Below are 72,089 nucleotides of genomic sequence, written 5' to 3' on the forward strand. Positions count from 1 at the left end.
GCAGAGCTCACAGTTACTAATTAAGAGGATGAAGGAAGGCAGAGGGGCTGCTGACAGGAGGTGACAGGTTTGTTGAAAAGGAGAAGCTACATCCTGAGAAGGGAGAGATATCCTAGACAATTCTTTCAGGCTTGCTGAACTGCAAAACTAATCCAGGAGTATCTTGTGAACTCTTTTTGTTAAAAACTGCTTTGTCCTTAACTATTTACTTAATACTGCACAAAAGCAGCTTATGATTTCACATCTGAAATAATGCCAAGTGCAAATTGTTTCTCTTTGCCAAAGGACTTTGGTAGGACGTTGTAGTCCCTCAATTGTCAGATGCTTCACAAGAAGCAGTCAAAGGAGATGGGCTAGGAAACAGGATTCCCTGGTCCCTTGAGGATGTTGTCTGAGTTGGCATATCATAGGATTGTTTTGGTTTGGAAAGACTTTTAAAATGGGGTCCAATTGTCAAACTAACACCACTGTGACTATTAAGCCATGTCCCAAATTGCTACTTTTATTTCCTATTTTTTTTAATGTCTTCAGAGATGGTGAATCTACCACCTCCCTGGACAGCCTGTTCTAATGCCTGGCCACTCTTTCAGGAAAGAAACTTTTCTTAATATCCAATCTGAACCTGCCCTGGAGCAGCTTGAGGCCCTCTCCTCTCGTCCTATCACTTGCTTCTAGGGAAAGGAGACCACCACCCACCTCACTTCAACCTCCCTTCAGGGAGTTGTAGAGAGCTAGAAAATCTCCCCTCAGCTTCCTCTTCCCCAGACTAAACAACTCCAGTTCACTCAGCTGCTCCTCACCAGCCCTGTTCTCCAGACCCTTCACCAGCTTTGTGATTCTTCTCTGATTCCATTTCAAAATCTCAGTCTCTTTCTTGGAGTGAAGAGCCCAGCTGAAACCAGTACTCAAGCTGTGGCCTCACCAGTGCTGAAGGTGTTTTATAAGAGGAGGAGATGTGGTGGTGAGGGCCATGGTGTAGCACCAGACCTGGGAGAGTTAGAGAATGATTGGATCAGAGGTTCGATCAACCAGAAGGAATCTATCATTCATATGTATATATCATGCATCAAGAACAGTGTGGCCAGCAGGAGCAGGGAGGTCATTCTGCCCCTGTACACTGCACTGGTTAGGCCACACCTCGAGTACTGTGTCCAGTTCTGGGCCCCTCAGTTTCGGAAGGACGTTGACTTGCTGGAATGAGTCCAGAGAAGGGCAACGAAGTTGGTGAGGGGTTTGGAGCACAAGCCCTATGAGGAAAGACTGAGGGAGCTGGGGTTGCTTAGCCTGGAGAAGAGGAGACTCAGGGGCAACCTTATCACTCTCTACAACTCCCTGAAGGGAGGTTGTAGACAGGCAGATGTTGGTCTCTTCTCCCAGGCAGCCAGTACCAGAACAAGAGGACACAGTCTCAGGCTGCACCAGGGTCAGGTTGTACAGGACTTTGAGCTGTGTGGTCTGGTGGAAGGTGTCCCTGCCTATGGTGGGAGGGTTGGAAGTAGATGTTCTTCAAGGTCCCTTTCAAACCAAAGCACTCTCTGATTGTAAATATGCCCATATTTCAAAGCAAAGCGATCAGTGTACTCGCAGTGCTGTTATGTTTTAGTTACAAGATAACCACCTAATTATACTTTTTCATAGTTATAATTTACAGTTAATAGCATAGACCAAACATTTCCCCCCATGATTTATAATAATTGTGGAGTAAATACACCTGGATCTTAGCAGTAGATCTCTTAGTTTATTGTTATTACTTGCAGCTTCCTGTTTGTCACTTTTAATTACACAATGGAAAGTAAAACTTTACAAGAGAAGAAGCCTGCATTTATGTAAACCTTGCTGAGAAATATCATCCTGTATCTTTTCACATCCAGAACCAATCTTTTACTTCAAGCTGATCTCACCTCTGGTGTATCTCTAGTGACTACTCTGGAGGGTAGGTGTAAGGTAATAAGCTCCTTTACACTAAGTGATAATCACTATGAGGTCCTGCCCTAAATTGCCTCTCAGCACTGGCAGATTATGAAACATTAAATAAATGCATATAATGGGAGGAGAAGGAGACCCCAGGGTTTAAATGAGACACACTTAGAGCAAATGAATAGTTCTGTTGTATTTCAAGCAGATTAAAATACAGCTTAATGGCTTTCATTCTTCTCATAGCTTTCTCTGCCTAAAGTATGTATGTAGTTTTAAGTAGGGTATGTGCTGGGAGCCTCTGGGCATAAAGAAGTAAACTTCTCTTAATGCTGTGTTGTCTTCTCTGCTATAGACTCTCCATTTTTCCTTTTGTACAGTCATAAAATGGTTTGGGTTAGAAGAAACTTTTAAAATCATCTAGTTTCAACCCACTGCATGGGCACAGACATCTTCCACTAGACCAGATCATTCAAGGCCTTGTACAACCTGGCCTTGAATGCCTCCATGCAGGGGACAAGTCTTCTGATTTTCCACCCTCTTCCATTTTTGTAGGCAAAGAAAGAGGTGAGGATCTGCTCTGGCTTTTTGCATCTCTGTTCTCTTCCCCTAAAGAGGGAACAGTGACCTCATGCCAATATTTGTGTGTGTGTGTGTAAATACAATCTTGTGGCTGTTCTGAGGGTCTTGTCTCTTATGATAAGAGGGATCACTTATTATGACTGTCAAGGGAGGTTCTCTTTCCCCTCTGTTCTGATTTGGTGAAGCTGCACTTGGAGTATTGTGGCCAGTTCTGGACTCCTCAGTTGAAGAGAAACAGGGAACTACTGCAGAGAGTACAATGAAGGGTCACAAAGATGCTAAGGAGAATGGAGCATATGTCTTACAAGGAGAGGCTTGGAGACCGGGGGCTCTTTAGCCTGGAGAAGAGCAGCCTGAGATGGGATCTGTTCAATGCTAATCAATATATAAAGGGTGGAGGTCATGAAAATGGAGCCAGACTCTTTTCAGTAGTGCCCAGTGATAGGTCAAGGGGCAAAGAGTGCAAACTAAAACACAGGAGGTTTCACTTAAATGTGAGGGAAAACATTTTTACTGTGAGGATGCTGAAGCTGTGGACCAGGATGCCCAGAGAGATTGTGGAGTCTCCTGCTCTGGAGACTTTCAAGATGATGCTGGATGTGTTCCTGTGCAACCTGATCTAGGTGACCCTGCTTTTGCAGGGGGGTTGGCCTCTATCTCCAGAATTCCCTTCCAACTCTTACCATTCTCTTATTCTAATCTATGGTAGTGGAAGACTAGAGAACACAACTGTAAGGAGGTGTCTTGCATCACATGGGAGCTCTGATCAGAAGTTTTGGATGGCGTCAGTTGATGATAAACTCAACATGTGCCAGCAAGAGTGGTTTGCAGCCCAGAAGGCAACCATGTGCTAGGCTGCCACAAAAGCAGTGAAAGCAAAAAGATGAGGGAGTGGATTCTGCCCCTCTGCACTGCTGAGACCCCAGCTGGGGCACTGCACTGAGTTCTGGTGCCCCCAGCCTAAGAGGGACATGGAGCTGCTGTAGTGGAAGAGTCCAGAGGAGGCCATGAAGATGATCAAAGCACTAGAGCATCTTCCCTATGGGCACAGGCTGTTCAATCTGGAGAGAGAAGTCTCTGGAGAGACCTTATTATGGCCTTGCAATACCTGAAGGAGGCCTACAAGAAAGCTGGGAAGGGACTTTTTACAAGGGCTTGTGGTGACAGGAGGAGGGGGAATGGATTGTAGCTTGAGGATGGGAGATTTAGACTGGAGATTAGGAAGAAATTCTTTCCAATGAAGGGTGGTGAGACTGGGAAACAGTTGCCCAGGGAGGTCACAGATGTCACCTGGAAACATTCAAGGCCAGGTTGGATGAGGCCTTGAGTAAGCTGGTCTAGTGGACGGTGTCCCTGTCCATGGTGACGGGGATGGAACTAGGTGGTCTTCAAGGTTCCTTCCATCCACTACCACTCCATGAATTCATGATGGAATGCATTTTAGCATAATGTTGTTCTAACCCTGCTGATGTTACTGATGGATGCTATTTAACACCCCTAGAGAAGCTAATTGCAAACAATTAAAGCTTGTGGACTTCTAATGTCAAGATCCTTTCTATCAAAGGGTGAATTTAACTGAGAAGTCATTGCTGTTCAGTGCTCTTAGAAATGAAAGAGATTTGTGGTGCTATAAAACTTGCATGTCTTGGGGTTTCCCTAAACTCAGTAGAAGAGAAAGAACTGAATCAGATTATCAGATTTGGATGAAACTACATGCTAAGAAAAACTGTAATATAAAATCCAGCATCTTTGTGTAGACCTTTTTGTTAGTGCTGCCTTAGCTGGTCACAGTCCTGTTGTGAAAATGACTTGTGCAAGCTCAGATAATCTACTTTCTTGTGGTTCAGTAACACAATGGGTGAACTGAGCTTTTCTTGATTGATTTCTTGAATAGTTTTGTTCACACTAAATTCATTAAGTCAGTGACTAAAGAGCCTGAGCGAACTTTAGGGGTCTCTTCTTTTGTGCTTGAAGGTCTAAGGTCCTTATACCACTCCTTTCTGAAGTCTAAGGGACACATCAGCAATACCCTGCATGGATTTCCCCCAGGCTCAATTTCCCTTGCACTGAAGTTCTGCTAGCTCTTTTTCTGGCTCATCTTCATCTAGTTGACAGCCTTATTGCAGTGACAAGCTCCTTGCCTGCTTTTCCATTTGTGCTGTGTACTTCCAGCCCTGGGGGCGACATCAAAAGCAGTGTGGGCAGCAGGTCAAAGGAGAGGATTCTGCCCCTCTTCTCTGCTGAGACCCCATCTGTGGTGCTGTGTCCAACTCTGGAGTCCAGAACACAAGAAATACATGAAAGGGTTAGAGCTGGTACAGAAGATGGACAGTGGGCTGGAGCACCTCCCCAATGGAGACAGGCTGAAAGATCTGGGTTACTTTGGCCTGGAGAAGGATAGGCTCCAGGGGGATCTTAGAGCAATCTTCCAGTATTTGAAGTGGACTAGAGGAGAGCTGGAGAGGTCCTTTTAATGAAGTTATGAAGTGACAGGATGAGAGGTGATGGCTTTAAACTGGAAGAAGATTGATTTAAGATGGGCTTTAGAAGGAAATTCTTCCCCATGAGGATGGTGAAGCAATGGAGGATGTTGCTCAGAGATGTTGTGGAGGCTTCAAGCATGGAAGTGTTGAAAACCAGGTTAAATGGGGCCTTGAGCAAGCTGGTTTAGTAGGAGCTGTCCCTGCCCATGGCAGGGGTGGAATTAGGTGGTCATAAAGACCTCTTCCAACCCAACCTACTCTGTGATTAATATGTACATCACACATGAATTCCAGCACTTCACTAGAGTCTGACTTTGTTGGGAAATCAGGATGTCTGTGTGAGTTTGTGCATGGGCATGGGAAAGTGTGTTTCCCATGAGTGTGTAAGAGATGGGTAAAGAACAGCAGCTCATTAATGAAGTGATTTTTCAAGTGTTTTCAAGTGATTTTTTTTCAACCATTTTATTTTATTTATTTTTAGTCCAGATTTTCAAATGTCTGCAAGGTTTCAGGTGGGTGAATTTGAGGGCTCTAGTTTAGTCTACTTTGACATCCAACTCCTTCACTGTAGATCTGTCTGAAGAGCAGAAATCAGAAGTTGTTGCTGAACTGCCAGTCTGTCTATAAGGGTGAATTTTCTCAATGACATCTTATGCTGTTTGGAGAGGCAGGATGCTCTTGGTTCTCATGAAAATATCAGTGCCTAACTTTTGTTTGCCTGGGAATAATTATTTCAGCTTTGGATGTTATGTTTTCACACCTCCCTTTGCAGTGCTTGATGCTTGTCAGATGCTGGTACCTCTCAGTAAGCAGCTTCTTTTTGAAAACCACCCAGTTAATTTCCAAAGAGCTCTTTCACTGACATGGCATAAATATGATTAAATATACTAGAGTTAAGTTACAGAATCCCTGAGCTTTTAATCTCAGTCAACCTGAAAAGTTAAACACCTCATATTGCTTTCAGAGCTTTATTCCATCCAGAAGAAACCATCTGCTTCCCACCATAAAAAAAATAAAAATAAATCACTCTGTTTCCTTGATCTCTTCAAATTAATCCTACTGTGATTAACTTCAATCCAATTAAAAAGAACATGGAGGCAGCTGCACAGGTCTGATTACATATGGACATGATAGTGGGGCTCCTCTTAGGGGAACCAGATTAAGGGCCAGTGTGTTAGGCTTGAGGAGGCTGGAAGCAATACTTCAAACTCTGGTATGTTGGCATGATGTGCAGTATATAATAGCACTGCACTTGCTAGCTATAAAGCTCCTTGCAGTCCAGGAGCTCAGAGGCTTTCACGTGTCTATCTATCATTACACATCCCTCTAAAGATGCCACAAGACTGAGCATGGATGTCTACCAGCAAGGTCTTGAAATACGGTGTTATTTAGTGCGGAGGGCTGAAGCACACCACAGGGGACAGGCGTTCCCTTGCTGCGGCTCCACAAGCTTGTGGAAAATTGCATCTTCCTTGTTTATTCTCAGTGAAATTGCCAAAACCAGAGGCATTTGGGAGAGTAAGGGTTGCTGGTGCCTTTTAAATTTTCATACGAAGGCAGCAGAGAGTGCAGATTCCCATCCTGTTGGATATCACACATCAGAATTGCAAGGACACAGTCTTTCTTGCTTCCTGTTCTACTTCTGCAGGAGCTGGATGGCTGCAGATTTAATTGATAAACTTCAATCTCCTTGCCCCACTCTGCATTCAGTGTGTCAACATTGTGAGGACACATCACTTGCTTGAAGTCTTGATTCCTGCTCTAGATACTCTGTGTGGACAGCAGAAGTTTTGTTTTTCTTGCTGAAGAATATTTTTTAAAGACAACGACTAGAGGAGTGACAATTATTTCTAAGCAGATATCTCAGTCTGACAAGGAACATTTCTTTATTTTCCTCTGTTTAAAAAACTCCTTGCAAAAAGGTGACATCTCTTGTGCTTCCGAAAACCTGCTACAAGCTGGGGTCAGAATGGCTGGAGAGAGGCCAGGCAGAGAGGGACCTGGGGGCACCGGTCGATGGTAGGCTGAACATGAGCCTGCAGTGTACCGAGGTGGCCAAGAGGGCCAATGGCATCCTGGCCTGCATCAGGAACAGTGTGGCCAGCAGGAGCAGGGAGGTCATTCTGCCCCTGTACTCAGCACTGGTTAGGCCACACCTCGAGTACTGTGTCCAGTTCTGGGCCCCTCAGTTTAGGAAGGAGGTTGACTTGCTGGAACGAGTCCAGAGAAGGGCAAGAAAGTTGGTGAGGGGTTTGGAACACAAGCCCTATGAGGAGAGGCTGAGGGAGCTGGGGCTGCTTAGCCTGGAGAAGAGAAGGTTCAGGGGAGACCTTAATCACTCTCTACAACTACCTGAAGGGAGGTTGTAGACAGGTGGGGGCTGGTCTCTTCTCCCAGGCAACCAGCACCAGAACAAGAGGACACAGTCTCAAGCTGTGCCAGGGGAGGTTTAGGCTGGAGGTTAGGAGGAAGTTCGACACAGAGAGAGTGATTGCCCATTGGAATGTGCTGCCCAGGGAGGTGGTAGAGTCAGCATCATTGGAGGTGTTCAGGAGGAGACTTGATAGGGTGCTTGGTTTCATGGTTTATTTGATTGGGTGGTGTTGGATGATAGGTTGGACGTGATCATCTTGAAGGTCTCTTCCAACCTCGTCTCGTCTCGTCTCGTCTCTTCTCCTCTCCTCTCCTCTCCGAACCTCTCCTCTCCGAACCTCTCCTCTCCGAACCTCTCCTCTCCTCTCCTCTCCGAACCTCTCCTCTCCGAACCTCTCCTCTCCTCTCCTCTCCTCTCCTCTCCTCTCCTCTCCTCTCCTCTCCTCTCCTCTCCTCTCCTCTCCTCTCCTCTCCTCTCCTCTCCTCTCCTCTCCTCTCCTCTCCTCTCCTCTCCTCTCCTCTCCTCTCCTCTCCTCTCCTCTCCTCTCCTCTCCTCTCCTCTCCTCTCCTCTCCTCTCCTCTCCTCTCCTCTCCTCTCCTCTCCTCTCCTCTCCTCTCCTCTCCTCTCCTCTCCTCTCCTCTCCTCTCCTCTCCAAACCTCTCCGAACCTCTCCGAACCTCTCCTCTCCGAACCTCTCCGAACCTCTCCTCTCCGAACCTCTCCTCTCCGAACCTCTCCTCTCCGAACCTCTCCAAACCTTACCTCTCCTCTCCTCTCCTCTCCTCTCCTCTCCTCTCCTCTCCTCTCCTCTCCTCTCCTCTCCTCTCCTCTCCTCTCCTCTCCTCTCCTCTCCTCTCCTCTCCTCTCCTCTCCTCTCCTCTCCGAACCTCTCCTCTCCTCTCCGAACCTCTCCTCTCCTCTCCGAACCTCTCCTCTCCTCTCCGAACCTCTCCTCTCCGAACCTCTCCTCTCCGAACCTCTCCTCTCCGAACCTCTCCTCTCCGAACCTCTCCTCTCCGAACCTCTCCTCTCCGAACCTCTCCTCTCCTCTCCGAACCTCTCCTCTCCTCTCCTCTCCGAACCTCTCCTCTCCTCTCCTCTCCGAACCTCTCCTCTCCTCTCCTCTCCTCTCCTCTCCTCTCCTCTCCTCTCCTCTCCTCTCCTCTCCTCTCCTCTCCTCTCCTCTCCTCTCCTCTCCTCTCCTCTCCTCTCCTCTCCTCTCCTCTCCTCTCCTCTCCTCTCCTCTCCTCTCCTCTCCTCTCCTCTCCTCTCCTCTCCTCTCCTCTCCTCTCCTCTCCTCTCCTCTCCTCTCCTCTCCGAACCTCTCCTCTCCGAACCTCTCCTCTCCGAACCTCTCCTCTCCGAACCTCTCCTCTCCTCTCCGAACCTCTCCTCTCCGAACCTCTCCTCTCCTCTCCGAACCTCTCCTCTCCGAACCTCTCCTCTCCGAACCTCTCCTCTCCTCTCCTCTCCGAACCTCTCCTCTCCGAACCTCTCCTCTCCGAACCTCTCCTCTCCGAACCTCTCCTCTCCTCTCCGAACCTCTCCTCTCCTCTCCTCTCCGAACCTCTCCTCTCCTCTCCGAACCTCTCCTCTCCGAACCTCTCCTCTCCTCTCTGAACCTCTCCTCTCCTCTCCGAACCTCTCCTCTGCGAACCTCTCCTCTCCTCTCTGAACCTCTCCTCTCCTCTCTGAACCTCTCCTCTCCTCTCCGAACCTCTCCTCTCCGAACCTCTCCTCTCCGAACCTCTCCTCTCCGAACCTCTCCTCTCCTCTCCGAACCTCTCCTCTCCTCTCCGAACCTCTCCTCTCCGAACCTCTCCTCTCCTCTCCTCTCCGAACCTCTCCTCTCCGAACCTCTCCTCTCCGAACCTCTCCTCTCCTCTCCGAACCTCTCCTCTCCGAACCTCTCCTCTCCTCTCCTCTCCTCTCCGAACCTCTCCTCTCCTCTCCGAACCTCTCCGAACCTCTCCGAACCTCTCCTCTCCGAACCTCTCCGAACCTCTCCTCTCCTCTCCTCTCCGAACCTCTCCGAACCTCTCCTCTCCTCTCCGAACCTCTCCTCTCCGAACCTCTCCTCTCCGAACCTCTCCTCTCCTCTCCGAACCTCTCCTCTCCTCTCCTCTCCTCTCCTCTCCTCTCCGAACCTCTCCTCTCCTCTCCGAACCTCTCCTCTCCTCTCCGAACCTCTCCTCTCCTCTCCGAACCTCTCCTCTCCTCTCCGAACCTCTCCTCTCCTCTCCGAACCTCTCCTCTCCTCTTCTCTCCGAACCTCTCCTCTCCTCTCCTCTCCGAACCTCTCCTCTCCGAACCTCTCCTCTCCTCTCCGAACCTCTCCTCTCCTCTCCGAACCTCTCCTCTCCTCTCCGAACCTCTCCTCTCCTCTCCGAACCTCTCCTCTCCTCTCCGAACCTCTCCTCTCCTCTCCTCTCCGAACCTCTCCTCTCCGAACCTCTCCTCTCCGAACCTCTCCTCTCCGAACCTCTCCTCTCCTCTCCGAACCTCTCCTCTCCTCTCCTCTCCGAACCTCTCCTCTCCTCTCCGAACCTCTCCTCTCCTCTCCGAACCTCTCCTCTCCTCTCCGAACCTCTCCTCTCCTCTCCGAACCTCTCCTCTCCTCTCCGAACCTCTCCTCTCCGAACCTCTCCTCTCCGAACCTCTCCTCTCCGAACCTCTCCTCTCCTCTCCGAACCTCTCCTCTCCTCTCCGAACCTCTCCTCTCCGAACCTCTCCTCTCCTCTCCGAACCTCTCCTCTCCTCTCCTCTCCTCTGTCAAGGTTGGATAAGGCCTTGAGCAACTTGGTCTAGTGGAAAGTGTCCTTGCACTTGAGGGGGGGCAGGTGGGGGGGTGGAACTAGATGATCTTCAAGGTCCCTTTCAAACCAAACTATGCTATGAAATGTTGAGGCCATAGGTTTATTACAGCTAACATCCAACTCAAAGAATTTATTCAACATTTCAGGGAAAAAACCTGGCAAAAAACTTTGCTTGACCAAAATCCTTGACCAATTCAGTGCTTTTGGGAGTTAGGACATGATAGTTTGTCTAAATGAGTTAAGCACATGATCAGTCAAATTGCATCCCTCAGGATCCCCATACTTGATATTTTCTGTGGACTGACTGGAGATCTTCATATTCTTTGATGATAGAACATGTGGACATAGGGATTTGGGTGGAATTTGAACTGTTTGTGCCTAAATTTTAGTATCATATGAACTAAGTCACCTGTTCTTCACATTGATTCTGGTAGTAACTGTGCTGGTTCTGGTAGTCACTGTGTACAAGCACCACTGCTGCTGGGACATAATCCCTTGCTGCATCTCCACAAGCCTGTGGCAAACTACATTTTAGAATCATAAAATGCACTGGTTGTAAGGGACTTCCAAAGGTCATCTAGTCCAACCCCCTTACAGTAAGCAGGGACATCCCCAGATAGATCAGGTTGCTCAGATGCCCATCAAGCCATCTTACACAAACACAAAATGGTTTGGGTGAGAAGGCACTTTAAAGATCATCTAGTTCCAACCCCCCCACCATGGGCAGGGACACCTCCCATTAGACCAGCTTGCTCAAGGACTTATCCAGCGTGGTCTTGAATGACTCCAGGGAGGAGGCATCCACAATCTCTCTGGCATCCTGTTCCAGTGTCTCACCACCTTCACTGTGAAGAATTTCTTCCTAATCTCCATTCTAAATCTGCCCTTCTTAAGCTTCAATCCATTTCCCCTCATCTTATTACTACAAGCCCCTGTAAAAAGTCTCTCCACATCTGTCTTGTAGCCCCCTTCAGGTACTGTTAGGCTGCACTAAGGTCTCCCCAGAGCCTTCTTTTCTCCAGACTGAACAGTCCCAACTCTCCCAGTCCCTCCTGCACAACTACTCTACTTGATGCTGCAATGGACATGTGAATCGAGCAGCTATCTTCTCAAAGTCCCTTCCACCTCTGTTTCCTAAGATCGTCTAAAGTCCTTTCTCAGTGTAACAGCACTTGTAATCACAGAGAAAACAGATTTAGTGGTCAGTTATTTCTGTGAAGCCACACCTGGAGTATTGTGTCCAATTTTGGGCTTCCCAGTTCAGGGAATTACTGGAGGGAGTCCAACAGATGACTGCAGGAATGATGGGAGACTGGAAAATATCTCTGATGATGAGAAGCTGAGAGATTTGCGGCTGTTTAGCCTGGAAAAGAGCAGACTGAGAGGGGATCTTCTCAGTGCATATAAATACCTAAAGGGTGGAGGCTGGGCTTGTTTCAGTGATGCTCAATGACAGGAAAAGGGGCAGCAAGTACAAACTAGAACTCAGGAGGTTTCATTTGAACTGAAAGAAAAGCCTTTTTGCTACGAGGGTGCTGGAGCCCTGGACCAGGCCACCCAGAGATGTTGTGGAGTCTTCTCTGAAGACTTTTAAACTCTTTGATGTGTTTCTGCTTTAGCAGGGGGATTGGACTTGATGATCTCCAGAGGTCCTTTCCAACCCCTACCATTCTGTGATTGTGTGTAGCAAGACTTGTAATGTGAAAATGCACAGCGTGGTCTGACTCTCTTTTTCCACATGGTAGTAAAGCAATGCAAATGTCACAGATGGCTGGAAAGATACAGTGACTTAAAACTGGTATTGAAAACCATGTCTGTGTGGATCAGCAGTTTCCTTGTACAGCCAAGAAAGCAAACGAGGATCATTAACCTTGTGCAGGGTCTTTTCCAACTAGGTTGAAGAGATGCTTTGGTGTCTTTGGGAGGTGCAGAAGGGTCTTTTACAAGTATCACATATGAAGCTGCTCCTGCAACTGTCTGCCAGAACTGGGGTGGTAGTTGACATCCATCTGAACATAAACCAGAAGTGTGCTCAGGTGGCCAAGAAGGTCTAGTCTGGATTGGGAATGGTGTGGCCAGCAGGAGTAGGGAAGTGATGGTGTCTCTGTACTTGTCACGGATGAGGCAACACCAGGAATACTGCATTCGCTTTTGGGCCCTTCACTCTAAGAAAGACATTGAGGGTTTGGGGCATTTTGAGAGAAGGGCAACAAAGCTGGTGAAGGGTCTGGAGAGCAGGTCTGGTGAGGAGCAGATGAGGGAACTGGGGCTGTTTAGTCTAGAGAAAAGCAGGCTGAGGGGAAAGCTAATTCCTCTCAACTCCCTGAAAGGAGGTTGGAGACAGGAGGGTTGGTCTCTTTTCCCTAGTATAGAGTGATAGAATGAGAGAAAATGGCCTCAAATTTTTCTAGGAGAGGTTTAGATTGGATAGTGGGAAAAAATTCTTTCCTGCAAGAGTGGTTAGACATAAGAACAGGATGTCCAGGGAGTCATTATCTCAGGATGTGTTAAAAAAATGTGTAGATAAGGCACTCTGGGACATGGTTTAATGCTGGTATTAGGTGAAAGGTTGGACTCAATGATCTTAGAGGTCTTTTCCATCTGAAACAATTCTATAATTCTATAAGAAGGTCAGTGCCAGTGGTGTTTATTTTCAGGGGCTGAATGATGCAAAACAAGGGCAGATAAAATGAAGCCAAAGTGAGTGTTTGTCAGCTGAGGAAAGCATTCTTTTCTGATGCTGTCAATCCATGTGCACAGAAAGATTCAATCACAGTGAAGGCATTGGACATTCAGCTCAGCTTGGTTTTTCAATTTTATAAACAGTAGGAGGCTGAGGAAGAAACAATGAAGAAAAACAGAGCCATAGAATCAGCAAATAGGGTAAACTTTTGATTCCTGCACCATTTAAATCCAAATTATGATCATTTACTCAGTCCAGAGAGCCTGAATTTTCACTGCTTTCCAATTTAGGCAGCCGCAACAGCAAGCTTCATGAACAAGTCCTGCTTAAAATTTAATTGGTAAACTCCCACCTCCTTTCTTCACTCCCCCCTCTGCCTCATTCTGCTACAACAAAGGTGATCCCGTGTAGTTATTTGTGTTAGGAACAGTACAGACCTTTGTAGTTAGTAGGATAAAGGACATGTCATTAGTAAATTCATGGCCCCAGTCCTACTGGACCTCACAGAAAAACATTGTAGGGACATGGCCTTTTGGTTTTGGTTCCTGTCCTTCTCATGCAGTAGTTAGCTGGATGGACAGCTGAGGTTTTGTCTTCTTTGCTGAAGATTTTTTTTTCAAGACAATGACAGTGGCAATTATTTCTAATGGAGAATTTTAGTCTGAAAATGAATGCTTCTGTATACCCAGGACCTCGAGGGGGGTGGGGGAACTACTTACAGGGGCTTTTAGTGATAGAACAAGGGGGAATGGCTTTCAGATGGAAGAGGAGAGATTTAAAATGGACATTAGGAAGAAATTAGTTACAGAGAGGATGATAAGACGCTGGAACAGGTTGCCCAGGGAGGTTGTGGATGCCTCCTCCCTGGAGGTGTTCAAGACCAGGCTGGACAATACTTTGAGCAACCTGGTTTAGTGGAAGGTGTCACTGACTATGCCAGAGGGGATTGGAACTGGATGATCGTTAAGATCTCTTCCAAGCCAAACCATTCCATGATTCTATGATTTTGCCTCCTTTTCAAAACCTCCTTGAAAAAAGGCAACATTTACTCTACCTTATTTATCAAAGGTTGAGGCCTGAAGATTTATTCCAGTTAACATCTAGCTACAACAATTTATCCAAAACTGAGGAAGCTGGAGGGGAGGGGGGGTGGTGTCAGAAGGCAATAAAAAGTTTTGCCTGATCAAAATCCTTAAGCAGTTCACTATCTTTGCAAGATTTTTTTGTATTGCTTCAGTTCAACAGAAACATACTGAGTTCTAGTTTGTGCCCCTTGTGCTGTCAGTGGACACCACTGAAAAGAGCCCAGCTCTATCCTCTGACCCTCAGCCTTCAGGTATATATAGCACTGGGAAGATCCCTTCCCAGTCTGCTCTTTTCCTGGCCAAACAGCCCCAGCTCTCTGAGCATCTCCTCATCAGAGAGATGCTCTAGTCCCTCATCATTTCTGTGGCCCTTTTTTTGGACACTCTCCAGTAGTTCCCTGTCCTTCTTGAACTGGGGAGTCCAGAACTGGACACAATATTCCAGGTGGGGCCACACCAGAACAAAATAGAGGGGCAGGAGAAACTCCCTCAACTTGCTGGGCACAATCCTCTTAATTCATCCCTCAGCCTTCTTGGTCATGAGGGCACATCACTGGCTCATGGTGGCCTATTTGTCCACCCGCACTCCCAGATCCTGCTTTCCAGTGGGTCAACCCCTCACCTATACTGGCTCAGGGGTTTATTCCTTCCCCATGTGAAGGACTCTACACTTGCCCTGGTTGAACTTCATGAGGTTCACCTCTGCCTGTCTCTCCAGCCTGTCCAGGTCTTAGTGAAGGGCAGTGCAGCCTGATGGGGTGTCAGCCACTCCTCCAGTTTGGTATCATGAGCAAACTTGCTGAGAGGACACTCTGTCACTGATGAAGATGTTGAACAAGGCTGGACCCAGTCCTGACCCCTGGGGACCACCACTACCTACAGGCCTCCAACTAGACCCAACTGTTGATCACAACCCTGAGCTCTGTCATTCAGCCAGTTTTGATCCCTCAAGATCCCCATGCTTGGTACTTTCTGTAGACTGACTGGAGACTTTCATACGTCTTGGACACAGAGCTTGGGTGGAATTTGAGCTGTTTCTGCCTAAAGCCTGGCAGGCATACTCCAGGAATTTAAAATCTTATCCTGTGGACTTCCCTCTGTTTTAAAGGACTAGATTAAAATTCCTTTGGATGACATTAAAAAGTCCTCTGTTCTTCACATTGGTCCTGGCAGTTTCATGGAAGTGACTGTGTGCAAGCATTGCTGTTGTTGGGGCAGAAGCAGGATACAGGACCTATTCCAGTTATTGTTGAGCACCCCCTTCTGGCCTTCTGCTAGTTGCAGAGAAGTCATCTCATGAATTGAGTGCTCTGAGATAAACTGCAATGCCCAGTGGAGTTTAGGAGGACACCTTTTAAGCTTAGCTGGTCTACAGCCAAGAAAATCCTTCTAGTGGCAAAATTCATTGGTAAGGACTTTTTTTTTTCCTCTTTCCTCTAATGCTGCTTCTAATTGATCCAAGAAAAATGCTTGGAGACCAGAGAAGCACAATGCAGCAGGCGTAATCTGATAAGGGGATTATGCCCAGTTGGTAAAAGGTTGTTTATTGGGTGACTGAGCCTCTATTCACATCTCTCCATGGATCTTATCTTCTGTTAGTACCTCAGGAGGCTGAGTCTAGGGATGAATTGGTGCCTCATAAAGCAAGTTTATTTGCAGGGCTTAGTGCAATAAGCAGCAGCTACAAGGGAAAGGGGAAGTGAAGCTGGGGGATTACCACTCAGTGCAGAGTTACAATCTGAGCAAAAGGTATCTTAGTTTTGAATCTCATAGTAAATAGAGTTGGGGAACATGAAAGTTTTCTTGCCCTACATGATTGTCTGCTTGCCATGACTGCTCTCCTCTTATTTCAGTGGATCCATCCAGTAGCTTCAGGTAGCTAATGAAGGCACCTACATTAGGTGTTTACCACCATGATCTTTGCAATTATAGGAGTTAGGCATCCCTAGAGGGCCAGGTTCATGCCTTGGAGAGATCAACTTCTGCTGAGTATAGTGTGAGCCCAGGAGATGTTTTTCATGTTGTTCTCTCATGGAGGACTTTGCTGTTCTTATAAGCCTGTGTCCCTGGTATCTTCAGAGAGTGCTCTTAGTACACACTGTACCTTGAGGCAATCACCACTGCACAGCATACAGAATACAGGAACCAGGCTCTTCCTGAAGGTGCTAATGAGCTTCAAAAGAGCATCATAGCTAGTTCTCCAAGTGCTGACAGTTTGAAACATGCAATTTGAGTGCTTCTAGGCTGTCTTAAAATCATAACATCATTCAGTCTCTGAGATATTTGTTCTAATTATCATCTTACATAAAACATTGATTTAGCAAGGAGTTTCTAATATAAGGCCCTCTAATCTTATTCTCAGGCACTGTTCTTGCTCAGCTTGAGGCATTTTCAGAAGAAAAGGACCTATCTGAGCACTGGGAACACTGTCACAGAGCACACACCAAGTCGTAGGAAGCTACCTTGCTTGATGGTGTTGAATGGAGCTAAGACTGGCTGGCTCCCCCGCACTAGTAGTGTCCCTGAGGGTTTAGTGCTGGGGCCTGTCCTCTTTAATATCATTCTTAATGATCTGGATGAGAGAATTGAGTGCACCCTCAGTCAGTTTGCAGATGACACCAAGCTGAGTGGCTGTGTTGATCTGCTAAAGGGTAGGGAAGCATTACAGCAGGATCTGGACAGGTTAGACTCATGGGCTAAGGCTAATTGTATGAAGTTCAACAAGGGCAAGTGCCAGGTCCTGCACTTGGGTCACAATAACCCCATAGTAAGCTACAGACCTGAGGATGTGTGTTTGGAAAACTGCAACTTAGAGATGGACCTGGAAGTATTGGGTGACTGTCACATGACACTTGACCTGGCCCAGGTGGCCAAGAAAGCCAATGGCATCCTGGCTTGTATTAGAAACATGGTGGCCAGCAGGAACAGGGAGGTGATTGTCCACCTGTACACAGCACTGGTGAGGCCACACCTCAAGTATTGTGTTCAATTCTGTTCCACTCACTACAGGAAGGACATTGAGGTACTAGAGTGTGTCCAGAGAAGGGCCTGGAACACATGGCCTATGAGGAGGGTCTGAGGGAGCTGGGGTTGTCCAGTCTGGAGAAGACGAGGCTGAAGGGAAACCTCATTGCTCTCTACAACTACTTAAAGGAATGGTCTGCCCAGGCAGTGGTGGAATCACTGTCTCTGGAGGTGCATAAGCAGCATGTAGACCTGGTGCTTAAAAACATGGTTTGGTGTTGACCCTTCAGTGCTGGGTTGGGGGTCGAATTGGATGATCTTTGAGATCTCTTCCAACCAGATGGATTCTGTGACTGTGTGATCTGAGGATTACAGTACAGCATCCTGCTATTGTGTTGTGCTCTGTGGTTTTCTGTTCCTATACAGTGAGTATGACCCTGGCCTTTATGGAGGAAGGTCATTACCCTCTCCTAGACTGGTGGGACTGGTTGGTGTAAGTAAAGGCATCCTATTCAGCTCTTTGATTTCAGCCTTCTAGTCAGCATTTGGATTGGATTTGCCTCAATTAGAAGGTACTTGGAATCCTTTCTGCTGTCTAATTGGAGAATGGGAATAAAGAAGCAGCTAGAGACAAAGAGAATGAAGAACTATTTTTCAGGTCGTTGCTAAATCAGAGCAGCAGTGTCACTGAATTTGAGTGGATGTGAGCTGAGGCTGTTTCAATTTGTGTGTGACTTTGATACCAGCAGAGACCAAAGTCTTACAGTTTTTAAGTCAAGAGGCTCAAAGAATAAATTGACTGCAGCTGAGATCTGAAGCAAAATACTTTATTTCCTTTGTATTCATGAGAGGGCACCTTTTAAACCGACAGAGAAACTCCCTAATTTGCAGTAATGAGAGTAACTGCTGAGAGAAAGAACAGCACAAGAAGAGACATAGTGTCACTAAGTATTCATATTTATTTATTCCATGCTGAAAAAAATCTCATCCCACCTTTCTTTTATCTGATTCCTAAATCATCAAGCCAGAGTGCCATCAGAAGTAAATCAAAGAGTCATAGAATGGTTTGGGTTGGAAGGAACCTTAAAGATCATCCAGTTCCAGTCCCTGCCATTGGAAGGGACATCTTCCACTAGACTATGTTGTTCAAGGCCCAGTCCAACCTGACCTCAAATACCTCTGGGAAAGGGACATCCACAACCTCCCTGAGCAGCCTGTTCCAGTGTTTCACCAACCTCACTGGAAAAATTTTCTTCATAATCTCCAGTCTAAATCTTCCTTCCCTCTTCCAGCTCAAAGCCCTTGTCTCTCATCCTGTCACTACAGGTCCTTGTAAAAAGTCCCTTCTCAGTTTTCTTACAGGCCCCCTTAAGGTAATAGTTGGAGGGTTAAAAGTGAGAAACATGAATGTATGTGGACACTTCAAATTCCACCATTGCTTTCTTCATGCTCTCTCATCAAAGATCATCTTAATAAAGTCTTGGATAGGCTTAGCAAATTTTGATTTTGTCCTGACACCTACTGTTAGTTTCCCAACAGATTCTTCATCCTGTCCATCATCTGTTTGCAAGTAGTTCACCAAATTACCCCTTGCTTGAGTAAGTAAAGAATCCATAGTCTGGGGGCTTGCTGTTGGTGTGGCTTTGCTGGACATTGCTTATTGCTGTGGTCAAGTAATAGAAGCAAACAGGTGTGAAGCAAAGATAGCTTGGTGGGAAGCTTTGGGGTAAAGGTTGGTATTGGAGCAGATTGTTTGCCTGGCTGCAGGAATAGTGTTGATGACACTGCAGTGTATTTACTTTTTCTATCTGGGTTGCAGCATTCCTGCCCAAGGCTCCTTCCATACTCCTTCCATCTTACTGCTTTCTACAGCTACCTGAAGAGAGATTGGATTGAGGAGGAGGAGCCCTCATCTTCTTGCTGTCAAGAGACAGGATCAGAGGAAGTGGCTTCAAGCTGTGCCTGGAGAGGTTTAGACTGGATATCAGGAAATATTTCTTCACTGAAAGGGTTCCCAAATATTGGAATGGTCTGCCTAGGGCAGCATTGGAGTCACCATCCTTGGAGGTGTTCAAGCAAAGTGTCAACCTGGCACTTAGGGACATGGTTTAGTGTTGACTGGGTGATCTTTGAGGTCTCTTCCAACCAAATATATTGTGTGATTCTGTGGCATCTATCACAAGTAACACAGTGTCTGCTGCTGTCAGACCTGGCCAGGTGATGAGGCAGGTGTTTCACCTACACTAGCCTTTCAAACCTACTCTCCTATGTCTTTGTCATCCCATTATCTGCCAGATTCCTACTAATGAATAGGCTCTCATGGGATGGAGTTCTATCTTGTGGCTTTCTGTAGACCTAATGGACTGCATCAGTTGTTGGGGAGGCACCCTCAAAACAGACATCAACAGCTACCCAAAAATGTGGATTTATTGCAACCAAACCCACTCAGCACTCCTTCTGACACAATTAAACCACAAGCTAAGCTGTTGATCTAGGGCACACTGATACACAACCAATAAAGCTGTAACCTTCAGCTTTAAGGAGTGTTGTTTAAGGAGTGTTGGTTCTAGAAAGATGAACCAGAATGTGTGCTCACTCATAAAGGGGAAACCTCCCACTCAAGGGTGCTCAAACTTTACACTCACTAGAGAGGGGGTGAAGACTCACTCAGTCTGCAGAAGTATACTTAGATGGTGTCCCATTCACAGAATGTTAGGGGTTGGATAGGACCTCGAAAGATCATCTGGTCCAATTCCCTTGCCAGAGCAGGATCACCTAGAGCAGGTCACACAGGAACACATCCAGGTGGGTTTTGAAGGTCTCCAGACAAGGAGTGTCTACAACCTCTCTGGGTAGCCTGCTCCAGTGTTTTGTCATCCACTCAGTGAAAAGTTTTTCCTTATGTTCCTGTGGAACCTCCTCTGCTCCAGCTTGCACCCACTGCCCCTTGTCCTATCATTGGACATCACTGAGCAGAGCCTGGCTCCCTCACCCCAACACTGCCCTTCACATCTTTGTAAACATGAATAAGGTCACCCCTCAGGCTCCTCTCCTCCAAGCTGTAGAGATCCAGCTCCCTCAGCCTTTCCTCAGCAGGGAGATGTTCTACTCCCTTAATTAGCTTTGTTGCTCCTTCACTGGACTTTTTCAAGCAGTTCTCTGGGCTCCTTCTTGAAATGAGGGGCCCAGAACTGGCCACAATATTCCAGATGTGGCCTCACCAGTGCAGAATAGGAGGGGATGAAAACCTCTCTCACCCTAAGCGCTACTTGCTTTGAGGAGACCAACTAAAACTGCCTCTGTAGTGGGACTCCACTTACACCCTACTTGAGGGTGCACTGTGATCAGTTCTAATAAGTTGGAAGGCCAAGCCCACACAAAAGCACGGTAAAGGCCTGGACATGAAGTGGTTGTTAACAGCTGGGAGGTGCCAAGCTGACCCATATGAGGCTTTAGCAAGCCTTGGCCCCTTGTCAAGTGTCTGTCAGGCTTTTGTGCTTGTCAGGGTGGCTGCACCTGCCTCCACCAGTATCTCCCATAGGCAGAGAGCAGTTGCAGAGTGACAAAGAGTTTCTGATACACCTGTAATCATTTGCACGTGACCAGTGTCCAAGGTCAGGCTTGATGGGGTTCTGAGCAACTTGATCTAGTTAAAGATGTCAGTGTCACTGCAGGGGGTTTGGACTAGATGGCCTTTAAAGGTCTCTGACAACCCAAGGCATTCTATGATTTTACTCTGTGTGGAGCAAGGTTTTTTCAGCTTCTTTAACATCCAGAAGTCAGAGCCTTGTCTGGAGTAAGTTGGCAGTACTCCAGAGAGTCAATGAAGCACAGCCAAACTGCAGCAGCCCAGAGCTGGGCCCTGCATCTTGAGGTAAGTGAATTTGCTCAGCTAATTGCACGCAAGTGCTCCCTGCGAGCACCTGTAAATTGGTGAGTTTAATAGGGTGGCAGCTGCTGCCTGGCTTCTTGCTGTCTTGGAAGTAGTTGGGAGATGAGAGCAGCAACTTACAGCGTGATTATCTTTTTCTCCCTTTCCCCTCAATTTCATTGTCATCTTCTTCTCTCTTAAGAGTGCTTAAAAGCATTTGTTGCTCTTATAACACCCGCAGGAGCTGTTATGAAGTGCACTTTTTGTGCTTAAGGTTTCAAAGCCTAAAATCTTTGACTTAAAGAGGTTTGGAGAGAGTGGTTTAGTTTGAAGTCTGCTGCTGTAGAGACAAGACACCTGCAAAACATTGGGCTTAAAGTGGCACAGATGGTGGAAGGGGTGGCTCAAAATGATGAGTGGTTACGTGGCTGTGTTTTAGTGTGCTCCTCCTTCTGCAGGAGTCAGGGTTTGGCGCTGACTGAGAGGGAAGAAGGTGCCTGAACATTTGAATGTATCTGGGCTTTGGATTTAGAATAGAATAGAATAGAATAGAATAGAATAGAATAGAATAGAATAGAATAGACCAGACCAGGTTGGAAGAGACCTTCAAGATCACTGTGTCCAACTCATCAACCAATCCAACCCACCTAAACAAATAAACTATGGCACCAAGCACCCCATCAAGTCTCCTCCTGAACACCTCTAATGATGGTGACTCCACCCCCCACCCCCCCCAGAGGTGAGAGCTTGATGGCCATAGTGGGGCACTCACCTTTGCAGACTCTAGTAGAAGAGATGTAGAGATGCTAGCAATGAGAGAGATTCTTTTAGTTGTGCAAGATGGGGCAAAATCAGAGCTTTCTGTGTGAATTGCTGTAAATAACCTGCCTGTGCAGTGCAAGGAATTTGGCCCATCTGGCTGTGGGATTTACCTGACTGAAGTAACCCTCAGTCTGCAGATGGCAGAGGGAGCTGAAGCTCTTAGTGCAGGTACCTCCACCAATACTTGAAGTGTGAGGCAAATCTTTCTTGTGATGCACTGCAGACAATGGATGACGAGGTTGAGGGCAGCCCTGCAGGGAAGGATTTGTGGGTGCTGGTTGATGAGAAGCTGGATATGAGCCAACAATGAGGGCCTGCGTCCCAGAAAGCAAATAGTATCCTGGGCTACATCTAAAGCAGCATGGGCAGCGGGTCAAGAGAGGGGATCTGGTCCCAGTACTCTGCTCTGGTGAGACCTCATCTGGAGTACTCACAGCAAAAAAAGTTCTTCCTTAAGATTAAGTGAAAATTACCTATGGGGAACATTCATTTATAGGTGTCCCCAGGAAAGGAGAGTTTTCCAAATCACAGAAAGGGCAAGAAGGGACAGTTTACCTTTTTCCTTTGGACCATCTGAACCCTACTTGGTTATTTACGTGAATCTGAATGGCCCAAATTAGGATCACATCACAATCAAACCCACTAGTCCTCCAGCTAAGACACCTGAGGACCAAGATCTTGATGTAGATCCAAGAAAGCCAACTTGTCTCCAGTCTGGCCCCACTGCTGTTCTCCTGCTTTTGGCCTCAATTAATCAGAGCAAGGAGCACCACTTACAAGCATCTGGAGGCAGGCCTCAGTTTGCACACAAGCAAGTAGCGCCTGGAAAAGGGGATATTGTCACCTGCAGAAGGAGTTTGAAGGGAAAATTGGCAGTGAAAGAGTGAAAAAAAAGTTTGCAAAACCATTAGAAGAAGTTAGGCTTTTGCTCCAACTTGGAGGGGCACTCCACTGGGAACTCTTCTAGCCCAGGGGCCATTTGCTGTTTGAGATCATTAATAGCCAGCTCAATTTCTTTCAGTGTGATTGGCTGAGCCAATATATTCCTATTAATTTGACTGAGCTTGGAGACAGAGAGGGAATATAAAAACCTCTTCAAGTTGCTGGTACCTTCTGGGATCTCAGGCATATAGAGGTCTGGAGAAATCTCAACAAATTCAGACTTGGGGGTACATTTCCTAAGTGGTTCACAGGGGGTTAGCTGCATGTTAATGGGCAGCACTCGGGTGGAACATTGCAGAATGGTTCCAGCAGAAACCCTTTGGTGGCCGGTCCTGGTTTTTACAGGGAAAGATGCTATCTCCAGCAATAATATAGCCTTTTTATTTGGGCTTCCAGAGAGCTGGCTGATATTCTGCTCGATTTTTACAGTGTAAATAAAATCGATTTGGATGTTTATAGCCCAGATCTGCAGTGGCTATAAGTTATATAGCCCAAATAATAGTAGTGAGACCTCATGAAGTACCTCTGGGTTGTAACCCATGAGTAGCTGTCCCAGGCTGCTTCCTTTCCCTGTGTTTCACTGAGTGGTTAGGAGCACTTACCCAGTGACTAAGCTTTTGTTTGTTTGTTTGAAATGGTCCAGAAAAGCCTAACAAAGCTGGTGAAGGGTCTGGAGAACAGATCTGGTGAGGAGCGGCTGAGAGAACTGGGGTTGGTTTAGTCTGGACATGAGAAGGCTGAGGGGAGACCTTCAAGGAGACTACCTGAAAGGGAGGTTGGAGCCACATGGGGGTTGGTCTCAGCTCCTTTGTAACAAGTGATAGAACAAGAGGAAATGGCCTCAAGTTGTAACAGGGGAGGTTTACATCGAATATCAGAAGAAACTTATTGACTGAAATCTTTGAGGTCTCTTCTAGCCTTGGTGATTCTGTAATTCTGTGAAAGGATTTCCAAAGACTGGAACAGGCTTCCCAGTGAGGTGGTTGAATCCCCATCCCTGGAGGTGTTTCAGAGGCAGAGATGTGGTGCTGAGGGCCATGGTTTAGCACCAGAATTGGTAGTTAGATAATGGTTGCACTCAGTGATCCCAAAGGTATTTTTTAACTAAAATTCTATAATTCATGAAAAACATTTTTAAAAAAATAACAAAGAAAGAATCTTCAAACCTGTGAAATAATAATAACAAATAATCATCATCATCATCATCATCATCATCATCATCAACCAGGCTGGAAGAGACCTTCAAGATCATCACGTCCAACCTATCAACCAATCCAACCCACCTAATCAACTAACCCATGGCACCAAGCACCCCATCAAGTCTCCTCCTGAACACCTCCAATGACGGCGACTCCACCAGCTCCCTGGGCAGCCCATTCCAATGCGCAATCACTCTCTCTGTATAGAACTTCTTCCTAACATCCAACCTAAACCTCCCCTGGCACAGCCTGAGACTGTGTCCTCTTGTTCTGGTGCTGGCTGCCTGGGAGAAGAGACCAACATCCACCTGTCTGTAACTTCCCTTCAGGTAGTTGTAGAGAGCAATAAGGTCAACCCTGAGTCTCCTCTTCTCCAGGCTAAGCAACCCCAGCTCCCTCAGTCTTTCCTCATAGGGCCTATGTTCCAAACCCCTCACCAACTTTGTTGCCCTTCTCTGGACTCGTTCCAGCAACTCAACATCCTTCCTAAACTGAGGGGCCCAGAACTGGACACAGTACTCGAGGTGCAGCCTAAGCAGTGCAGTGTACAGGGGCAGAATGACCTCCCTGCTCCTGCTGGCCACACTGTTCTTGATTCAGGCCAGGATGCCATTGGCCCTCTTGGCTGCCTGGGCACACTGCAGGCTCATGTTCAGTGAAAAGCAACAATTCTCTTTTCTGAAACTCTGTGGGGTTTGGTTACCTTTCTCTGGGCACAAACCTCCATGCCTTTCTCAGAGTGAGGAGCCAAATAAAAACCCCCAGGAGTCAAGGTGTGGCCTCACCAGTGCTGAGTACAGGGTCACAATCACTTTCCGGGTCCTGCTGGCCACACCCATGGTCTATTTTGCTGCTACCAATACCGTCCCGAAATGATGTACATGCAAGAAAAGCAGTATGCCAGAGCACAAACCAGTCCAAGTGTGGCTGATGCATCATTTACCCTGACCATAAAAGAGGTGGGATGCACAGGGTTTATCTGTCTACCATGAGGAGCTAACTCCAGAGAGGAAAATGCTTTCCTGCTAGGAGAGCATGGTGTATTTTATGTCTGCATCTCCGCTGTGTGTGTTTGATTCAGTTAATCAGCAAAGTGTGCTACAATTTACTTTAATGTGCAACATGTACCTTGATCAGCAAATTATCTGCCCGCACGTTAAATTATGCACTGTGATCTCTGAGGTGTATTAAATATTGGAACCAGAAGCTTTTATCATTAGTGGAAACCTAATGAACAACAACGGCATTATGAGCCTTGGTTGACTTTTGTCAGGAGCAACCCATTGTAGTTGGAAGGTGACTTCTCTGACTCTCTAGTGGTAATGTGCCAATTATTTCAGTTGTCAACACCCCTGGAGGCTCCAAATCCCTCCCATGGATGTTTTCTCCCTCAGACTGTGTGTGGAGTAGTGTTTCTCAGTATGTCAGATAAAAGCCAGTTTGAATGTACTGGAGGTAAGAAAAACCAGTTTTCGCCATGCAGATTTATTGCTAAAGGCACCCTACTGCCTTCTGTATTTCAGCTTCTTTCATCCTATGAGGTGGCTTTTAGGATGTACAGTTTCTTTGGACTTTGGATGATGAAAGCACAAGGTGATGCCTTCACCTACAATTAATGTGTAGGTGTTTAAATTAGGATATATACATATGCAATGCCAAAAGTGCCTGAGGATGACTCCAGGTAATTCCATCTCTGAAAGGTTTATTACTGGGACTATCAAGCCATTAAAAATCCTAGGCAAGATCAAGGTCTTGTTACATCCCATCCTTGCTCTACAGTTTAAACTGAGGGGTGGGAAAGTGGTGTGACTTTGTCAAGGTCATTCAACTTGTCAATGCTAGACCAGGAGCTAAATGGGATCTTTTTCTGCTGTTTGGTTGACACTGCAGTACAAGTGCAGAGTTGCAAATCAGAGACACTTCTGTCTCAGTTAGCTTTTAACTTGCAGTATGGGCTTCCTCTTGCATAAAGGGTGTGTGGGTGGGCTTGTTGAAGTCTATATACCCACACTGTCATAGAATCACAGAATGGCAGGGGTTGAAATTCACCTCTGAAGATTGTCTAGTCCAACACCCCTGCTGTGCTTTCAAAGCATCTCACCGTGTACACATCATTGCTGTTTGCACCACGAAGCCTTAGACAAACAAAGCTGGAGGCTTTACAAAATGCTCTCACTGGTCAACTAAACCACTTGCTTTCTGCTCAAGCAAAGCTTTTGAAGCCAAGCTTGGATGCAGCTGTAATTGTCCACAGCATGGCATATGACATGGATGGGCTCACAGCTTTGTGAACAGCAAGCTCCAGTTTACAGAATCCCAGAATCCCAGACCTCAAAAGATCATCCAGTCCAACCCTGCTGCCAGAGCAGGATCACTTACACCAAATCACAAAGGAATGCATCCAGACAGGTCTTGAACATCTCCAGAGAGGGAGACTCCAGTTTATGGTCTCTGTTCCTCAGTTGGTGCATTTGCTCCATAGTTGGTTCCCTCCCAGCTGCAACTTGATTAGGAATGGAGTGGAGCTGAGTCTAATACCCTTCTCTCCTTGGAGGATGGTGAGACATTGGAACAGGTAGTCCAGGGAGATTGTGAACGACCCCTCCCTGGAGGTGTTCAAGGCCAGGATGGATAGGGTGTCTTGACCAAGCTGGTCTAGTGGGAGGTATCCCTGCCCATGGCATGGGGATTGGAACTAGATGATCTTTAAGGTCCTTGCCAACCCAAACCATTCTGTGATTCTGTATAGCAGAAGTCAGGTCAGGAAAATGATGGTCACAGTTCATCCCATTGGAACCAATAACATCAGCTACCGGGTGTGTGCCTCTTGGGTGCAGCTGGGTATTGCTTTCCCTGGGAAGCTGCATGCATGCTCTGACCCTGCCTACACCAGGCTGTTGCTGGGTGAGGCTATTTGTAGGGCTTAGAGATGTCTCCCTTTTATACCCTTGTCCATTGCTGCACAGTTAGACTCCCTGGTCTTTTAAGAAGGGCCTAAATTGCTACAGAAACTACTATTGCCTTCTGCTGCCTTAACTTGCATTCCTCAAGGCTTGTTTTCTCAGTGCTACACTTGACTGCCTGTTAAGATCATTGGATTTTTATCTGCTCTGCCTCTCACTGTCTTCTGTAGAAACCCATAGCAAGTCACATCTTGCCCAGAGGAATATTCCAGGAGTGGAAAGGAAAAATTTAGAACAATAATAATGCATCCCAGGCAATACAACTGCAAAATAATACTAATAACCATTTAGAGGTAAAAAGAATGGTTCCTCCCCCTAGAGATCTGCTTTCAGTACAAAAGAAATAGGTCCCCAGGGGCTTGCTGCTGCTGGGAAGAGATTCCAGCTCTAGTTGATTCTCTGTAGACACACGTGCAAGTTACAGGTAGCATTGGGGAGCGCATTAATCGGAGTGGGATCTTCTCTTCTTTGGGGTTCCTCACCCCTATGTTCCAGAGTACTGAAAGAGAAATGGATTATAGCCCATTATATTCCCTTGGGTATGATATTGCCCTTATCTGGGGTGAGGTAGGAATCTGTTCCCTCTTTCTCTCAGTTCCCAAACAGCCCCTGTTTGATGTGGGAACAAAGCAGGGATGCACAATTGGCAGAGTTGGCTTGGCAGCACCAAGCTGCAGAGGGCAAACATAATTCCCCAAACCCTGTCATGTAGAGGACAGCACTGAAATGAAAAATGGGCAGCAGTGCAGGTTAGGGAATGACCTGCTAGGAAGCATTCCATGGAGAAGGATGTTGGAGTCCTGGTGGACAGGAAGTTGACCAAGAGAAAGCAAGGCGCCATCATGGCCAAGAGGGCCAGTCATCTTCTGGGGTGTATTGAGAAAAGCATGATCATGTTGAGGGATGTTCTCTTGACATGCTACTCTGCCCTGCTGAGGCTTCATTTGGAGTATTGTGTCCAGTTCTGGGCTCACTAGTTCAAGAGAGACAGAGAACTGCTGGAAAAAGTCCAATGGAGGCTGCAAGGATGCTGAAGGGACTGGAACATCTGTCTGATGAGGAAAGGCTGAGAGACCTGGGGCTGTTTGGTCTGGGGAAGAGAAGGATGAGAGGTGATCTGATCAATGCTTATAAATATCTGAAACGTGGGTGTCAAAATGTTTCTTTGTACTGATGCCCAGTGATAGGATGAGAGGCAATGGATATGAACTGGAACACAGGAAGTTCCACCTCAACATGAAAAACTTCTTTCCTGTGAAGGTGCTGGTTCCCTGGAGCAGGCTGCCCAGGATGGTTGTGAAGTATCCTTCTCTGGAGACTTTCAAAACCCACCTGGATGCGTTCCTATGTGATCTGCCCTAGGTGACCCTTTAGCAGCATGGTTGGACTTGATAAGCTTGAGAGGTCCATTCCAGCACTCACTATGCTGTGATTCTGTGATGCTCCAGCCTAGTGTTTTATCCACCTCAATTGTAAGGTACTGGGCTGTGCTGCTCTCTTTTTGGATCTAGTTTACCCAAAGGCTTTGCAAACTTTGCGCTCAAATTTCATACCTACTGTGCCCATGGAGAGGTGATCCCACTCCAAGTGACAGCACAGACAGAGACTGGCTGCTCTATAAAGTTGGTTGAACCAGAAGAAGGGATTTTGAGAGAGCTGTCTATACAAATGGTCAGTGCATAGCTTGGAGTAGTGAATATTGAATGAAGGTATCTGGATGATACCTGAAGTCTTCTGTGATGCATAGTGCTGTGTCCTGCTCTTGGGTCACAAAAAAACCCATGAACACTCCAGGCTTGGGCCAAACTGGCTGGAAAGTCCATGGCAGAGAAACTTCTAGGAGTGCTGATCAACAGCCATCTGAAGATGACCCTGCAGTGTGCCCAGGCGGCCAAGAAGGTCAACAGCATCCTGGCCTGGATCAGCAGTAGTGTGGCCAGCAGGATCAGAGCAGTGGCTGTTCCCCTGTCTTCAGCACTAGTGAGGTCATACCTTGAGTTCTATGGTCAGTTTGGGGCCACTCACTACAAGACAGATGTTGGGATGCTTAAGAATGCCAAACTCAATACACCAGAGAAGGACAATGAAGCTGATGAAGGGTCTGGAGAACAGATCTGGTGAGAAACAGCTGAGGGATCTGGGGTGGTTTAGTCTGGAGAAGGGGAAGCTGAGGGGAGGCCTCATTGCTATCTACAGCTCCCTGAAAGAACGTCTGAACTTCCTAGTAACAAGTGATAGGACAAGAGGAAATGGCTTCAAGTTGCACCAGGGGAGGCTTAGCTTGGCTATGAGAAGACAATTCTTGACTGAAAGGGTTCTCAAAGACTGGAACAGGCTGCTGAGAGAGTTGGTTGAATCTCCACCCCTGAAGGTGTTTCAGAGGCAGAGATGTGGTGCTGAGGGCCCTGGTTTAGCACCAGCCTTGGTAGAGTTAGAGAATTGTTGGACTGGATGATCTTCAAGGCCTTTTCCAACCAAAACTATTCTATGATTCCATGACACTAATTGTTCTAAAGAGCAGCTTGTATCACTTTTATAGCTTATTGTGGCAGTAGATTGCCCAGGGAGGTAGTTGAGGCCACATCCTTGGAGATATTGAAAGTCAGGCTTGACAGGGCTCCGGGAAACCTGATTTAATGGACAGTGTCCCTGCTGACTGCAGGAGGATTGGACTAGATGACCTTTGTAGGTCCATCCCAACCCAAACCCTTCTATGATTCTGTGAGAGTAGTTTCTTTTACCAGAAGTTACTTATGAGTTAATGTGGAGGGTTGATCCCATTAATGGGCAGCTTGCAGAATGACAATGGTGACACACAGCAGTTGGTTGCCCTACAGCATTTGTTTGGTCATGGTCTCGATGAGTAATGCAGAGAGGAGCAAAAGATATATTCTGCTACCATGAAATTTAGGGAACTGAAATATTATATTATTGAAGCTCTTTTCTTTTTGTTACAGACTGTGAAGGATTCATTACTTCACAAAGCAAATAATATATTCCCCCAATAAGTAAGAAATGATGAGGAGAAACATCTGTAGATATAATTTGACTGTGTCCGTGTTCAAACAGCATCCCATGGCAGAAGAGAGAGAAAATCAAGAGCTTCATGAGCATTTAAGTTAACAAAAACTCAGTGAGGGAGTTCAAAGAATGGCCCTAAACCAAGGCCAGATCTCAAATTAATGTTGCAGGGAATGTAGAAGGGCTGTCATGATGTATTTTATTATCTTCTACTCCTCATGCAAGAGCAAGAATTACAACGGGAAGCGAAAGGGCAATTTTTATTTGTGAGGAACATTTTTTTTCCCTTCTAGTGATAGAACAAGGGGCAATGGCTTTGAGCTGAAAGAGGGAAGGTTTAAACTGGAGATTAGGAAGAAATTCTTTCAAGTGTGGGTGGTAAGACACTGGAACAGGTTGCCCAGGGAGGTGTTGAAGGCCAGGTTAGACAAGGCTGTGAGCAACACAGTCTGGTGGGAGCTGTCCCTTCCCTTTGCAGGGAAGTTGGAACTATGTGATCTTTAAGGTGGCTTCCAACCCAAGCCATTCAATGATTCTATTGCCAAAAATACCTTCACAAGTCATAGGAGTGAGACATAAATACTGAGAATTCATCTTTATTGTTATATATTAGATAGCTTCTAATCCTTTAGCAGCTGCTTGCTTTGTGTCAGGTTTTAGCTGCAGCTCTCTTAGTTGAAAAATACATACATTAAAAAACAAAAATGAAGTGATCTGATAACCATGTAAGTCCTAGAATAAATATTGTGAGCCTTGCAATGCAATTGGGATGCTTGTTCACTCAGAAGGTGCTACTTCATTTCAAAGAAATAATGAAGACAAAGACATTGGTGCTGAGAGCTCAGTGTTGAAATCTCACACATAGAAGGCCTTCATGTGCGTGGCATAGAAAGCCAGGAAAGTTCTTTTCCACCATTTAAAAGGAGTGGTTTGGAACAAGAAAGACATTGAGTCCTGTAGTGGCTCCAGAAAAGAGCAGTGAAGCTGGTAAAGAGTCATAGAATCATTTCTGATGGAAAAGACCTTTAAGACCTAACAGCACCGTGGCTGCTAAACCATGTCCCAAAGGGCCATATCTACACACCCTTTGAAGACCTCCTGGGATGGAGACTCTATTACCTCCCTGGGCAGCCTGTTCCAATGCCTGACCACTCTTGCAGCAAAGAAATTTTTCCTCATCTCCAACATAAACCTCCCCTGGCACAGTTTCAGGCCATTTCTTCTCATGCTTTCACCTGATACTAGGTAGAAGAGACCTACCCCCACCTCAATGCAACCTCCTTTCAGGGAGTTATAGAGAGGAATGAGATCTTCCCTCAGGCTCCTCTTCTCCAGACTGAACAATCCCAGTTCTCTCAAAGGGTGTTTAGAACAGACCTTTCTTGGGAGAGAATAAATCAATAAAAAACAGGACAGCTACTGAATCACTGTCCTGCTTCTGCAGGTTTCACTTCCCTCTGTGTTGTCATTTGCACTTAGCCCTTACTCTGCTAAGCATCACTTGAGTTTCCCAGTCTTCAGTGACCATGTTTCTCCTTTGTGTCTATCAGGTGCCGTCTCCCAACTAGATGAAGCCTATTTTGAGCCAGGATGCTCTTTTTGTCCCTCAGTGAGGACTAGATAAAGTCACCCATTCATTAGAAACTTGTCCCTCATCAACGGGGTGCAATGCAATTCGACTTGATAGTCTTAAAGGTCTTTTCCAACCTAAACAATTCTGTGATTCAAGGGAAGGCTGCAGTGTTGTCTCCATGAGGAAACGTGTCATCTGCTTTATGTGTGAAACGGTGCCTGGGGCTGTCCCTGCAGCCACCACTTGCAGTAATGAGTGGAGCGAGCAGAGCAGAACAGAGTCATTCTAGGAAATGTTACAGCCAATTATAAACCTGATGGAAGCAAGGATATGCTTTTTATTATTTATTTTATTTTTCTAGGCTACAAAATCCACATCCATAACTATTCTGACGCTGTTGCTGCAAGTAATCCCCAGGGCAAGGTCAAACACAAACATTTCTGTGACATTTTGGATAATTTGTAATGGCCTTTTCTGCCTTCTAGCACAAAAGAGTCATCAGGCTTCTGGGCAGGGGATTGGGTTGTGCTTAAAACTAATGTTATCTCTTCCCTTAGCCTAGATAGTGTGTTTTATGGTTGTGCTGCTGGAAAGGTCAAGCTGCTGAGGCATGTCCCTCCTCTTCCTGCATTAGCTGTTTTCTCCTTTTGGTCTGCTCCCCCATTTGAGGTTTGTGCCTTCCTTGTGCTGTTATGATCTGGATAAACCAAAAGCAGGATAAACAACTCAGTGGGCTCTTATTCTGCTTATTCTTCCTTTGGTTTCACAAACTGTTTCCTGTGTCATGTGTTGGTATAACCAGGAAGACAGGGTTGTGACACAGTGGCTGGAAAGCTGCCTGGCAGAAAAGGACCAGGAGGTACTGGTTGACAGCTGGCTGACAATAAGCCAGCAGTGTGCCCAGGTGGCCAAGAAGATCACCACCATTCTGGCCTGGATCAGAAGTAGCATGGACAGCAGGAGAACGCAAGCAATAGTGCACTGGTGAAGCCATACCTCAAATACAGCGTTCAGTTTTGGGCCCCTCACTACAGGAAGGACATTGAGGGGCTGGAGCATGTACAGAAAAGGGCAACAAAGCTGATGAAGGGTCTGGAGAACAGGTCTGATGAGGATCAGCTGAGGGAACTGGGATTTTTTAGCCTGAAAAAAAAAAAAAGAGGCTGAGGGAAGAACTTCTGGCTGTCTAGAATTCCCTAAAAGGAGGCTGGAATGAGGTGAGGGTTGCTCTTCTCCCTAGTATCAGGTGACAGAATGAAAGGAAATGGTCACAAGTTGCCAGAGGGGAGATTTTGGTTGGATATCAGAAAAAATTTCTTTCCTGAAAGAGTGTTCAGGCACTGGAACAGGCCTGAGGGTAGGGAAACTTCACAACAGTGTCTGGACAGGACACACCCATGGGCCAAGGCTAATTGTATGAAGTTCAACAAGGCCAAGTGCCAGGTCCTGCACTTGGGTCACAAGAACCCTGTGGTAAGCTAAAGACTTGGGAATGTGTGGTTGGAAAGCTGCAACTTAGAGGTTGACTTAGATGTTGGCTGAACATGAGCCAGCAGTGTGCCTAGGTGGCCAAGAAACCAAATGGCATCCTGGCTTGGATTAGAAACACTGTGGCCAGCAGGCACAGGGAGGTGCTCATCTCCCAGCAGGCAGCACTGGCGAGGCCACACCTCGAGTATTGTGTTCAGTTCTGGGCCAGTCACTACAGGAATGTACATTGAGGTGCTGGAGCATTTCCAGAGAGGGGCAGCGAGGCTCTGAAGGGCCTGGATCACATGGTCTAGGAGGAAGGGCTGAAGGAGCTGGGGATGTTCAGTCTGGAGAAGAGGAGGATGTGGGGGACCCTCATTGCTCTCTACAGCTCCCTGACACTGGTGACATGGTCTTATGTTGACCCTTTGTCAGTGCTGAGTCAAGGGTTGGACTGGATGATTTTTGAGGTCTCTTCCAACTGGATGTATTCTGTGAAATACATTTTGTAGCAATTATAGGTGGAAATTATCCTTGTCTTTGCCTACAATTGGCCAGGGTAAAAGGCTAAAAGATATTGAACTATTTGTATAGACCATATCTGACTCATTCAAGGCAGAATCATGCATATGGTGCTGAGCTTTAACCTTTAATCTCATGGTGAGGTGTTGCAGGGCTGCTTGCACCTCCATTTGCTAATCAAAGCTTCACATTTTTAAGACTGAGTAGCTAAATTTCTTCTGTCTTGAGTACTGATTCTGCAAAGAGTTCTCCCCAAAAGGGGATTTTGTGCAGGTCTGGTATTGGGTTTGTTTTCCTCCACAACAAGTGGCTGGGATTTTCAGGTTGGTTGTTGCTTTAGCTTTTAGCTAGGCTTATTTTGTAGGAGCTACTGGCCCAAACTGGCTTGGGAATTGCCAAAAGACTGCCTTAGTGCTATAAGCATCACAATCTCATCCAACACAGCTCTTAGGCATAGGTTTAACTTCAGATGTGTTCTTCCCTTTCCTTCATTCAAAATGGACTTTTGGGAACCCCTGAGGGGCCCAGCCCCATTTTGCAGCCAGTAGCAAGCACATGTGGAAGTCATGTGTTTGGCTATGCATAGCCACATGCCGTGGAGATGAAGAAGATGGTGATTGGGGCTGTCTACAGTATTTGGGACTGAAGGATGCCCTTCTCCCTGACTGGGCTGTTTAATAGCTGTGCTGCAGCCTGCAGCTGTCTCCAGCTTACCGATGAATAAAATGGACCTATCTTATTCAACATCTTTGTGGGGGACATGGACAGTGGCATTGAGTGCACCCTCAGCAAGTTTGCTGATGACACCAAGCTGTGTGGTGCAGCAGACACGCTGGAGGGAAGGGAGGCCATCCAGAGGGACCTTGACAGGCTGGAGAGGTGGGCACAGGCCAACCTCATGAAGTTCAATAAGAGCAAGTGCAGGGTCCTGCATCTGGGTCGAGGCAATCCCAGGCACAAATACAGGCTGGGCAGTGACTGGCTGGAGGATAGCCCTGAGGAGAGAGACTTGGGGGTGCTGGTGGACAAAAAGCTCAACATGAGCTCTCAGTGTGCACTTGCAGCCCGCAAAGCCAATCAGATCCTGGGCTGCATCAGGAGAAGTGTGGCTAGCAGGTCGAGGGAGGTGATCCTCCCCCTCTACTCAGCCCTGGTGAGACCCCACCTGGAGTACTGTGTCCAGTTCTGGAGCCCCTATTACAAGAGGGATGTGGAGGTGCTGGAACGTGTCCAGAGAAGGGCCACGAGGATGATCAGAGGGCTGGAGCACCTCTCCTATGAGGACAGACTGAAGGAGTTGGGGCTGTACAGTCTGCAGAAGAGAAGGCTCCGAGGTGACCTAATTGTCGCCTTCCAGTATCTGAAGGGGGCCTACAGGAAGGCAGGGGAAGGACTTCTCAGGATATCAGGTAGTGATAGGACTAGGGGGAATGGAATGAAGCTGGAGGTGGGGAGATTCAGGCTGGATGTGAGGAGGAGGTTCTTCACCATGAGAGTGGTGAAACCCTGGAATGGGTTGTCCAGGGAGGTGGTCGAGGCCCCGTCCCTGGGGGTGTTTAAGAGCAGGCTGGATGAGGCTCTGTCCAGCCTGATCTAGTGTGGGGTGTCCCTGCCCATGGCAGGGGGGTTGGAACTAGATGATCCTTGTGGTCCCTTCCAACCCTGAATGAAACTATGAAACTATGAAACTATGAAATGAGAGGAAGTTTATGTCCACTCAGACAGCTCCGAGAGGAGAAAGAAAGGAAACACAGAATTGCAGAGCAGTTGTTATGCACAGAGATGAAAATGCTGCTGCAGATAGTTCTGCCCAGGATGGGATGCAGTGTTCTGAAAAAGCAGAAATAAGAGAGTTTGAGACTTATTTCACTTCAGCTGGTGCTGAAGACTGCTATTTGGATGTGCACGAGTGACAGCAGGTCTTGCATTCCTACAGAAGGGATTGGGATGAAAGCTTTGGAAATGCATGCTGCTTTTGCCTGGATTAGTAACACAACTCAGGTTATATCATCTCTCTGTGCCTCAGTTTGTCACAAAACACATGCAACACAATACCATCAATTACATGAATGGGGTATTTGGGATGTGACTGACTCCCCTTAACACAGGAGTTATTCAGTCACAAAGATCCCATGCAGTTCTTCAGGCTTGGGGCAGAGTGACTGGGAAGTTGCCCAACAAAGAAAGACCTGGGGCTGCTGGTTGGCAGTCAGCTGAACATGAGCCAGCAGTGTGCTCAAGGGGCCAAGAAGATCAATTACATCCTGGCTTGGATTTGCAACAGTGTGACCAGCAGAACTGGTCTCCCTGTCCTCAGCACTGGTGAACCCACACTTTGAGTCATGGGTTCAGTTTTGGGACCCTCACTAAAAGAACAACGTTGAGGTGCTGCAGTGTGTCCAGAGAAGGGCAACAAAACTGGTGAGTGACCTGGAGAACAGATTTGGTGAGGAGCAGCTGAGGGAACTAGGGTTGTTCAGCTTGGAGAAGAAGAGGCTGAAGGGGACCTCCTCACTCCCTCCTACAAGGAGGTTGGAGCCAGGTGGGGCTTGGTCTCTTCTATCAAGTGATAGGAGGAGGGGAAATGGCCTCAAGTTGCCCAAGGGGAAGTTTAGGTTGGATCTTAAGAGGACATTTGTTGACTGAAAGGGTTGTCAGACTGTAACAGGCTGCCCAGGGAGGTGATTGAATACCCATCCCTGGAGGTGTTTCAAAGATACAGAGATGTGGGACTGAGGGCCATGGTTTAGCACCAAAGCTGGTAGAGCTAGATAATGGTTGGACTCAATCCTAAAGGTCTTTTCCAACCAGAACCACTCTGTGATTCCATGTGGTAGTCATTTTGTAGGCAATAAAGACAGAAGAACCTTCAGAAAGCAACTGAGCTCAGCTGAGGTTTGAATTGCACTCTGGAGTTTTGTCTCTGTCCAGTGGCTGGAGAAGACAATTAAGACAACTGCACATCCCTTTTAAGCATCTTGATTAAATGCCTTCAGGACAGTGAAATGAGTCAAGATCTTGAGAGCTACAGATGTTGCTGAATTTCTACCACCTGAAGTATATTCCCTGGCTGTGCAGGAATTTTGCACTGTGTATTCTGCAAAAGACTCTTTTCTTGGAGGTACCCAGAGAGTGCCATCCTCATGGTTAATCTCTCACAGAATCACCCAGATTGGAAGAGACCTCAAAGATCATGAAGTCCAACCTGTCACCACAGACCCTCCTAGTGTCCTGTTGCTTCTGGAGGCTAAAATAGTAATGAAGAAAAGAATTTTTTCTATGAACATGGCCAGCAGCACTGCATTTCCAAGTACTAGGCATCACGTGGGGTCACGAGACTGCTCTTCGGCTGCAAACGTGGGGAAAATTGTGATTGATCTCAGGCAAGACCAGGGCTGGGATATTGGAAATCATAATTCATAATTAAGCAGTGCCCTGAGCACTGCAGGTAATTGAAAGGTTTGGGTTTTTTTTATTGGAAGGGGGTTTGTTATTGTTGTTTGGGCTTTTTGTTTCAAGAGGCTGAAGTCTATTTCTTCATGGAAGGCTTGCCTAAGCACTTTCTAACCATTATAATGTCATTATGTATGGGATTCATTACATTAGAGACATTAGGGGAGATTAAAAAGGATCTATTGGAGGCATTGGCTAGAAAAGAAAGGATAAAGACTCGCTGCAGTGTGGGCTTTCATTACGTGACTTGAAACAGACACCAAAATATTGTGTTTAAGCTCAGTGTGTTTGGAGGGAACATTAGGAGGGAAAAGCAAAGCAGCAGATACCACTCCCACTATTCAAGGAAGAAATCAAAATGGCTGGAAACACTGTTAATTAGCAACCTAATTTCCTTGTATGTTAAGTGCATAACAAGTTTAAAATGCCTTCAGAATGACTCGGTATCAGTTGGGTTTTGTTTTTTGAGTGTAGTTGTTTCCATGGCAATGCTGAGCTCTGCTGTCCATGGATTATGTCTGCAAAGCCTTCCAGGCATTTATGGATGTCTGTATGAGCTTAGTAGCTGACCTGTGCTCAGGTTATATTCTACTTTTGTTATTTTAAAACAAAGACAATGGAAATGGGCCAGATCCTCGGTTCATGCCACTTGGCTTCATGTAATTGATTTTAATGGAGCTGTGCTGCACTACACCAGCCCCTGCTCTTCTGTGTATCTTCTTTATATATGTAGGAAAAAAGAGTGCAAATGTAATTTCCCTGCTATTAGAGGTCATCGTTCAGGTCACTTAATCTGCTTCCTAGTGAGATGCTATCAAGAAGTTCTTATTCCTCAGGAAGTGCAGGGAATGCCAAGGTATAGCTGTAGGGCTGCCAGCTGCTGCTGGGCAACTGGAAGGGCCAACATAGAACCGTTATTAAATGCTGCAAAAGACTCCCAAGGAATGTGGCTGAATCCCTGTCCTGGGAGGTGTTTCAAAGAGGCAGAGATGCAGTACTGAGGGCCATGGTTTAGCAGCACATTCGGCAGAGTTAGAGAATGGTTGGACTCAATGATCTTCAAGGTTTTTTCCAACCAAACCAGTTCTGTGATTTCCCTTAACAGGGCAGTAGTTACTGATTGCAGGGTGACCTCAATGTTCCTGTCAGTGTGAAAGGAAAGAGTCCTACAGGGAAAGGGCTCCTCAACCAACTTCTTTAGTTTCTTTTTAAGCAAAGCAGCAGCACATCCCCTTTACTCTGACAGCTGTGCCTTTTCTCCTTGACTTTTACATGAGGTGGTATAATTACACCTTGTTCACAATCCCCTTACCTTTTCCCATGCTCATTAGACATTTTTTCCTTCTGCTGCCAGAAAGAACAGTCTATAGCCAAGAATTCTCTAGAAGTCAATGCTTTTCAGCTTGGCATTTGATTGAATTCCACCAACCCTATTTTCTAATGGTCATGAAGTTCAGTGTTACGAAACACACTGTCTGCTTGAGGAAGAAGGGCTAAGTATCTGCATTGAGATAGTGAAGGCCTTGGGTAGATTACTTCTCATAGCCTTGGCTTCCATTGTGTAAAGCATAGAATCATAGAATGGCAGGAATTGGAAGGGACCTCCAGAGATCATTGAGTCCAACCCCTTTTCCAAAACAGGGTCACCTAGGACAGATCACGTAGGAATGTATCCAGATGGGTTTTGAAAATCTTCAGAGAAGGAGACCCCACAGCTTCTCTTGGGCAGCCTGCTCCAGGACACCAGCACCTTCAAAGGAATGAATTTTTCCTCATGTTGAGGTGGAACTTCCTGTGTTCCGGTTTGTGTCCATTGCCCCTTGCCATATCACAGGATACCACCAAAAAGAGCCTGGCCCCTTCTTCTTGACACCCACCTTTCAGATATTTGTAAACACTGATCTCATTCCTCTCTGTCTTCTCCTCTCCAGACTAAACAGCCCCAGGTTTCTCAGCCTTTCCTCACCAGACAGATGTTCCAGCATCCTTGTAGCCTCCTTTGGACTCTTTCCAGTATATCTCTGTCCCTCTTGAACTGGGAAGCCCAGAACTGGATGCAATACTCTAGATGTGGTCTCACCAGGGTAGACTAGAGGGGAAGGAGAATCTTCCTTGACCTGCTGGCCACGCTTTTCTTAATGCACCCCAGGATACTTGGCCACAAGGGCACTTTTCTGTCCCATGGATAACTCACACCCACCAGCAGAACTCCATGGAGCTGCTTCATTTTTCATTCCCATGGCTATTTATCACTCTTGTCTAGTTTAAGGAGACTGATTGTTTGCTGTTCTGTGTTGATACAGCACTTAGTAGAAAGGCAATGGAGAACTTAAAACTGGCTCTCACCAGGAAAAAAAAAAATACTCTGTGTCATGTTTTTATTTGCTTGTTTTACAATGGTAAGATTCCCCAAACTGGCACAAAACGGGCACTCTGGTGTCTCCCATCTTTTGGCTTGCTCTTTTTCATTTGGAAATGTGAGGCAGTTGGATTTATTGGTTTGTTTGTGTAGTTGTAAAAGATTAAATAGAGGCAAAACATAGCCAACTCAGGAAGCAAGTGGAAACATTTGTACAGAAGGCTCTGCAGTGTCTGGCTGGGGGTGTGTTTTCTCTTTCCCATTTACCTCTGTTTAAGAAAAAGACATCAAACAAAATCCTGACCTTGAAGAAAGACTGATGTGAGCAACACAGCGTGCAAGAGGAATGTACCCTCTAAAGAAACCAATGTAAAAGTTGCCTAGATGTTTGTGTCAGAGAGGAATTAAAATATCAAAAGAAAAGAAACTCAAATTTGCATTTGCACCATGTAGCTCCTGCACTGCCGTGCCTCCTTCCATCAATAGTCTTTAATCTTTATCTGCATTCAATTATTCCTGGTGTAGTGTGTTGCATTGGTCTGTTCTTTAGACCTAGGTTCGATGCCCCCAGCATCGAGCAAGAAGCACATGGAGTGGGTCCAGAGGAGGCCGTGAAGATGATCAGAGGTCTGGAGTACCTCCCCTGTGGGGGCAGGCTGAGGGAGTTGGGGCTGGGGAAAGAAGGCTCCAGGCAGACCTTAGAGCAGCCTTCTAGTGCCTGAAGGGGGCTTACAAGAAAGCTGGGGAGGGGCTTTTTACAAGGTCTTGTAGTGATAGGATTGGCTTTGAACTGGAAGAGTCTAGAAATGTTTCTCACTTCTAACCCTCCATCCAGAACCTGAAGGGGGCCTATAAGAAAGCTGAGGAGGCACTTTTTACAAGAGATTGTAGTGACAGGATGAATGGTCTGCCCAGGGCAGTGATTGAGTCACCATCCCTAGAAATATTCAAGCAGTGTGTGGACCTGGTGCTTGGGGACATGGTTTAGTGTTGACCCTTAGTCATTGCTGGCTTGAGGTTTGGACTGGATGATCTTTGAGGTCTCTTGCAAGTGGATGTATTCTGTGATTCTATATGACATGGAGACTGTTAAGGTACTGAAGAAGTAACACATGTTCTTCACTATAAAGGTGTTAACCATATCATCCAGCCTACCAACCATCTAATGCCCCTGTGCCCTCACAAAGCTGGAGGAACCAGATTCTCTACAGATTCTTTACTCATGATCTACTTGCTGACTCCTGTTCTCAATGAACCTGATTTCTTTCAGGAAACCTTGGGACTCCTGCTCCCAAAGGGCTCTGCAACTGAGACATTTAAGGGGTGCAAGGAGAAACAGAGTTAACACCTTCAGAAATTCAGAAGAAGTAAAATTTGTAGATTAAACCTGTACCACATAACATGGAACATTTCAAGCTCCTGATAACGCTGACCTGAGGTATTAATGGATAAAGGACTGTGATGAGTTCAGAGCATCTATTCTAAATTCCTTTGAGTTTTAATCTGGGGCAGATGAGAAGGGGAGGATGGGGGAGGGAAGTAAAAAAAGAAGAGGATTTAAAAATAGCTGTGTGCCTTCTGCACTCAGTTTGCTCTGCAGGAAAGCTGAACAATATTCAGGAAACACTCTTTAACTCCTAGAAAAGTCTGTTGTTTCCAAGCAGAGCCAGCCTGGTCTTATCCACGCTGAGGAGCAAATGGGATTGACAAGCATGTAACAGAACTGAGACAGAAAGTGTGAAACTGTGTTTGAAAGCAGAGAAAAGCTTAGAGACAACCTCAGTTTCAATGTGATTGAGAATAGAATGGGGGGAAAAAAACCCCACTGGGTTCCTTAGAGGAACTGGGTTTGCATTTGGAAAAAAGAATGGACACCTGAAGGAAATCAGGCTAAAAGCTAGGTTTTTTGGTGACAAATAAGGAAAACTTAGAGTGCATTATTAAACAGATCACAGCTTGGTACAGCTGAGGAAAAACCATTGGCATGACAGTGAGTGACATTCACTTTGCACCCTTTGTATGAGTGAGCACATGAGGTGTAGGAGGCAGAACCCAGCCACCTGAGCAGTAGGGGGAAAGTCCTGCCAGCCGAACACAGTCCTCATGAAATAACTGTTTGGCTGGACAGCCAAATTCATCACTGACTTGAGGCAAGCCATCACTCACCTGAAAATTGAAGGTTTAATTTCCAAGCCTGCTTTGCATGGCAGGGAGACCTTGTCTGCCCACGTGCACGTCACTACAGTAGTGGTGATATTTATCGCTCCGGTTTTGTCTGCTGGGTTTGGAGGAGCCTTTGTGGTTTGCTCTTTATTTGTTCTTATAGGGCAGCCTGTGTTTACTTGTCCTATAAGGTGGGATTTGGGGCAGTCCAAGGTAAAGCTGTGTGTGCTTTTTAGGAGGTGTTTGTGATTTGTAGAAAAGGAAAAAGCCACCTTTGTTATTTAGCTCTCCCCTCTTCTCTCAGCAGAGAGATAGGAGGTTGGTTTTCAGGTAACTTTCAGACACTTAAATACCTCAAGAAAAGTTTCAGAGCAAAAGATAGAAAAATAGGGTAGTTTTTGTCAGAAATCTGTAATTTGGTGCCTTTCAAGCCACGCTGATACACTGAAGAGTATTTATGTGGTAACATAAGGCTGCAAAGCTGGTCATGCTTGTGATGCAGCATCTGCTCAGGCACAAGCAGCAACCTGTGAGGGCTTTGGTTTAGAGATGAAAGATCAATCTTCAAGGCTATGACCTTGCTCCTTCACTCTTTCCATCATCCTCAAGGCTAAAAGTACACTGTAGCTTTGTACACTTTCCTAGTCCTCTCAGAGAAATGCCACCCATGGTCTGACACTCAAAAACTTGCCCTTCTTATTGAGAGGGGATCTTCTCAATGCTTATAAATATTTTAAGGGTGGGGTCAAGAGGATGGAGCTGGGCTCATTTCAGTGGCACCCAGTGACAGGACAAGGAGCAATGTATCACAGTATAACAGTATTGCTAAGGTTGGAAGAGACCTCGAGGATCATCAAGTCCAACCTGTCACCACAGACCTCATGACTAGACCATGGCACCAAGTGCCACGTCCAATCTCCTCTTGAACACCTCCAGGGATGGTGACTCCAACACCTCCCCAGGCAGCACATTCCAATGACGAATGATTCTCTCGGTGAAGAACTTTCTCCTCACCTCGAGCCTAAACTTCCTCTGGTGCAGCTTGAGACTGTGTCTTCTTGTTCTGGTGCTGGATACAACAATGGATACAATGGATACAATCTAGAACACAGGAGGTTTCACTTGAACTTACACTAAAAAAAACATCTTTGCTGTGAGGATGCTGGAGCCCTGGAGCAGGCTGCCCAGAGAGGATGTGGAGTCTCCTTCACTGAAGATTTTCACAATCCACCTGCACGTGCTCCCATACAAAATGATCTGGGTGAACCTGGTCTAGCAGGGGGTTCAACTTGATGCCCTCCGAAGGTCACTTCTAGCCCCCTGCATTCCATTCCATGACTGTGTGTTATAATGCTCTGGGAGGTGCTGGTGGGAGAATTACACTCCTCACTCATTCTGTTGCCAAATTCTCCTCAGGTGAACATCCCCCACTGTGGCTTGGGTGTACTTTGCTCCAGCGGTTCTTGTGGAGCTACAGGTAGGTTTGCAGTGTATAAGACATCATCAACTGAGGAGCAAAATGACTTCTCAACATAAGAGTGGTTGTACTTTGACAGCTATTCAAGCTGAAAGATCCATTTACATTCCCTGAAAGGAAAGGATATGCAGCAGATTAGTTTTCAAATGGTTCTTAGTACAAGGAATGAAAACTACTTACACCTCTGATTTTCTAAGGTTCTGTTTGGTGTTGATGTGGTTGATTTTTTTTTTCTCTCCTTTTGTAGATGCAGTTCCTATTTGCTGAGAATTCTGAGCATTACATTAGAATAAGGAAGACTTGGAGGGCAATTTCAGAAAAACAGGTACCTGAGTCACTACTGTAATTCTTCTGGCTCTTTGAAAATGAAAAGGAGAGTGTGTTTCAGGGAGCTGTTTATTGAAAAGATTAGTTTTATCATCCAATTATTACCTCAGCACATGCTTTGAGATTGGCCATTACCTTAGATGAGAATACAGAATGAGCTGCCAATGGAAGAGACCTAATGACTGAAAGAGGCTTTTCCTTGCGTGCTTTGGTTTTCCCCTGTAGCTGTGTATTGGATTCACACAGCAGAAGTAAACAATCTGTTTAAAAGGCCCAGAAAGAAGTTAAAGCTGGAGTGCAAATTTTGTAGATTGACTGCTTGTGTGGAGAAAAGCCATTCCACTGGCTTAATTATTAGTGGTGCTTGCTTAAATGCTAAAAAAAATTAACCAAAATAGTTATGAATGAGTGGTTTCGGGTGGGAGTGGGGGGTAATTGACTTTTTTTGTTCTTTGGGAATCCTCTGGCTATAAGTGTTTACATGGGAGCCTGGAAAAGAGCTCTTAGTCCTCCTGAATATGTGTGTGGGTGTGTATGAACAACAATCTGCAATAGAACCATCCCATTAAAGGGGATGTGTCGAAGGAAACAGAGTTCCTCTGAGCTTTGCTAAGGCATTGACAACCTCAACCTAGCTGCTTTTGTAGAGGTAACTATTCAGAGAAGACCTCATCTCCATCATCAAAGCTCAGAAACCAGCAGACACTTTAGAATCATATAATAGAATGGTTTGTGTTAGAAGGGACCTTAAAGATCATCTAGTTCCAACCCCCCTGCAGGGACACCTTCCACTAGACCAGGCTGCTCAAGGCTTCATCTAACCTCCAGGGAGGGAGCATCCACAACCTCATGGGGAAACCTGTTCCAGTGTCTTACCACCATCACTGAAAAGAATTTCTTCCTAATCTCCAGTGCAAATCTCTCCTCTTCCAGCTCAAAGCCATTGCCTCATATCCTATCACAAGACCTAGTCCCTCCACAGGTTTCTTTAAAGGTCCCTTTCAGGTACTGAAAAGCTGCCACAAGTTCTCCCTGGAACCTTCTCTTCTCCAGGTTGAATAACCCCAGCTGTCTCAGCCTGTCCCCATAGGAAAGATTCTCCAGCCCTCTAACTGTCTTTGTGGTCTCCTCTGAACCCACTCCAGCAGTTCCATGTCCTTCCTGTGTTGGGAGCTCCAGAACAGGATGCAGCACTCCAAGTGGCATCTCATGAGAGCAGAGCAGAGCAGGAAAATCATCTCCCTCACCCTGCTCACTCAAGAATTACATCACTCATTCATGCTCTGAGTAGGAGAGGACTCTGTGTTCTTGCAGCACCACTTCACCCCCTGCTTGGCTGAGGTATGGAAGTTACCCAGGACCAAGCTGCCTTTCGTTATGTAAGGGTTACTCAGTTGTTGTTACCAAAGCTCTGAATTTATAGCCCTTCCAGATATGGAACACTATTATCCATAGTGAAGGATGTCAACTAAACCTGTGAGTGGTTAGGTACTCATACCTGTTCCTGATATGGAGACACATATTTTTATGTCAATTTAATATTTTCATACCAATTCAATAGTTTTGTGGTAGCATTAGTGAAATTTCAGCAGTGAGGGGAGAAAAGATAATGTCAGTGTCCCTTCCAGTGTCTCACACAAGCAGGATCATAGCAGGCTCAGGCTGCAAAGGTTTTTTTATTCATAAAAATACATTCTTCCAGAAAATGTCCTGAACCAGTGTCATGTTGTGGAATGCTAATGGCTACATTAGCAGTTAGCTGTGGTTGTACATATGTCCATCCATCTGCCTGATGACTTTGTATGTGAGGCAGGTGCTGTGTGCTAGTTACCCAACGGAAAAGCCTGGTTTTAATGGGTGTAAAGGCAGTGGTGATGCACTGGGCTAAAAACACTCACTGGTTGCCAGGTTAAGCCCCTTCCTGTAGATACACTTGTCCCTGGATAGAAAGAGCTAGGCTTAAAGATAAGGCCATAAAATGGTTGCAATGGAATCATCACAGATCCCAAATATGATGGGGGTTGGGGAGGACCTCTGGAGATACTTGTTCTAACCCTGCTGCTAAAGCAGCTTTGCCTAGACCAAGTGACACAGGAGCTCATCCAGATGGGTTTCAAAAGTTGTCAGAGAAGAAGACTCCAGAATCTCTCTAGCCAGCCTGGTCCAGGGCTCCAGCACCCTAGCACCCTCACAGCAATAATGTTCAAGTGAAACCTCCTGTGATCTAGTTTGTGTCCACTGGCCCTTGTTCTGTCACTTTTAAGCACCACTGAAAAGAGCTGGGCTCCATCCCCTTCACCTCCATCATTTAGCTACTGATCAGTATTGAGAAGATCCCCTATCATCTGCTCTTTTCCAGGCTAAAGAGCTCAGCCTCTGCTCATAAGACAGATGCTGCCTCAGCATCTTATCATAGTATCATTCAGGGTTGGAAGGGACCACAAGGATCATCTAGTTCCAACCCCCCTGCCATGGGCAGGGACACTCCACACTAGATCAGGCTGCCCAGAGCCTCATCCAGCCTGGTCTTAAACACCCAAACACTTAGTGGCCCTCTGCTGAACTCTGTCCAGAAGTTCACTGTCTCTCTTGAACTGGTAAGCCCAGAACTCAATGCGATACTGCAGATGCAGCTTCACAAGATCAGAGCAGTGGGGGAGAAGAACCTCCCTTGACAATCATAATAAATGATCCCTCTTATCATAACAGACAAGAGCCTCAAAATCACCACAAGTTTGTCTTCACACACACAAAAAAAATAGTGGCATGAGGTTACTATTCCCTGTTTAGGGCAGGGAATGGAGATACAAAAAGTCAGAGCAGATCCAGGGCAGAGTAGAGGGGGAAGAGAACCTCTCAACCTGCTGGCCTTGGGCTTCTTAAAGCACCCCAGAATACTCTTGGCCTTCTTGGTCATGAAGGCACATTGCTGGCTCATAGTGGACTTGCCCACCAGCACTCCTCGGTCCTTCTGGACAGAGCTACTTTCTAGCAGGTCACCCCTCACCTGTACTGGTCCAGGGGGCCCAGGTGCAGGACTCCACACTTGCCCTTGTTGAACTTGATGAGGTTAATTATGGACATGCCCTTTTCCACTTTTATTTTGTTTTCAGTCAATCCTACACTTTACATTTGTATCACCATTTAAATTGGCCAAAGAACTATTTCCTTCAGCAGTTTGGTCTGTTTGTCTTGCACAAGGCCCTGGAGTATTCTCACTGTGTGGACATGGCAATTTGGGACATGGTTTAATTGCCATGGTGGTCTTAGGCTAAAGGTTGCACTCAATGAACTTGAAAGTCCCTTGCAACTGAAAAGATTCTAGGGCTCTATGCTACAAAATAGCATTTGCATATTCTAATTGCAATTCAGTTGCAGTTTCCTTTTCAACAGCTGGGGCTACTTTTGGCTTGCCACAGGTGAAAATCCCCCTTTTGGCGGGAAGCCAACATGAGATGATGCAGATACAAATCCTAGTCTTTGGTCTGTGTCTTTCTGTGAGGCTAGAATTGGTAAGAGATGCCATTGCAGTGGCAAGAACACAAGTACTTGGTAAGGAAGGGTTAGTACTTGGTAAGGAAGGGTTACTGTATGCATGCAATGCATGCATTGTTTATTCATTTCTTACTATTTCTCTCTTTAGGAAGTTTCAGTCTTCCAGTCAGAGCAGATGAAGGCATGTAAGACAGATGCAACTTGGATGTAACATATTGTGAATAGCAAATGACTGCTTTGGAAATGTCTCTGATTCTACACTGTGTGAAAAATCTTCCTTACAGCCATCTGATGACCATGTGTGGCATTAGGCATGCAAATATGTTCTGATTTCCACTGGTCAGTGAGAGAAAGGAGATAAATACATAGCTAATCTTATTTTCTGTTCACAATTCCAGATTGTCTGTACCAACTACTGTTTCTTCCAGCAGTTTGAGAAGCCACAACAAACATGAGTCAGGTTTTTGGACATGGTGGTTAATTTCTGAGAAGCTTTCATACATATGTTTCTAATTCAACTTTAGTTCTGCAGGAGAACATCTGATCTGAAGCACAGATGGGGTTAGACTAGATGACCACTGGCGAGGCTACACCTTGAATGCTGGATTTAGTTCTGGGCATGTCACTACAGAAAAGACATTGAGTTGCTGGAGTGGGTCCAGAGTAGGGCAAAGAAGCTGGTGAAGGGTCTGGAGAAGGAGCAACTGAGGGAACTGGGGTTCTTTACTAAAGAGGAGGGGAGGCTGAGGGGAGACCTCATTGCTCTCTACAACTCCATGAAAGGAGGTTGGAGTAAGGTGCAGGCCAGTCTTAGTGTCAGGTGATAGGACAAGAGGAAACAGCCTGAAATTGTGCCAGGGGAAGTTTAGGTTGGGGATGAGGAAAAATTTCTTTGGTGCAAGAGTTGTCAAGGATCAGAACAGGCTGCCCAGGGTGTTGGTGGAGTCACCATCCCTGAAGGTGTTCAAGAAACCTGTAAATGTGGCACTTCAAGACCTGGTTTAATGGCCACTAAGTCTTAGGTTGATGGTTGGACTCGATGATCTTGGAAATCTTTTCCAATGCAAACAATTCTGTAACTCTGTGACCTTTAAATATCCCTTCCAACCTAACATATTCTATCATTTTATCTTTTGGACAGGCATTATTATCCAAGAAAAAAGCATGCTTTCTTCCACACTCCTTGCTTTTAGGAAACAGAAAGCTTCTGAGGGCAGGGAAGATACGTTGCACTATTTCCCCAATACCTCTTGGGTTGGCTTTTAAACTGAGTTTGCATTGGAAGAGAAGAAAAACAACTTTGTGGAAAACATTGCTGCTCAGTGGTTATCTTGTCTGCATCCTTCATGGTCTGGCTCAGGTCTCGGTCTTCATTTCCCTTAATAGGATGGAGTTTGCCCTCATGCCTTCTTCCCAGCATTGCCAGATGGCAAACCTCATCATTTCTTTATAAAACCTGTTTGCTGTCTGGTGGTGTCTATCTGGCTGATCCAGCTGTTTGCAAGCTTCTCTGTACAGCCGAGTTCATCTTGTTGTAGGAAAGAAAAATGGATAAACTCCCCCCTTTTGCAGAAATAAAATTCATTAACTTGTCTTCATCGCAGATACCGGACTTCCAGTATCTGAAGGGGGCCTACAGGAAGGCTGGGGAGGGATTTCTCAGGATCTCAGGTAGTGATAGGACTTGGGGGAATGGAATGAAGCTGGAGGTGGGGAGATTCAGGCTGGATGTGAGGAGGAGGTTCTTCACCATGAGAGTGGTGAATGGGTTGTCCAGGGAGGTGATTGAGGCCCCATCCCTGGAGGTGTTTAAGACCAGGCTGGATGAGGTTCTGGCCAGCCTGATCTAGTGTGGCATGTCCCTGCCCATGGCAGGGAGGTTGGAACTAGATGATCCTTGTGGTCCCTTCCAACCCTGACTGATACTATGATACTATGATCAGGCAACTGTGTCCATGCAGGAAGACATTTCCCAGTGGTTAATCATCTTCTGTGTGGTGTGTGATTTTCACTTTGAAAGAAAAACACCCCAAAACATCCAAAAGGAATTGATTTCAGCATTCAGCTGTACAACTGGAACAGCCTTGCTGCATTATTTGTTCTCAATGAGAACAAACTGTCATTGACATTGTTTCCAGGCAACTACCAAGGGATGCTTAACCTTACGTGGGGGTCTCACAAGCCACCCATTATGCCAGGTAAAAGATGTAATTGCAATGAATGTAGCTCAAGAGATCACGGAGAAACTTGTGATTTAAGTGTATTGCTAATTAGCATTATGCATGTTTTTATTCTGGGCAATTATTTCTCTGTCAAAGACTTCCTTTCTTGAACTAGTAGAATCAAGTAAAACATTACATTTTTCACTTTCGGATTATAATATTTAATAAGCCAAGAAGTATTTTAGGCCTCAGTGGTTACCCTGGGATCATTTGGGAAGATTTTGACAGTTTGAGAGTGTACCCTCAGAACACAAATGAGAGAATCCAGTAGGCAAAGGATGATGGTCAATTTTAGAGGCTTCCATCGAGACTGGAGCCTCATTATGCATCATGCATACTGCAAATGCCCATCTCTCTTAACAGACTGCAGCCTGAATAAATAAGAAATTGATGGAGAAATGAGGGTTACAGTAATGAGTGACACACTTGCAACAAGCTACTCTCCTCCCAAGTCCCAAACTGCATCTCATGAGCTGAGGAAGGCTTCAAAAATTAATCTGGTCTGTCAGTGACTGAAATTGCTTTTCCTTCATTTAAGGAAAAAAAAAACCCAAACATGTATGTTATTGAACGTTACTGTGCTTCAAGTTTGGCAGCCCCTTAAATCGATTTGTGTGCTTCTATTAGAATTTGATCATCAGCATGTTTTCTATCCACACTTCTAAGTGGTGCTTGATGACTAAATTGGCAAATAATTTTAGCCTTTCTTTGGCAATTCACCAAAGTTCACATTTTGTCATCAATTCCAAAGCTTTCATTCCTTGGTGTAAAGAGCTGTTGAAGTCAGAAGATAACATGCAGTGATCAAAGCCTACCTGCCTTTTACAGCCACAGCCCAAGGATGGCTCATCCAACACTGCACAGGGTATTCTGAGTCTCCATGCAAGCCCACTTTCTTTCACTAGTGCCCAGTATGACCTCACCTGGCCATAAGGTTCTGTTTCACTTGGTGGGCTCTTGGTTTGGAAGCAGCACAGTGGAATGGGGAATCTTTGTGGAGCACAGATATAACATCCCTCCTTATGCCAGTGGATCACAGAGTTCAACAATCAGTGAAATATCTTTCATTTTTCCTGATCAAAGGGAGCCCAAATGTGCCCCTGAATTTGCCTGATGGTAGTGAGAATATTGTTCTATGCAGGGTGGCACCTTTCTGTCTGCTGGAGACCATCTGGTCTCCAAAACCCTGGATGAGGTCAGCTGTGTCAAGCTATTGTAGCTTGGACTAAAACCTGTTTACATAAAATCTTTGCTGGGCTTGTTGTCTCTTTCCTTGTGGTAAGGACTGGCTACTCTGATAAGGCAAGCAGAGTAACTGGTGGGAAGTTAAGTATTGCAAGGTGGAAATCACCAGTAGTGTCAGCTAAAACTACAGTATGGTTTGTAGTTTACCCAGTTCCCTCAGCCTCCAGGGGATGTGGAGGAAAAGTGGATAAAGGTTCAAGGAGAGATATTCTTGTTGACAGTCCTGGTTAAGTTATTGTGCTAGTTTAGGCTTGGATAGAGCTAGTTTTCTTTAGGGTAGCTGGTATGGAACTGTGTTTTGGGTTTGCAATGGAAACAGTGTTGATAACACAGGGATGTTCCTGTTGCTGCTGAGCAGCCCTTACATAGAGTCAAGGCTTCTCTGCTTCTCACACCACTCTACCAGTGAGTGTGTACAAAAAGTTGGATGGGGACACAGCTGGGACAGCTGACCCCAGCTGACCAAAGGGTATTCCAAACTGTGTGATGTCATCCACAATGATAAAGTTGAGGGGAAGAAGAAGGAAAGGGGAGATGTTCAGAGTGATGCCTTTTGTCTTCCTGAGTAACCATTACATGTAATGGAACCCTGCTCTCCTGGAGGTGGCTGAGCACCTTCCTGCAGATGGGAAGTGGAGAATCAATTCCTTGCTTTGCTTTGCTTGTGTGCATGGCTTTGGCTTTACCTACTAAACTGCCTTTATCTCAACCCATGAGTTTTCTTGCTTTACTTTTTCTACTCTACCTCACCCCACCAGGGAAGAGTGAGGAAGCTCTGTGTTCTTAGTTGCTGGCTGTGGTTAAACCCCCCCAGCTCTACTAATTGACATGCTTTTCTACCAAGGGAAGATTTTCTGAGGGCAGCAAGTCCCCAGAAATCTGAAGCCAGAGCAGCTCTGCTCCTTCGAGCTCCACAGAGATGGGCTTTGTTGTCTTGTCTATGCCAATACAGAGACATGATGTCTTTTTTTTGTTCTAGCAAAATAAATTCACATCAGGCCTGCACCATGTAGCCTAAAGTGAGAAATAGATTTGTCATTTTTTTTGGACAATAATTCACATAGACTCCAAAACAAATGTACTTCTGAGCAGAGACTCCTTGAACAATAAAGCAAACACTCTCAACTACCTACCAGCCCATCCATCTTTTTAAATCATGTCAGCAGACTTCAAACTATTCACCAAGTTTTATTGTTTCACAGAGAAGGAAATAATTTGTGGAGAAACCATTGAACTTTGCAAGCCTTTATTACTCAGACTTGATTTCTTGCAACTTGCAGGTTCATCATCTACCCGTTGCTTGTTTTGGAGGCTGTGGTCTCTCCTTTCTTCACAGCTCTGCAGTCTGCATAAGTAAATTTGTGAGTGTATCTGCTGATAACAGCCTGTAAGATCTGCACTAGTGCTGGGTGGGCAGTTTTGTGGTAGGCTAGGTGTGAATTCTACTTCTATCAAGAAAAACATGTTTCTGAAGCTTAGTGTGAAGCTTGCTGGCAAGGGTATGACCCAGGCTTTTGTTTGAACTGGAAGGATGATGAATAGGCTTTTTAGAAAGCAAGAAGGTAGGGACAATGTTAGCAGATGGATACAATGACAATCCCTCTGGAGTCAGCACTGGTGAGGCCACATCTGGAGTACTGGGTTCAGTTTTGAGCCTTTAGTGCAAAAACAACATTCTGGTGCTTGAGTGTGTCCAGAGAAAGTCAACAAAACTGGTGGAAGGTCTGGAGAACAGGTCTGGTGAGGAGTGGCTGAGGGAACTGGGGTTGTTTACTCTGGAGAAGAGGAGGCTGAGGGAAGATTTTCTTGCTCTTTGCAACTCCCTGAAAGGAGGCTGGAGCCAGGTGGGGATTGGTCTCTTCTCCCTAGGAACAAGTGATAGGGGGAGAGGAAATGGCCTCAAGTTGCACCATGAGAGATTTAGTTTGGGTATTAGAAGAAATTTGCTGACTGAAAAGGTTCTCAAAGACTGGCACAGGCTGTCCAGGGAGGTGGTTGGATCCCCATCTCTGGATGGGTAGGGAAGACGTGGTGCTTAGGGCCATGGTTTAGCACCAAATTTGGTAGAGTTAGATAATGGTTGGACTCCATGCTCTTGAAGGCCTTTTCCAACTGAAATGATTCTGTGATTCTATGCTATGATTCTACAGCATCTGACATGACAAGTAAGGCAATCCTTTGCCATAAACCACAGCTGATAGTTTAAGAACAGCTCAGATATGGATCATCTCTGTGGCATGCAAGAGAGAGAGGTGACAGCATCTGGGCTAAGTCTGCTGTTCTTTCTGCTGTGTTGTTGCTGTTATAAAGGAGTGCCCTAATTAGAACCCAGGGAATTTCTGGGCAGATATGATAATGTGGTTACCATAGTTACCAGGTGCTCCAGCTCAGTTGGGATATGCTGCTAATATAATGATAGCCCAAGGGTAAACACATGAGGTAAATGATGAACAAGCCCTCCTGCTCCAGGAGAAAAAAAGTATTCACATTCTAGTGGTTTGTTTGACAAACTAACATCTACCAACACTGTTCTGTTTCTGCCCTTCTTCCAACTGGTTTTGGTTGGACTATAAGGAGCTCTGGGGAAAAGAAAGCCCAGAATGAAGTAGCATTTAAAGCAAGGATAAAGATCTATTTACTTGTCTTGCAAAGGTCTCCACTGAAATCCCTCCCCACTCCTCCTTATGTACGCTAGGCAGCAGGGTGAACTGGATGTATTTCATTGAGTCATAGAATGATTTGGGTTGGAAGGGATCTTTAAAGGTCATCTAGTCCAACACCCATGCAGTCAGCAGAGACACCTTTAATTAGACCACATTGCTCAGAGCCTGATCTTGAAGGTCTCCAGGGATAGGGCCTCAACTACACTCCTGGGCAACCTGTTCCAGTGTTCCACAGCACTCATAGCAAAGAACTTCTTCCTAATGTTCACAAGTTCAGAAACAGAACTTTCCTTGTGTTTGTATATTTTCTCTCCAGCAGCTGACCCTTGATACCCACCTCAGCATGTGAACAGGGAAGGAGCAGAATGAACAGGGAACCTGTTGGCTCTCCCTTCCAGTCCCTCAGCAGAGACAGGATACATCCCAGTGCATTTCTACTTCAGCCCAACTGCAAAGATTAAGTGCCAGACATGGGAAGGTTCTATAAGAAAAAAAGGTATTTCAGAGGGATTAAAGCCTGACAGATATGGTTGGAGTGGTTGAAAGAATTTGGGCTGTTCAGCCTGGAGAAGAGAAGGCTCTAGGGAGACCTTAGAGCTACATGTCATTATCTGAACAGGACCTACAGGAAGGCTGTGGAGGGACTGTTTTAGAAGGGCTTGGAGTGATAGGATGAGGGTCAATGGCTTGGAAGTGAAGCAGGGGAGATTTAGGTTGGATATCAGGAGTATGCTGTTCACAATGAGTGTGGTGAAATAGTGGAACAGGTTGCCCAGGAATATGGTTGAGGCCCCATCCCTGGAGGCATTCAAGATCAGACTTGTTGCCTTGGGCAGACTGACCTAGTTGGAGGGGTCCCTTCTGACTGCAAGGGGGCTGCACAACATGATCTTTGAGGGTCCTTTCCAACCCAATGTGAATCTGTGAATGGTTTCTTGAAGTCTAGAGAAGAAGAGTAGGCTGAGGGGAGACCTCCTTGCTCTCTACAGCCACCTGAAGGAGGTTGGCGCAAGGACGGGGAAGCCTCTTCTCCTTGGTGACAAGCAACAGGACCAGAGGAAATGGTTTCAAGCTGTGCCAGGGGAGGTTCAGGCTGGAGGTTAGGAAATATTTCTTCACTGAAAGGGTGCTCAAACATTGGAATGGTCTGCCCAGGGCAGTGGTGAAGTCACAGTTCCTGGAGGTGGGGGACATGGTGCTTGGGGACATGGTTTAGTGTAAACCCTTCAGTGCTGGATTAAGGGTTAGACTGTATGATCTCTGAGGTCTCTTCCAATCAGACATATTCTGTGATTCTGTCTATCCCTGGAGAGTCTGTGTCTAGTAGATGAGGTGCTGCCTTCAGGGAGGATCTACATAGGCTACTCTATTTGTTGCAGGGAGAGGAAGAATTATGAAGCCAAATTAATTCCTGCAGTAATTCCTCTAAAGTCAGTGAGGTGACACTACTGATTGCTTTGACATAGATTTTTTAGTCCTGAGTAATTACCTGGCCTCTTAGAAAAAATACCAGAGAAGGCAGAAAATTGGAACAGCTGCTGCTAGGGAAGCTGATCCCCACCACCTTAAACAGTGCTGACCATGAGTTGCTCTCTGTTTTGGAAGAAGACATGCAAAGGAAGGATGAAGCTTGAAGCACCTTCACTGAAAGCATTCTCAAAGACTGAAACAGGCTGCCTGGGGCATCCCTGGAGGCATTTCCAAGAAGCAGAGATGTGGTGCTGAGGGACATAGCTTAGCACCAGCCTTGGTAGAGTTAGAAAATGGTTGGTCTTTTCCAACCAGAATGATGATATATCTATATCCTACTCAACCAGAGAGAGACTGCAACTGTATTTAGCAATATCCAGCGTATTGCCTCCTATTGATGGAGACTGCAAAATTGTTGCTCTAGAATTCCTTATGTGAGTGTAGGACTGCAGCCTGGTGATGTATAGAAAAGCAGAGCCACAGCTCTGAGAAGGTAAATGTTAACACTGTCGCTGACCATGCAAGCTCCAGGCCCTCTCTAGGGATCACTGCAGTCTGATAAGCACAAAGATCCTTGAGTTTACTAAAATCAGAGAGCACTGCCCATGCATTTTAGTCTCAAATACCTCATTGGGGTGCTTTAATCAGGTGCTATAACCTCTGCCTTGAGCCTTAGAGAGAGCCAGGAGCTCCAGACCAGCTTTAGGTTTGCAGTCTGACACCTCTGCCTCTCCCTTAGCAAAAGAGGCAAAAAGGGTTTGAAGGCAGTTGCTTCAGTTAGGGTCTTGGTCACAGGAACTTGGCCTTGTTAAACCTCATACCACTGACCTCAGCCCAACAATGCACCCTGTCCCACCCTTTGAGGAGCCTTCCTACCCTGAAGCAGATCAATGCTCCCACTCAATTTAGTGTCACCTGCTATAGAGGCAGCTAGATGAGCATGATGGCAAACAGAACAGCAGCAGCTCTGTAGGGCATTACCCACCTTGTCCGGAAAGGCAGGACTTGCTAAACTGTTGGTAAGAACCCTGTAGAGAGAGGAATTTTTCAGTCATGTCTGTGTTGTATAATGGGTTTCTGTACATGTTGGAAGGGTAGGACACTCTAGGATGATGATCCTGAGGAATGGAATACCTTTTCAAAGATTCACCTTGGAGAAGGTAAATGATGGATGGATATGGGCATGAGAACTCCCATCAGCTGTAGGCTACACCTGTGCTAGTAGATTATACAGTAGCAGAGAGCAGGTTTTGGTTTTCACACCAGCTGGCAGGACTTGACCTTGTCCATTCTGTGCAGCTCCTTCTGCTGATCTGCATGCCCACGTGGAAACTGCCTGTTGGATGGAGTTCCTGGGCTGTGCTAATAGCAGCATTTGGGAAATGCCTGGTTGGTGCAGGATGAAGCATGACAGAGCTGATCTGCAGATGTATTGTCAGGCTCCAGTGTCCAGGAGTGGTTTTTGGCACAGTGTGTCTGACCTGTGCAGCTTCAGCCCTCCTGTCTGCCTTCAGGTATTTGTATTTACTAGTCTGTTACTGCAGAGCTCAGAATGGTCACATTCCACAGCCCTGAGAAGAATGACCTGGGAGTGCTGGTGGACAGCAAGTTCACCAGGAGCCAGCATTGTTCCCTCATGGCCAAGAAGGCCAATGGTATCCTGGGGGGCATTAAGAAGATTGTAGCCAGCAGGTTGAGGGAGGTTCTTCTGCCTCTCTACTCTGCCCTGGTAAGACCACACCTGGAGTACTGTGTCCTGTTCTGGGCTCCCCAGTTCAAGAGGGATAGGGAACTGCTGGAGGGATTCCAATAGAGGGTCACAAGGATGCTGAGGGGACTGAAATATCTGTCTTAAAAGGGGAGGCTGAGAGACCTGGAGCTCTTTAGTCTGGAGAAGAGGAGCCTGAGAGGGGATCGTGTTAATGCTGGTCAATAGGGTGGGGGTCAAGAGGATGGGTCTGGGCTCATTTTATTAATGCTCAGTGATAGGACAAGGAGCAACAGTCACAAAATAGAACACAGGAGATTTCACTCGAGCTTAAGGAGAAACTTCTTTGTTATGAGGGTGCTGGAGCCTTAGACTGGGCTGCCTAGAGAGGTTGTGCAGTCTCCTCTGGAGTTTCAAAACTCTCCTGGACACAAATCTGTGCAACCTGATCCAGGTGACCTTGCTTTAGCAGGGATGTTGGACTAGATGATCTCTAGATGTCCCTTCCAACCCCTGCCACTCTGTGATTCTGTGATACCTTGAGAAATTTGGTACTGTATGAGCAGCACTTAGCATTTGACAGTACCTTAAACTCTTCTTCTGACTTCCTGAACCTGATTTAAGCAAATCATCATTAGCCAATCCTCGTTGGCCCTGTTGATGACAGGAGATGCCAATGGAGCTGGGAATTTGCTATGCAATAGTGACAGCTCTTGTTTTGAGAGCCAGACTTCTGGCACTTGCTGTGACCTTCTTGAAGCTGGCAGCTTCTGTGCCACCAGGAAAGGGCAAGTACTTTGTGAAAAACTAGAGGTAGTTTGGAAGAGCCTCATCAAGCAGACAGTTTCTGGTTGCCCCAGTCAAAGAGTTGTCTTTCAAGATGTAGCTTGGATTTTAATCTATTGAACAAGAACACAGTAAATCAAATGGGAAATTCATGGTTCACTGCTCTCAGTTTGGATAGAATCAGGAAGGTCACTCAAAGATTAATGGGTGTAACTATTTTCTAAGCCTTGCTATGACGCTTTTAGATTTCCAAAGGGTTTCCAAAGGAAACGAGGCACAGACAGTAAGCCTGTCCTGGGACACAGTCTCAGGCTGCGCCAGGGGAGGTTTAGGCTGGAGGTTAGGAAGAAGTTCTATACAGAGAGAGTGATTGCCCATTGGAATGGGCTGCCCAGGGAGGTGTTCATGAGGAGACTTGATGGGGTGCTTGGTGCCATGGTTTAGTTGTTTAGGTGGGTTGGATTGGTTGATGGGTTGGATGCGATGATCTTGAAGGTCTCTTCCAACCTGGTCTATTCTATTCTATTCTATTCTATTCTATTCTATTCTATTCTATTCTATTCTATTCTATTCTATTCTATTCTATTCTTTTCTATTCTATCCTATCCCATCCTATCCTATCCTATCCTATCCTATCCTATCCTATCCTATCCTATCCTATCCTATCCTATCCTATCCTATTCCATTCCATTCCATTCTCCCCAGTAATTCCTACTCCAGCCAAATCTGACAAGTATGCCAATTCTTACACAAGTTTTCTCTGGTCAGCTATGGGAAAGCATCTCTGTCAGTGTTCTCAGGAAGAAAAGACAGTGTTTAAGCTCAGCTTAACCTTAGCTTAGGGTTGTGATCAGCAGCACAGAGTCCAGTTGGAGGCCGGGAGCTAGTGGTGTTCCACAGGGTTCAGTTCTGGGTCTAGGCTTGTTCAATATTTTCATCAAAGATTTAGATGAGCAGCAGAGTGTACTTTCATCAAGTCTGATGATGATAGCAAAGTGGAAGCAGTGGCTGACACCCCTCAGGCTGTGCTGCCATTCAAGTGAGACCTAGATAGGCTGGAGATGTGGGCAGAGGGAAATCTCATGAAGTTCAACCAGGGCTCTGGTAGAGTAGTGCACCTAGGCAAGAATAACCCCCTACACTACTACAAGTGAGGGGTGACCTGCTGGAAAGCAGCTCTGGGAGGAAGAACCTGAGAGTCCTGGTAGACAACAAATGCAGCAAGAGCCAGCAACGTGCCCTCATGGCCAAAAAGGCAAATGGGCTCCTGGGGTTCTTAGAAGTTCTGACCAGCAGATCAAGGGAGGTTCTCCTCTCCTTCTACTCTGCTCTGTGAGGCCTCATCTGGAGTATTTGTTCAGATCTGGGCTCTCCATTTCAAGAGGGACAGGGAACTACTGGAGAGAGTCTAATGGAGGCCACTAAGATGCAGAAGGGACTGGAGCATCTCTCTGACGAGGGAAGACTGAGAGACCTGGGGCTGTTGAACCTGGAGAAGAGCAGCCTGATAGGGGATCTGATCAATATTTATAGATGTGGGTGTCAAGGCTAAGAGCCCAGACTTTTCTCACTGGTGCCCAGTGATAGGATGAAGGGCAATGGATACAAATTGAAAGTCAATGACATCCTAGGCTGCATCAAAAGCAGTGTGGCCAGCAGATTGAGTGAGGTGATTCTGCCAATTTACTTTGCTTTGGTGAGTACTCACCTGGACTACTGCATCCAGATCTGGAGCCCTCAATACAGGAAGGACATGGACCTGATGGAGCGGTTCCAGAGAAGGGCCACAAAAATGATCAGGGGGTTGGAGCACCTCTGTTATGAGGACAGGCTGAGGGAGCTGGGGTTGTTCAGCCTGGAGAGCAGAAGGCTCCAGGGAGACCCAATAATGACCTTCCAGTACCTGAAGGGAGCCTACAAGAAGGATGGAGAGAGACTGTTTACAAAGGTCTGCAATGATAGAATGAGGGATGATGGCTTCAAACTAGAGAAGAGAGGATTTAGATTAAATGCTAGGAATAAGTTCTTTACTATGAGGGTGGTGGAACACAGGAACAGGTTGCCCACGGAGGTGGTTGAGGCCCCATCCCTGAAGATGTTCAAAGTGAGACTCAACAGCCTGGGCAACCTGTTGTATTTGAGGATGCCCCTGCTTACTGCAGAGGGGATTGGACTAGATGTCTTTTGGAGGTCTCTTCCAAGCCAGACCATTCTCTTTGATTCTTTGAAACAAGAATCCAAGAGGTTTCGCTTGGACATGAAATGTCTTTACTGTGAGACTGATGGAGCACTGAAATGGGTTGCCCAAAGATTTTGTGGAGTCTCTCTCTACAGAGAATTTCAAAACTTGCCTGGATGAGTTGCTGTGTGAAATGAAAGCTGGAGGAAGAGCTTTATCTTGAGTTTCTCCTTCATCAGCTGCAATCTGTAAGACAACAGGGCTCCAAAACTGCCTTTTGGGTACTCCCCATCACACTTCTATCTTCCCCCCTGTCAGAGCATGTTAAAAATGAGACAAAGTAAATAAAAGCAGCTTGGGAAGATGAAGGCTGGTGTTTGTCGCTCTGCCTTGGAAGATAAGAGCAGCATCTGCTGGAAGGGGAATGTGGCATCTTCAGGCTTTCCCATCTAGAAGTAGCACCAGTCAGTGCTTGAGGGCAGAAAAGGACCTGGATTGCTGGTTGGCAGCCAGCTGAATATGAGCCAGCAGTGTGCTCACGTGGCCAAGAAGGCCATCAGCATCCTGGCCTGGATCAGAAATAGTGTGGCCAGCAGGACCAGGGAAGTGATTGTCTCTCTGTACTCATCACTGGTGAGGCTACACATCAAATCTTGAGTTCAGTTTTGGGTCCCTCACTCCAAGAAAGGCTTTGAGAGGCTAGAGCTTGTCCAGAGAAAGGTTATGAAGCTGGTGAATGGTCTGGAGAACAGGTCTGGTGAGGAGCAGCTGAGGGAACTGGGGTTGTTTAGTCTGGAGAAGAGGAAGTGAGACCTCATTGGTAGGGTGGTTAGGTTGAAGATGAGGAGAAATTTCTCTCCAGCAAGAATGGTCAGAGATCAGAACAGGCTGCCCAGGAAGTTGGTGGAGTCACCATCCCTGGAGGATGTCAAGAAATGAAGAATTGGGTGCTGTTAGAGCCAGCTGTCTCTAACTGGAAATAACAGAGCTGAGCTCTGTCAGAACCGAATGTTGCCTACCTGGTGTCAAGTCTGACACACAGAGGCTGTCTTTGCAGTGGGGTGAACCCAGGAATGCTAATGGTGCTCACATCCAAGAGGCATGATGAAAATGAGCAGTTGCTCTCAGCCATTTCAGTTTGCTATTATTTTTGACCACTGGCTATGAATGAAGTTCAAGCCAAATTGAACACAAATCACCTGAAAATGCACGTAAAAGGTCTCAGATGAAATTAGCAGCAGAGCTGCTAGCCTCATGCAGCTCAAATGAGCCATTACTGCATATCTACCCCTAAATGTCAATACTGCTCCTCTTGCATCCATGCTGCTTTACATTTGAGAGCACATTGCCTTGGCAAAGCTTGATTGCCACCTTAGGCTCAGAGGCCAGCTCTGTGGATTCCCTTTCTGTGTGACATTCTGTGAGCACACTGTGCAGCTACTGAAGGCTAGTAGGACTCATGACAGTGGGGACTGATGTTTGTTCTCTCTCCAGAGGCACGCAGGTAGTGATGGGAAGGCTCTTCTGCACTGCCTTTGAGGTGACCTTCACACAGGAGGGAGGCTCGCTCCACTGGCTACTCATCAACAACGCAGGAGGGCTTTGAAATTACATGCACCAGCTACAGGGCCTCCATTTCAACCAATTTTGGATATGAGGGGTGAAAGGGGGTTAAAGAAAAAGTGCAGGAGTTTGTATAGGAAATGTTAGCACCTTCTACTCCAGACCCAGGAGCTAAGCAGCTTTGTTTGTCTGCTGGCAATCAGGAGTAGCCAGGGGGAAGAACCATTTCTTTCTAATTATCCATCAAATTTCTTTTAATTGAGGAAATGGGGTTGTTTGTTGGTTTTGGTGGGTTTTTTTTAGGGGGGTGATGCTTCTTTCTGGTGGGCAGGTTAACATTACCAAAGTCTGCTTTGGGAATCTTGTGCAGCACTGGAATGAACAGGAGGAGAAGGACCTCTGGCTGCACAGCATTTATTCATTGCTTCCTCCTTGAAAGGGAGGTGAGTGCATTGCAGCATGATTAAGGACAACAGAATCTTGCCCTAAATCAGGCCACATATATTTGTGGGTTTTTTTTTTCTGCTGTCTTTTCCTCATCACTCATTTACGTTGGCACATAAAATCTAATGGGTACACCAGGACTAGCGGCGTGATGGATTTTAGTGTCACAGAGAGAGGACTGAGTGAAGCACGGGGAGGGGGGGAAACCCAAAGCAACAACAGAAAAGATCCTTGGATTTCATTGTACAAATAAATGCCAGAATGAAACAAATCTGGCATGACTTCAGCTCCCTACTACCATAAGTCAATCACAGTAAAATGCTCATATAAGCAAGAAATACTGCACTCCTCTGGCATGGGCGAAACACAAAGTCTAGAACGACCCTTGCTGACCACTTAAATGCTGCTTAAAACTTAAGAATGTGTTTAGCAGCACACCAGTGAGTCTGGGATTTTCCACCCAACCTTTTTACCAAGGGCTACCACCGCTGCAGGTTATCCGTTCAGGGTTGAAAGCAGGTGTCTGATGCTGTGCTATAGGACCCCAGCTGAAGCTTCCCTCACCCCTTTTAAGTCCCACACATTGATTTCAAGAGGTGTGCATCCTACACTGTGCCATCACCAGGTATTGAACCTGTGATTGTGTGCAGCACAGGTCCACATTTCATAACCTGAGACTGAGTATCCCTAGCTCTTTAATAGAATAATAATAGAATAATAATAATAGAATAAACCAGGTTGGAAGAGACCTTCAAGATCATCATGTCCAACCCATCAACCAATCCAACCCACCTAATCAACTAACCCATGGCACCAAGCACCCCATCAAGTCTCCTTCTGAAAACCTCCAATGACGGCGACTCCACCACCTCCTTGGGCAGCCCATTCCAATGGGCAATCACTCTCTCAGGCAGCATTTCCAAGAATTCAGAGCAGGAGCGTGTCTCTCAAAAACACCTTGGTGTGATGCCAGCTGAGATGGAGGTAAGGACATGGGCACAGAGAAATGTAGCAATTGTAGTGAATTTAGATCATATATATGGCCATCTCCAGATGTGCTGCTTGCAGTGCTACCTTGTGACCATAGCTTGGGTCACACCCAGTCAGCAAAGGTTTAGCTGGGACTCACTTGGCTCAAGAAACCAACTGGTGCTGTTTAATGGTTTTCACTGGAAATCCTGGAAGTAAAAAAAGCATGGGCTTGCTTTGCTTTTTCCACTTTTCCCTACAACTTTCCACGGGTAGACTCTTTCCTCAGAGCAAAATAAAACATATTTAAGGGGGAAAAATTAATATAAAAGAGCAAGATTAGATTCACAGAATCATTCTGTTTGGAAAGGACCTTTAAGATATTATCTGCCTATCAATTCCTTCAGCACCACATCTCTGCCTCTTTAAAACACCTCCAGGGATGGGGATTGAAGCACCTCCCTGTGCAGCCTCCTCCAGTCTTTCAGAACCCATTCAGTCAGCAAGTTTCTTCTCATAGCCAACCAAAACATCTCCTGTGGCAGCTTAACGTCATTTCCTCTTGTCCTATCAGTCCTTACTAGGGAAAAGAAACCAACCCCTATCTAGCATCAACCTCCTTTCAGGGAATTGTAGAGGGCAATGAGGCCTTCCTTCAGCCTCCTCTTCTCCAGGCTGAACAACCCCAACTTCCCTCAGCTGCTCCTCACCAGACCTGCTCTCCAGACCATTCACCAGTTTTATTGCCCTTCTCTGGGCACACTGCAGTACTTCAAGGTCTTTCTTGTACTGAGGGGCCCAAAACTGAACCCAGGACTCATGGTATGATCTCATCAGTGGCGAGTGCAGGGTGGCAGTCACTTCCCTGATCCTACTGGTCACACTCTTGCTGATCTACACTAGGATGCTGTTGGCCTTCTTGGCTACTTGAGCACATTCTAGCTCACCTTCAGCCAGCTGCCAATCCACTGGAAAGCTTTTCTTTGCAGAATAAATACCCACCAGGAATATTTTGGAGCTGTAGTTAGAATATTGGTTGTTACAGCACAATCTCTTGTGGTTGCAGAATCTGCAGTTGTTGGAGGGCAGGTGTCTAGTGAAAATATCAAACTACCAGAATACTTATTAAATGCCCTGCCCAAGGTTACACTTGTGATGAGGTCTAGATCCCAAAGTTACTTTTTTTTGTTGTTGTTGCTGTTGATTAGTTAATCTATTTCTGCAGGCATTACAAGGGGGCTTAGGCACATCCACCTTGGTCTAGGAATAGCCTAATCTTTATTTACCAAATAGAGAGCTTAAAACTAGAAGCTGGCCTAAGAGACAACATGTCAGCTGAACAAATAATCATAACTGTTTCCTGCATGGCTTTTCTTACTTTGAAAATAATAATATAGAAGAAGCTGAAAGCAAACACTGGATCTTTGTTTAACCCAGAGAATGCAGAGAGAATACAATTACTTTATGAAATCATAGAATTGTTTTGGTTGGAAAAGCTCATTAAAATTATCCAGTCCAACCATCAATGCAACACCACCATGACTATTAAACCATGTCCCAGAGTGCCATGTCCACGTGTTTCTTGAATACCTTTGGGGATGGTGACTCCACCACCTCCCTGGGCAGCTTGTTCTGATGCCTGACCGATCTTGCAGCAAAGAATTTTTACCTAATCTCCAGCCTAAACCTCCCCTGGCACAGTTTCAGACCAATATATCTATATGTGCGTCCCTCTCTTACTCTTGCCCTGCTTCAACACATCAAAAGAGGAAGGCAATAAAAACAACCACTTCACAGCACAGTAACCTCTGACCTGGGGTGTTTTAGATGACTAGCCATATAATATGACACAAGATGATGGTGCTGCTGCCCTTCCTGATGCCAGGCTGAGCTGGAAGGTGAGGGTTGTGTCCTGCATGCAGCCTTTGAGCTGCTACTTGAAAATTTGGGTTAGTTAATGTAGTACAGGTGTCTGGAGTTACTTGCATGGGGATGCCCTTAGGGGTTGTTTCAATTAAAATACTGCAGTATAATATCAAGTCATTAACAATTTGGGATGGAAATCCTAGCTCCTAAATAGTTCATTAGTACAAAACCTTCATGTAGAACAAAAATGTGTGAATACCATGGAGGCTTTGTTCACAGGCCAAAAAAAAAAGGGGGGAAAAAAAGGTAATTAAAAACTCTGTTCTTATTGAAAGAAAAGACAAGTGCAGTGTGCTGGAGCAGTTTTGTGAGTTATAAACACAACATTTCCCTTGACATTTAAATTTGATCTGCAATGAGAATCATGGAACCATTTTGGTTGGTAAAGATCTTTCAGATCATCAACTCCAGCCATTACCTAACCCTAGTAACAAACCATGTCCCTCAGTACCACATCCTGGAGTGGGTCCAGAGGAGGGCAAGGAAGCTGGTGAAGGGTCTGGTGGACAGGTCTGGTGAGTTGCAGCTGAGGGAACTGGGAGTGTTTAGTCTGGAGAAAAGGAGGCTGAGGGGAGACCTCATTGCTCTCTACAGCTCTCTGAAAGGAGGTTGGAGTCAAGTTGGTGTTGGCCTCTTCTTAGTAACAAATGACAGGATGAGAGGGAGTGGCCTCAAGCTGTATGAGGGAAGGTTTAGGTAGGAAACTCATTGACTAAAAGGATTCTCACAGACTGGAACAGGCTGCCCAGGGTCATGATTGAATCCCCATCCCCAGAGTCAGAGATGTGGTGCTGAGGGCCATGGTTTAGCACCAGCTTTGGTATAGTTAGATAGTGGTGCATTTAGATAATGGTGGGACTCTGTTCTGAAAGATTTTTTCCTATCAAAATTATTGTGTGATCTCTGCATCTTTTAAACACCTCCAGAGATGAGGATTCATCTGCCTCCCTGGGGTGGATGTTCCAGTCTTTAAGAATCCTTGTAGTTAAGAAGTTACTCCTAACATCCAGTCTAAACCTTCCCTGGAGCATCTTGAGACCATGTCCTTTTTACCTTATTTGCACTGATTGCAAAACAAATTCCTAACTGTTTTTTAATACACCTAAGCAAATTATGCACTTGCAGTACTTACCTATTCCTTTTTTTCCTTTTGCCTTCTTCCCATGGAGCTGCTGGAGTGGATCCAGAGGAGGCCACAAAGATGATCAGATGTCTGGAGAACCTCCCCTATGGGGACAGGCTGAGAGAGTTTGGACTGTTCAGCCTGGAGAAGAAAAGGCTCTGGGAAGACCTTAGGGTGGCCTTCCAGTAGCTGAAAGAGTCCATAAGAATGCTAGGGAGAGACTTTTTACAAGGGCTTGTAGTGACAGGATGAGAGAAAATGCCTTTAAGCAGGAAGAGGGGAGATTTAGACTGGGTATTAGGAAGAAATTCTGTTTAGTGAGAGTGAGACACTGAAACAGGTTGCCTAGGAAAGTTGTGGATGCTCCCTCCCTGGAGATGTTCAAGACCAGGTTAGACAAGGCCTTGAGTAAGCTGGTCTAGTGGAAGGTGTCCCTGCCCATGGCAAGGGTGTTGGAACTGGATGATCTTTTAAGGTCCCAACTATTCTGGGATTCTATGAAACCCCCCTTTGCTGGCTGGCAGGCTATCCTGCCTGTGACACACTCCTAGCTTCTTGTGAAAATTAACTGTACCCTAGATGAACTCAGGACATTCTCATAACAAAATCCAGGGAGTTTTCACATGGCTTTGGGTCATTCTCAGTGCTCTGGGTTGCAGGTTCAAAATTGTAAACCTGTAGCAACAGAGAGCTTGAGTTCATCCCCCAGGTGCAGCTCCAGTAAGATTTTTCAGTATTACCTTTAGTGCCAAGGTGGCATCTTTACCTGTGAAAAACAAGCTGGAAACTTTTCCTCATGATAGTGCAGAAAGGAAGGAAAGTTGTGGTTGGCTCTTACAGACATTGTCAGCACAGTAAGCTACATCTCACTGATAGCAAATGAAAGGCAAATATTGAGTTACTGGCTTGTTCAGAGGACTGAAATGAAGCTTTGCTCTGACTCTCCAACACTCTTTAATTTCAGAGCAGAGGAAACCTTTGCCCACCTTGAGACGTGTGCCAAGAGCAACTTAAGAGTCTGGAAGGAAAGTCAGCCTCCAGACTGCACTTTTGTCACTCATTGGTCCATCCTGCAAAGAGGATCAGCAAGCATAAGGTGGTGCTGGTGTTTGATGGGACAGCTGGTCTGTGAGTACCTTACTCCTGCTTTTTCTGGGTCCAGTGCTGATCCACAGCTGTTAGTCTTGCAAAGTTCTTCCAGCAGCACCAGAGCAGTCTGAGTGGTATTCAAAGGAGATGTGGTATAGTAAGAGCATCTTTGTTTGGCACATATCTGTGGAACAGCTTGCTTCTGCAACCAGATCATTTAGTTTACTTGCTTTCAGTCCATGTCCTCATCTCTTTAAAATGGGCACTATAATGCTGTCTCATTATGCACAGACTTCATGGGAGAGGTTCAGTAATCATTATGAAAAGGTCAGATGCTTCTGTGAAGGGCACCTATAAATGAGTCTATAAATAAATAGTCTGGAAGCCCTTAGGAGAGGCTAACAACTTCTTTATCTTCCATCCTGCTGGTTGCAGGCAATGTAGAAAAGCACAAGTACACTGCTAATTAGTTCAAGGCTTAAATTGTGGGCTGGGGAGCACTGAGACACTGCTGGGTGTAGAAGCTGGCTTGATGCAAGAGCTGACCAGCACTGAGCTCATACCAACACATAGTGTGGCTCTGTGAGACCTATGCTAAGCCTCACTGGGGGCTGCATTTATTAACTGGGAAATGTGTGTATTTTACTGGGATGATGCTAGCTACCAACTACATCCTGAGCAGCAATGTGGCACTGATTCTTCCATGTGGTATAGAAGAGAGGAGTGACTGTTAGTGATGGTTTTTATTGACTAGTCTGAGTGTACAACAGGCTAGGTCTGGAGTTGAAACACTGAGCTGTCTACCAAGTATCTGGTTTAATTCCACACTCCAGTGGTGTTTAAGGCAGGTATTAAGAAATGCTGAAGTTGATTTGAAGTCATTGCACTTGTGGATGCTCCTGATCTGCCTCTGTACCAATCTGCCTGTGCAGTGGGTTTTGGCTGCAACAGAAAGGGCTGTGGTGGAGCACAAAAGCAGTTCCAGTTCTGAGGAATAGCAAGAGACAGGGGAATCCTCAGGGTGATTGAGGGGATGATGCTACTTTGAAAATTTTCTCTGTGGGGCAATTCACTTCATTATTTCTTAGCAGTTATCACATGAGGTTCAGTAATTTTAGCTGCAGAGAAGCCAACAATCTCAGTGTTTAGATCTAGTAGGATCGAAAGGCCATTAATGCATAGGTCCTTAGAAGATACCTTCTGACTCTTTGATCTCTGTCTGCAGACTGAAGCACAGAGAAGCTACTTCACTTGAAATGTGGGACATAGAGTGCTCCCATCCTTTTCTCTCCAGCCAAGAAGACTGAAGCTGTAAAGGGAACTTAGTCCCAAAACATCCTGGTCTTTCTGATTCCATCCTGCACCAGGTTGCAGATCTGCTTAGGCCTGTGGCTGTTCCCTGTGTCAAAAATTCATAGAATGATTAAGGCTAGAAAAGCCCTCTAAGATCACTAAGTCCAACCTTCAAGCCATTGCCCACCTCCAGGGATGGTGACTCCACCAACTCCCTGGGCAGCCTCCTCCAATGCCTGAGAACTCTTGAAGGAAAGAATTTTCTTCAAATATCCAACCTAAAGCCACCCTGTTGCAACTTGAGGCCATTTCCATTTCTTCTATGATTTGTTACTAGGGAGAAGAGACCAACCCCTATCTAGCTTCAAACTCCTTTGAGGGAGTTGTAGGGAGCAATGAGATCTCCCCTCAGCCTCCTCTTCTCCAGATTAAACAACTCCAGCTCTCAGCTGCTCCTCACCAGACCTGTTCTCCAGACCCTTTACCAGCTTAGTTGTCCCTCTCTGGACCTGTTCCAGCATGTCAATGTTCTTCTTGTAGTGAGGGCCCTGAAACTGAACCCAGGACACAAGGTGTGGCCTCACCAGTGATGAGTACTGGGCACAATCACTTCCCTGGTCCTGCTGGTCAAAGTATTGCTGATACAGGACAGGATGCTGTTGGTCTTCTTGGCCACCTGAGCTCATCCTCAGCCAGCTGTCAACCAACATCACCAGGTCTTTCTCTGCTGGCCAGTTTGCAGACACTTTTCCAAGCTTGATGATCTTACCCACTGCACAAGCTGTGGGGAGGCTGTGGGAGGTGGCCACTAGCCCCTATCAGCCAAGTTATTCCTACATGATCTATAAGATGTTTTTGTCCCAGGCTAGATGATGAACAGCAAGGTTCATTGCAGCCTTTTTCATTTATTTAAGAAGGAGACTTTTATTACTTCTGCTAAAGGAGGACAAGTGGAGATATTTGTTCTACAAGTGCCTGCTCCAGACAAAATATTTCATCTCTATTTATACTTCTTCTTTCTACAACAGGTGATGTGATTTTTATCTCATTATTCATAAATCTTTGGGAGATTAATTAAGCAATAATTGTGAGCAGGTCAGATTTCTTGTTTTAAAGGTTCCAAATCAACAAGGCAATGAATAAATATGACAAACAGATTTAGCCAAGGTTTACAGAGTCTTAACTTCATCTCATTTCTCATTAGTTTGGTATCAAGCTTGTCTTTCAGGCTGCTATAGTTACCCTGTGTACAAAAATCTACTCTCAAGAATGAGCTGGTGGCTTCTGGGATTGATAAATATCCACAGCTGAGTGTGGCTCTTGCTTGTGTCATGGCATTTCACACTGTGAAAGAGGGAAGTTGCAGCAGCTGTACAGCATCCCAAGATCCCTTGTCACCAGCCTTTTGTCCTCCATTCTTCAGCCTTTCTTTTCAGCCCTTCTGAGGACAGAGGCATTTTTGTGGGGACTTGAACCTACTTGGGAAATAAACACCCTGTGACCATAAAAGCTAATAGATAACTGCTCATTTTGTAGAATCATAGAATTGTTTCAGCTGGAAAAGACATTCAAGGTTGAGTCCAGATGTCAACCTAGCACCACCATGGCCACTAAATCATGTCCCAGAGTGCAATGTCCACATGTTTCTTGAACACCTTCAGGGATGGTGACTTCACCATTTCCCTGGGCAGCCTGTTCCAATCCCTGACCACTCTTGCAGGAAAGAAATTGCTCTTAATCTCCAATGTAACCCTCCCCTAGCACAGTTTCAGGCCATTTCTTCTCCTTCTATGGCCTGATACTAGGGAGAAGAAATCTACCAACAGGCACAAATCCAGGCTGGGTGCAGAGTGGATTGAGAGTGGCCCTGAAGAAAGAGACTTGGGAGTGTTGGTTGCTGAGCATCTTCCCATGAGCCAGCAGCGCCCTCATGCAGCCCAGAGGGCAGCTGTGTGCTGCACTGCATCCAGAGGAGTGTAGCCAGCAGAACAAGAGAGGGGACTCTGCCCCTTTACTGTGCTCTGCTGAGACCCCACATGAATACTACATCCAATTCTGGTGTCCTCATCATAAGGACACAAAGCTGTTGGAGCAAGTCCACAAGAGGGCCACAAGGATAATACAAGGTTTAGAGCATCTCTGCTATGAGGACCGGCTGAGGGAACTGGGGTTGTTCAGCCTGGAGAACAGAAGATTCTGAGGGAAACTTAGAACTGCCTTCCAATGCCTGAGGAGATCCTACAGGAAGGCTGCAAAGGGTCTTTTCATAAGGGTGCCTAGAGACAGGACAAGGAGGAATGGGTTTAAACTGAGGGAGAGCAGGATTAGATTAGATCTTAGGCAGTAGTTCTACAGTATGAGGGTGGTGAAACTCTAGAATATGTTGCCCAGAGTGGTTGTGGATGCCTTCTCCCTGGAAGTGTTCAAAGCCAGGTTGGATGAGGCCTTGAGCAATCTGATCTTGCTGAGAGACATCCCTGCCAATGGCAGGGAGGTTGGAGTAGATGATCTTTGAGGTCCCTTCCAACCTAAGTCATTCTGTAATTCTGTGACCCCCACCTCACTCCAAACTCCTTTTAAGGAGCTGTAGAGAGCAATGAGGTCTCCCCTCAGCCTCCTCTTCTCCAGACTAAACAACCCCAGTTCCCTCAGCTGCTCCTCACCAGAGCTGTTCTCCAGACCTTTCACCAGCTTTGTTACCCTTCTCTTCATATAAGTGGAAGGGGAAAGATTCCTGCTCACCGGTGTGGGGCACGCAAGCTTAAAACCTGTGACAGCCTGGCCCACACAGTGGTTCAGTTTCATCTTCTGATACCAGTGAAGAGCATAAAAAATACAGTCTGGATCAAGAGATTTAATTGCATCTGTCACCCCATCCTGTCACACCTTTGTGCACATGGATGCTTGTGTCTGTGCCCCCTTAATTACAGTTTGCCCCACTCTCTGGGTGCAGCTTAAAAGTGTCAAGACGACTCCAGATGAAAAAGAAATGCCCTGCTGAGGGAAAAGCTTCCAAATTCCTGCTTTATTAGACCTTGGGAATGCCTGTTGGGAAGTGGGCTCCATTAGCTCTGTTGAATCCCAAACCCTAACTGTTGGGTTTGTTTCATTTGCAGTGTGCCAGCAAACCCCTTCAATAAGTCACACAACTGGACTTGCAGTGTACCTTTGCCTGCTGTTCACAGCCACTTCAGATTATCTCTAATTATTCTTGTCTTCAGCTTTTCTTGCCAGCTAAGGCAGGCATTGCTTTTTGTGGAAGAATTAGATCTCAGGTAGCTCCTGGGTTTCTCAGATCTTCTGTAATCCACACTAAATATCTGCACTGGTATCAGACACAGGCTGTACTTCCATCTAGCACACAATGGGGAAGGAGAGAGAGTGGCAACTGTTTAGCCTCCCCCAAAATCCTCTGACACTACTCTTTAGTGTAAGCAGAAGTCTATTTATTCTTCTTATGGCCAGCTTTCCATCTTTCTTTCCTAGATTTAACTGGAGCTTTACAGTTCAGCTCAGAAAGCAGGACAATGTGATTGGTGACAGTGATTGGAGTAAACTGGGGTTTATATGTATTATTATATGCACATGTATTGCAATCCTTTGTATGCATGAGCCTCACTCGGATGGCCAGTGGGCTTAGCACCTGCAGGTGGTTTGCATTAGGGGGTGCATCCAAATGTTTTCCTCTTCTCCCTTTTCAATCAAATAGTCAGTTTTGAAGATGCTGACTGTTAGGTCCCAACAGAAAGAGGAAAGCTGCTCTGATCTGCATTGGGAAGTGCTGGGATTGTTTGGCCTGGAGAAAAGGAGGCTCAGGGGTGACCTCATTGCTCTCTACAACTACCTGTAGGGTGGTTGTAGCCAGGGGGGGTTGGTCTCTTCTCCCAGGCAACCAGCACCAGAACAAGAGGACACAGTCTCAAGCTGCACCAGGGGAAGTTTAGACTTGAGGTGAGGAGAAAGTTCTTCACCGAGAGAGTCATTCGTCATTGGAACGGGCTGATCAGGGAGGTGGTGGAGTCACCATCCCTGGAGGTGTTCAAGAGGGGACTGGACGTGGCACTTGGTGCCATGGTCTAGTCATGAGGTCTGTGGTGACAGGTTGGACTCGATGATCTTTGAGGTCTCTTCCAACCTTAGTGATACTGTGATACTGTGTTGGTGCTACCCCAGAAATAAAAAGTGGATCCTGGTCTTACTGTACTACTTAGCTCTGGTGAGACCACACCTGCAATACTGCATCCAGTTTTGGGCTCCCCAGTTCAAGAAAGACAGAGAACTACTGGAGAGAATCCAACGGAAAGCCACGAGGATGATTAGGGGACTTGAGCATCTCTCCTATGAAGAGAGACAGAGAAACTGAGAGTCCTGGGGCTATTTAGTCTTGAGAAGAGAAGACTGATAGGGGATCTCATCAATGTTTATAAATATCTGAGGGGTAGGTGTCAAGGGGTGGGGGGCAATCTCTTTTTGGTGGCACACAGTAATGAGACAAGAAACAACGGGTTCAAACTTGAACATAGATTTCATCTCAACAGGAGGAGAAACTTCTTCACAGTGAGGGTAACGGAGGACTGGAACAGGCTGCCCAGAGAGGTTGTGCAGTCTCCTTCCCTGAAGACTTTCAAAACCCACCTGGATGCATTTCTGTGCAGACTACCATAGGTGATCCTGCTTTGGCAGGGGAGTTGGACTTGATGAACTCTTCAGGTTCCTTCCAACCTCCAATGTACAGTGATACTGTGATACTAGGAGAAGGTGCCACTGTGGAGTTTCTCATGTGATTCAGGCATCACCAAATGTTTTTTTGTTCACTGATAGCCTATGTTTTAATCTGAACTTCATGTCAAA

The sequence above is a fragment of the Melanerpes formicivorus genome, unplaced genomic scaffold, assembly GCF_026170545.1.
Source record: "Melanerpes formicivorus ecotype bairdi unplaced genomic scaffold, bMelFor1.0.p_v2 SCAF_4, whole genome shotgun sequence".
NCBI lineage: Eukaryota > Metazoa > Chordata > Aves > Piciformes > Picidae > Melanerpes > Melanerpes formicivorus.